Here is a 72,089-nt window from a genome sequence, read left to right as displayed (position 1 = left end):
CTATGATATTCCTTACAAGTATAAATGGAATGCCATAAACTACCACAATGAAAACAAGGATTCTGTGGTTTATATCTAACAGACTGACTCTTAACTCCTGATTTTGAAGGTAAGGAGTTAATGTTCTTATTCTTCCTTTGTTTCAGCAGCTTCAGAACTGCTCTCAGTACTTTCTTTATCAGCATTTGCCATCAACGCATAGTTCTCCGCTCTTTCAGAGTCTGAGGTGTCTATCCAGCTTTTCTGCTTTATGACAAGAGCCTTGCCTTTGTCACCCTTTAACTTCTTATAATCAGGAGATATGTGGCCTTTCTCACCACAGTTATAGCATTTGATATTGGTATAATCTCCTCTATCAGACTTTCCTCCTCTCCCTTCAGATCTTCTGAAATTCTTCTTATCAGAACTTATGCCTTTCCTGGAAAACTTCTTTCCCTTCCTGAACTTCCTGTATGCAATCTTTGTGATCCCTTTCACCATAAGAGCACACAACTTCATCATCTCCTCATCAACATCAGTCTCAGGCAAGATTTCAGAATCTGAGTCATCATCACTTTCAGAACTTGATGACTCAGTATCAGACTTTGTGAACAGAGCTTTACCCTTGTCTTTCCTTGAGGTAGCTGCCTTGGGGGATTCTTCTTCAGCCTTAAGAGCAACTATCCTTGACTTTCCTTCTTTCCTCTTGCTTCTTTGTTCCATCTCAAGTTCATGAGTCTTGAGCATTCCATAAATTTCATCAAGAGTTGTTTCATCAAGATTGTAATTGTCTCTTATTGTTGTTGCCTTCAAATCCCAACATTCAGGAAGAGCTAACAGGAATTTAAGGTTTGAATCTTCAAGATCATACTCCTTATTAACCAGTGACAGATCATTCAAGAGTTTGACAAATCTATCATATAAATCAGTCAATGACTCATTAGCCTTTGAGTCAAAGTGTTCATACTCTTGAGTGAGTATTGTCTTCCTGTTCTTCTTAATTGTATTAGTTCCCTGACACCTTGTTTCCAGAGCATCCCATATCTCCTTAGCAGTCTTGCAGTTAATTACCCTGTTTGACATTACATTATCAATGGCACTATGCAGTAAGTGTCGTACCTTAGCATCCTTAGCAATTGATGCGATATCTTCAGCAGTATAATCACTCTTCTCCTTTGGTACGGTCTTTGCTGCTTCACCTGCAACTGCAACAGCAAGCTTGGTTGGTTTGTGAGGTCCTTCCTTGATTCTATCAAGATATTCTGGATCTGTAGCTTCCAGAAATATGGTTATCCTCACCTTCCATATGGCATATTCAGATGATCTCAGTATGGGAACTCTGATGGTTTCATACCGACTTTGAATTTGTATCTTTGGAGGTTCTTCAGTTTTGGTTGGCTTAGTTGGAGTTTCTATGTCAGACATGATTGTGTTTGGATCTTTAACTGTATGTGCGTTAACAGATAAGCTCTGATACCACTTGTTTGGTCACACACACTGTAGAGGGGGTGAATACAGTGTAAAATACAATCAAATCGAACTTTAATATCTTAAGTAACAGAAAACAAACTTTATTGAAACAATAAACTCTGTTACAGTATGGAACTGTTACCTCTCAGTGATGAACAAATATCACGAGAGCTGCTAGGGTTACAATGAATAATCTTCTCGAATATGATAACACTTCTAGTGTAAACCCTATGTCTGTGTTTATATACTACACAGTTACAAGATAATCACTAATTGATATGGAATATAATTCTGCTTCCTAAAATATATCAATCAGATATCTTTTCTTCCAAGTATTCCATTCTTCACGGAACTCCTTCTTCATGCACATCTCTTCTTATGTTTATCTCGATCTTCTTTCCTTTAATCAGCTACTGTCCTTATCTAATCGCCCTTCAGCACTTAAGTTCTGATATCCAACTTCTAATGATTATCTCCTGATAATATAAGTACTGATATCCTTAAGTCCTGACTTTCAGTATAAGTACCGATTCCCAGTTAAGTACTGATTTGTCCTGTTAAGTAAGATCTGAAAACTAAACATAAATCATATTAGCCATGACATTATCAAATATATCTAACAAAATCTCTAAGCTTATCCTTAAAATCCTTCATCATGTACACCCTAGGTATGGGGCATATCAAGATATCATCTACTAATACTAGAATCATTGTCTATAGAGTTCTGAAAACTTTCTCCACCGATCTTTAAAGATTGTTGTTGCCTTAATCCTTCATTCCATACTATCAAAACTCATACTGTCCCTATTAAGGGTGAAATGCCAACCTTTATGCATTCCCCTAGGGTTCATCTCAAGTTATCGAAGTTATATCCTTAATACCATCTTTAAAAAGGTACTTGCATCCTTCCATGGATAAATCAAGTCATATATCCTTGATAGATTATCTTATTCAATCATTCCCACCCAGATAGTCTATACCAATTTCACAATAGCATCCTTATTCAAACTGAGGTCAACACATATGGCCTTCAAAAGATAACAATGGTTACCCGCTTTTCTTTCCTAGTTTGGTAATGACAACAGGGATGTCCTGGAAGATATTGGTCGTGTTCAACGTGAACTTCTTCTTAATAAATCCTTATTTACTTTTGTTGTTTATCTCAACAGTCATCTCAATGTTGGGATGTCTTTCATACCTGGTGTCTCCCTTTCTGGGTATCATGCCCCCGGTCTTACACTTCACATTCTTGAAGGTCACTTCCTTCATCCAATTTTCCTAATTTCTTACTTTCTTGTCTCCTCAGTCTATCCGCGCTCTCATTGTTTATCCTTCGAACTATCTCAAGGTTTCCTCGAATTCTCCCAACTTAAAGGGGGTACAATATATGTATATCTTATGCCTTCAACCATCAATTTTAACTCATGGTGAATCACCCTCATCCTGATGATTACATACTTTTATATTTCTATTACTACGAGTCTTTAGGGTTTCCTCATGCCCAACTCCCTTATCATTTTTCAAACTCTATTGCCTTTATATTTCTTTCCACTTCAGTTTCTTTTTATTTTCCTTTCTCTTATCATTATTTCATGAACCAACACAACATAAGCATTGATTTCAAACATCCCGTCATTCTGGATTCGTGTCCTCAGAACGAATCTTGACAACTTTTACAACTTAGATTCATAATTCATCATACTCGTCTGCCTTTGTTCTGGCTCTAAAGCTTTTACACTATCTCCATAACCTTAGGAAGTACTTTCTTGAAAAGAATTGACTGGACTTAAATCAGTTTATTATAATCTCTTGCTCCGTGCCTTCCTTGGCCTTTCACCAGTGGGTGGCCTCTCTCTTAGGAGGGTAAGTGACAAAAATAGTCTTTTGTGATTCGTCAATCATTTAGAATCTCAAATGATTCCTATATTTCCTTTAGCCAGGCTCTTGCCTCGACTGGGTCAGCTTGTTCCTTGGAACTCTGAGAGCTTAGCGAATTAAAGGTCCTGAAAGAATTTCTCACCGTATTGTTTCCTCAAGGTGGTGGTTGGGGATAATATTCTAAGTTCTGTCTAGGAAGGTCCATAAATTATCGTATAGGAGTACCGTCTCAGGTCTCCTTTCCTTACTCGACTTCTGTTTCCTTAGTCTGAACATTCCCTCCTCCTCCCCATAATCGGGGTCATCCTACATATTTTAAATCCTCATTTTCCACTTCATTATGTTATGGGTTCCTTCTATCTTGATGGCGACCTCCCTGACTATCACGTTCAGGGTTTGCTCTAAATCTTATTCCTCAAACTAGCTTTCATCTAAGATCTCATCTTTAAGCTCTTGAACATTTGGAACCCAAATTCTATAGGAATACCTCATTATTCCCTTATCATCTTTCTCGGTATTAATCTCTTATCTATTTGTTGGCTCTCTGCCTTCATTCATCACTTTTTCTGGCACAATATGTTCTTTTCCAATAATTCAGGCTGTATTGCAATCTCAAACAGCTTTTCGGTACCGGCTCCGGTTACCTTCACTTCTATTTCCATTTTCTCAAAATCTCTTATAAACTCTCCCAATGACATTATCATCTTGAGTCTCTCCTTTTTACTAAGGGCATCAGCCACCACATTGGCTTTCCCCGAATGATAAAGAATCTCCCAATCATAATTCTTGATTAGCTCTAACCGCCTCCTCTGGCGTATGTTGAGCTCTTTCTACGTAAAAATGTACTAGAGCTCCTATGGTTTGTGTAAATCTTGCACTTCTCTCCATACAAGTAGTGCCTCCAATCTTTAGGGAAAAACTATTGCCACGAGCCCAAGCTCATGGGTGGGGATATCAAATTTTATATTCCCTTAATTGTCTTGACGCGTACGCGATTACCTTGTTGTGCTGTATAAGAAGCACCCTAATTCCTTATGTGAAGCGTCACTACACATCACAAAATCTCCTTTTCCATCCGGCAACGCCATCATAGGGGCCGTCACCAATCTTTGCTTCAGTTCTTGAAAGTTGTTCTCGTATTTCTCTGTCCATTCGAACTTCTTAGTCTTACGAGTAAGCGCGTTAAAGGGGCTACTATTTTACGAACTTGAATGAACCTCCGGTAGTAACCGGCCAATCCTACCTCTGATAGTCGCCCTAACCATAGTCATCAATTCCTCAGTGGTCCTTTATTCATTCTTGTCAGGATCCTCCATGAGATTCTTCTCAACAACAATCCCTTCTAAGACAACATCCTCAACCGCTACATCCTCAATATGAACATCATCCGGTCCCGCGTTAGGACGCTCTATCGGATCCATAATCTGATCTCCAACAAGTAATAAAACATCATCGCGTTGTTGTTCCTCAACCTCAGGGTTCGGAGTCCCGCTACCATATATGATAACGAACTACGCTTCTATCACGATATTTATAAGGGTTCCCATAAGGGTTTTAACTGTCAGTACTACGTTAGGTAGTCCGACTATGAACTTGGCAAGAGTTCTTATTATCTTAGTGAACTTATTATTTTAACGTCATATCATCTCTGAGGTTTATAATGCTTAGCTCTGATACCATTTCTGTAACACCCCCAAATCCGGGGTCGGGGATCCGGGTTGTCACGAGTTCCATTTCCCTTAATAATACTTAATCTTAATAATCAACCAACTACTGCGTACTGTGACCCCACAATATACACACACACCACAAGTTATAGACTCAGAGATGAATACCCAAAAATAACACAAGTCATTTTATTCCACAATTATAAACCATTTCACCTCAAAAGGGTTTCTGAATAATTTACATATTCTTTGCCATTATTACAATTCATAATATACATAAGTCTGGTTCATCAATAGTTGAAAGCCTAGCCTATTGGTAGTTCCTACCTCAGCTACGACGGCATCAACGCTTCCAGAAAACTGCGGAACGTTTCCTAACCGCTTACCAATTGGAAGCTTGGTCATGTTCATCTTTTCTATCTGTTGTTGTGTGATGAAAGAAGAAAGCAAGGGTGAGCAACAAGTCCACCGAAATAATATGTATAATAATTAACAATATATGAGCATTCTCATAGTACTCATGAAAGTCTTGGTCAAGAAGAAATGAACCAAGTTGATATCTTAACGCGACCAAGTCGCAAAATATTCAGTATATATATACATATATACTTTTCATAATCTTTGAAATCCTTTGACATGTATAATATACACAGAGTTCCAGTTTATAACTGTATAAAAATATCGTTGCAAGGTGATCTCATATATCTAACCTTATCTCAACGTTTTTCTGAAAATCTTTGTCATTCATAAGATAATCATTAACTGGATATAAGTTGAAAAGATGAAGTTACAAGATACTCCAATATACTTATATCTTTTCCGAATACTACTTGAACCACCACCGTTCAAGGTATAAACAGTTTCGAAAGTTCATCACATAGATGAGACTACAAGATAAGACTTGAATAGATTCAATCCTTGAAATGTTGTTTAAAAGAAATGAAGTTACGAGATACTTCATTTGAGGGAAATATCATTATAACCGTTTGACCCTGTCAATGTCTCAGCAATCACCAATCCGTAGCCTTTCGATCGAATGCTCCGGGGAGTGTTGCAGAAATATCCAAACTGGATGATGAACTCATTACGGGAGTTTGCCATGCCAGGAAGACCACTTACGATGATCAGTTGCAGTAGTACAACCCCACCATTTTCTACATATAGAGGAGAACCTGTCGGATTTACTTGTCAACCGAACACTGGACTCCTAAGGAATGGAACGTCTTAGCGGAACTTCCAGGCCATTTGGGCCAATATAATAATGCTGGGCCGGCGCCACTCGACCACTTACGCCACTCCTAGTTCAGATGAAATCCATGACTCTGAAACGTAAAGCTCGTCTCCCCTTTCCCCAAGTAGGAACTTGTTGATATGACTCCACCAAGAAGTCGCATCTAGTTGGAAAGAAAAACTCACCGATATTTCCCAGGCGATGCCTGTTAATGGATTAACTTATTCCAAGAATTTTTACTTCCCGAGTGTTGGGTAAGTAATCAAAAACTCTTTTATCAAAATAGCAACCTTGTTGCGAATATAAGAATACATCACGGAGCCGGATCCCTCAGATTTTTGAGCGAGTATTTAAATCCCCTTCGAAAGGAAGATCTTAAATTTGAAAACGAGTTTTGGGATCCGCTCTAACTTTTAAAATCATTTTGAAGACTCGAAAACATTTTTGAGAATGTTTGGAGTAATGCTGATTTGATAAAATAAATCAGTCCCGATATATTAGAAAATATCTGAATATTATTATTTAAATAATATTCCCACAAGGATAATCCTTATAAAAATAATTGAAGTAGAAGTTTTAAAACTTATACTTGAAATGAATAATAAATAACCAAAGATATACTTATACGAAAGTATGATCTTTATTTGAATAATCGAAAATAAGTTTGATTATCGAAACAATATTATTTAATAAAATAAAGAATATTATTTAATAAAAGAAACGGAGTCATAAGTCCTCGAATGAATATTCAAAATAATATTCATTAAATAAAATAAAGTTATCGAATAAACCTTATTCGATTAATAGTTTTGAAAACTATATCTATATATATATAAATAAATATATATACATTATACTCGGGAACATCGACTCCCGGTTTAGAAAATGTTCACCTTTGGGTCCCCCATACTAAGGGTATACGCAACTACTGCTTATCTCTAGCATAGGTATTATGCAACTTATAAGCATTTGAATCAACAATTAGATATCAAGATTGCGAAATAGACATGCATATATACCATATCAGCATGCTCCAATATATCGCAAATTTGCTAATAGCAATCATGCACTTATCACAAGATAATGCATATACATATATTTACATCATAACAACAGTATAACGAGTAGAAAACTTGCAACATAAGCCGGAATTAAACCACGGTCGCTTAAGAAACTAGACTTTAACCAATTGAACCCTAACGTTTGCTTATGGTCATTTCTACGCTTAACAAATCACATAAGTCGTTCGAGTACCCTCGGCTCCACCATTTTTAATAAATTAACCATTACGAATTTTAAGGCGATACTTTCGCGAATACCCTACCAACTGCCTAGTCCACTTTACATAATTGTTTCATACTCCAATTAGTCATTTAAGGGCCTTAACCAAGGTTTCAAAGTAAGGCGAGGGGTAATGATTCGTTCGCGAAACGCCGTTACTTTAAACGGTCGTTTCTCCTAAACCGTACATCGGATTCAAGCGAACCACATATCAAAACGAAGCTTACGACATAATCTAACTAAACATGGCAAAGTCACAGATTCAATAGTTAGCTCTCTGTCCCGAACACTAAGAACAAGTAGTTGTCTGAAATTGGGCATTACGACGACTATGTTTACGCGATTACCAAGTTTTAAACCACTCCAAACAACCATCATTCAACTCACAACCAACAATACAACCAACCCTCATCCAAACCTTACTATATCAGTCCCCAAACCTCAAGATTTTCCAATTTATACAACCCCACACATGAAATACTAGCTATACTTAAGTTTCATTAACTATAAACAAGATTTCAACATCCAAATCACTACAAATCCAATCCAAACTCTAAACATACAAGCATCATGCTTCTCATTTACTATAACCATCAAAACCATCGTAATACTCAAAGTAAAGCTAGGGTTTGGAGGTGTTATACCTTCCTTGGAGTGATTAGAGTAGCTAGGAAGTCTTAGGGAGCCTCCTACAAGCTTGATCTTTCCAAAGAAATCAAGAACACAAAGTTAGGTTTTGAAGTTTCTAAAAGTCAGATTGAAAGAACTGTCAAAACGAGGGTCTTACCATGCTTATTTGGACGAGACTTGTGAACAATAGTTGTAGGCCATCTAAATACCTTTCCAAAGAGCTATTAAACATACTATTTGAGTGAGTATTGAAGGGGATATGGTAGTTTGAAGTTGCTGCTCTGGTTTTGGCCGAGAGCTTTTGTTCTTGGAAAGCAAAAGTCAACTTCTAATTTGTGTTTTGTGTTTTTGATTTGTTTTGCTTGGTTGTTTCCTTTTGTTTTGCTTAATTACCTTTTAACCATGGTAAAATTTGTGTGGCTTGTAATCAACCAACAATCCCTCCATTTGTCATGCTTATGTCACCATGTCTATGTCATCCATTTGCCACATGTCTCTTCCTTGTGGTTTGATGATGTCACAATCCTTGGCTTCTTGTACAAGCTTGTCTCTTGGTCGCTTATTTGTTTTACGGTTCGCTTAACTTTCGTTCTCGTTTATCGTGTGAGAGATCATACACGGGATCTTATTACTTGGGTTCCCCTAAACCCTTCTTAATAATTGATATTCCTTTTATGATCCTCTCTTATAATCCTTGAATTTAAATCCTTTTAATCATGTTACCTTATACCCAATTCTTTTGGTATCTGGTGAATTTTTGGGAAAAATCAAAGTGTTCGAATTTGGATTCTGACGATCTTTACATACACTTATTTACTTTATGGAGTACTAATACGATCTTAGAATTTCCATGACAGTACTCCTATATAGCGTGTTCTGATAATTTTCCTTAATCAGCATCATCAGCAAAAGTTACTATTCATCCGTGTTCAAAATTTTTTTTCCAAAAATTGGGGTTATTACAGTCTCCCCTCCTTAAAAGGATTCCGTCCCAGAATCAGATAGAAAATGAATAGGGATGCTCTCTTAGCATTGCACTTTCTAAGTCTCAAGTAAATTTTCCCACATTGTGGTTCTACCACCAAACTCTGTCTAGTTTGATAACCCTTCTCCTAAGCACTTGTTCATTTTCGATCTATAACCCTTTCTGGTTGCTCTATATAGGTTACGTCTGGTTGCATGCCTATGCGCTCATATGCCCGTATTTGTCTGGCATCCGAATTATACTTCCTTAATATTGATACGTGGAACACGTTATGAACTTGCTACATGTTCGGGGGTAGGGATAGCTCATATGCTAACTTCCCAATACGTCTTAATATATCCAAGGGTCCAACAATTCGTGGGCTTAGCTTTCCTTTCTTTCCAGACCTCATCCATCCTTTCTAAGGGAATACCTATAACAGCACTAGGTCCCCTACTTCCTATTCTTTGTCATTTCATGTCAAATCAACATACTTCTTATGTCCATCTTGGGCTACTACCAGCCGTCCTCTGATTAGATATATTATATCATTGGTCCTTTGGACTACTGCGGGTCCAAGCATCTTGCGCTCTACAACTTCATCCTAACATAACAACTTCAGTCTGTATTCATATCAGAATTTGAGCAGTTGTAGATCATGACTTGGCTTCACTTTCTGATCTCTCTGATGTCAGGAGTTGTTCTGAGATAGTTCTTTAACAAACATCTCTCAGCATATCTGAGTTCATCAATCATCCTCCTTTTAGCATCTTTAAGTTCTGCAGAATCTTCACCAGTTTGAAAGATTGCAGCCCTGAGATCATTAATTTTAGCTTTCCTTATGTCTTGATCCAGTCTGATCAAATACGCCTTGTCAGACTCAAGATTGAATTCCACAGCCTTGTAACCCAGAAAGGTAGTTATAATCTTAGCAGAGTTAGGCTTCATCTCAACAATATCACCCTTGTGATCTCTGTACTTTGGAAGATATGTGCTGTCAGACTTTACAGAATAAAGCCTTCTCTGTCTCTGAATTTGACTCTTCAAATAGTTTGCAACACTTTCTGTTATTTTGTCATTCACTTGAAGTAAGAATAATACATGTTCCAATTCTTCAAAATACTTCAGTGGAATGGCATTTTCCCTTATATGATAAACCCTACCATCTGTCATGAAGTACAACAAGATGTGTTCTCTCAAGTAGGTAGGTTAGCCATCTGTACAGATTCTAGTTGATTCAATCTTTCAGGAGTTGCTCCAATACCTGGTTCACTTAAGGAAGTTGGATCATTGGTTTTGTTCTGTATTCTTCTTTCATCAGCACTACCCAATCCAGATTTATATCTTGCTTCCTTTCCAGTAACCACTCTTGCTTCAAAACCACTTACAGCAGTCTTCAAAGGTTGAGTCTGTTTGGCTTTGGTGAATCTTGGTAGGAGTAAATTTGAAGGTTTAACATGAGCAATGTCATAGGTTTCCTTTGATTTATCTTCTGATATCAAGTTAACTTGATCTATGTTAGAGGTTACTTGCTTCTTTGAGATATCAGAACTAACTATATCTTTACTCTGAACAACTGGAGCCATGTCAGAGGTTGTCTTAGAAATTTTTCTTGAAGTCAGAGCAAGATCAGCATCTTCAACAGTAATTTCTTCATCCACAGGAGGTACATAAGCCTTGATAGGTTCACCAACTTTCTCTTTGCCCTTGGACCTTGGATCTATCTGCAATTGTGATTTAGCCTTGGTTGCTTCAGGATTTGTTCTTTCTTTTATCACAATGCCTTTGGCCTTTGGAAGTTTCTTTTTACCAACAGAAGCTTCAGATTTAGATTTGACTTTTTCTGACTTAAGTCTAACTTCTTCTTCCATCAGACTCTCAAAGTCCATTCCTGGATTTTCTTTCAGAAATAGCTGTCTTGATATTTCGTCATCAAGATCCAAAAGTTCATCAGAACTTATCCTTTTACCAGTAACATAAGTAATTCTTTTTCTAGCATCAAAACTTGTCCTGTGACTTGTAATTTCAGCTCTTCTTGATGAGAAACTTCTACCTTGACCATGACCTCCACCCATTCCAGAGTTTCCCTAGTCATCTTTTTATTATCCTTCCCCTTCAGTGTCTTAACAGTTTTGCATTTGGACTTAATTACTTTCTCCCCCTTTTTGGCATCAGCAGGTAAGAGAAGAGAGACAAGCAATTCCACTGAGGCTTGGATTTCATCGAGTTGAGATTGCTGAGAAGCTTGATTTTTCAAAATATCATCAATCTGAGACTGTTACTTCTCTTGGGTCTTCTCAATGTAAGCAACTCTGTCAAAGGTAGGTTGGAAGAATTTTTTCTTATCAATTTTCAGAGTCATTTCTTGCTTGAGTAATTCTTCCTGAATTTTATGTAACTCTGCATGAGTTGTTGAATGGAGACCTTGCAGATGTCTAGTACTCATTGCAGTGACTCGAAGCTGTGTCTTAAAATCATCATTAATTAACATCTCATCAGCTTTTGCCAAGTGCTCAGCAAGAATTTTTTCAGATGGAACAAAGGTAACTGAGTTCCATTCCTTATTCCACTCCTGTCCTCTAGGAGTTTCACTCCAAGGTACTGGTGCTGCTCTTGTAATAAACTTCTTAACTAGTTCAGATTTATGAACAGTTTGTTGAGGTGCATGTCCTGAAGGACCAGCTTCATCAGAATCTGCATTAATAGCAGCATCACCAGTAGTATCATCATTTGAAGCATCAGAACTGACAGAATCAACATCTTCTGATAAAACAACAATATGAGAAGCAATTGAGGCTTCAACATCATCCTCTAAGTGCTGATCTGTTTCCAAGTTCTGATCAAAAGCCATATCCTGATGCTCACCTATATTCTGATCATTAACATCTAGATGCAGAGAAGGTGTTGTAGACAATTCTGGAGTTTGAGTAGCATCAGTAAAAGGTGTTGTTGATGGATTAATTGCTGTTGGAGCTTCTAAGTAGAGAACCGCAGGCACAACCAGGTTGTGAATATCAATTTCAGCACTTGTGCCTGGGTCTACATGAGATACAGTTTCATGTACAGGAGACACAAATGGTGTGTTTGCCTTGTCTGTAGCAGCTTCCTGAGTTGGGGACAATGGAGAGGGAGATGCAATAGCTTCAGCGAATTCTGGTTCTTTTGAGATCAGAGATTCCTGATCTCCTTCCTTAGCTGCTGCTTCCTCATCATCTGAAGCTGGCCTTTTAGCTCTCTGTTTCTTGTATCTCTTTGAAGGTGGGGATTCCTTGGGAGGTTCATCATAAGTCATTCTTCTAAACCTTTTGAGAAGCTTAGATCCCTCAATTACAAAATTCTTCTGAGAAGGGACCTTCTCAGCTTCTTTAACAACAGGTTCTGATGCAGAAACCTGTTCCTCACTATCAGACTCATCTCTCAGAACAATCCTCCTTCTCTTCTGTGGTGTCTGAGGGATAGTCTTTATCCTCTTGGGCTTGGAAGATGAAGGCTTCACAGTATGTGCTGATGATGAAGGTTGAGCTATCTGTGAAGGTTTGAGATGTGTTCTGATAGAGGATTGAGGTATAGATGTATGAGTGGTATGTTCTGATGGTTGTTGTGGTGTTTGGGATGTGGTGTTAGGTTGTACATCAGGATAAACAGATCTATAGGTTTGAGGATCAGCATTTACCAGGATCTGTTTTACAAACTGAGGAATCTGTAAAGGTCTAACCACCGTTTTCTTAAGGTCAGCATTTACCAAGTCATTAAAAGCCCGTTTTGCAAGTTTAAATGGTGGAAATAAGTCAGTGGTAGGTTGGGGTTCATCAGCACAACAAAAATTATATATAAGCTGACAGAATCTAGCAAAGTAGACAACATTCCTATCCTTTGTCATCCTATCCCCTATAAAACCTAGCACAGCACTTGCAAAATCAAAATGAGTTTGGTTAATAATAGCATACCCGATGTGCTGACTCATTATTGGAATGGCATCAAAGTTGGAACACTTATTCCCGAAGGCTTTAGTGATGCAGTCGAAGAAAAAGCTCCACTCCTTTCTGATATGTGCTCGTTTCAACTGTCCAAGCTTAGCCAAACTCTTCTCATACCCGAAATTGGCCATGAGCTGCTGTAGAACTGGTTCCTCCGGTGTTGAGAAAATGCAGCCTTCTGGTAAACGTAGAGCTTTACGAACTGTTCCAGGAGTTACCACATGTTCAACATCATTGACTTCAAAAACAATGTTGGGAGTACCAGTAGCACCACCATTATCAAAATGCCCAGTCCGCCAAAACGTCAGAACTTGTTGGTCATTAGAATATGGATATATCAGGATTTAAAAATGCAGCAGAATTTAAAACATCTCAGAGACAAATCTTGCAAAAATATAAAATTCCATTAATATATTAAGAGAATACATTCATGAAATTGAAATTTACATCAGAACATTACAAGACTGTCCTAAGCTACAAACTCCAACATCAACAGCTTTTGTCCTTGGCTAAGAAGCCGGATAAAGCTGACGATGAAAGAAATCAGGAAGAAGAAAACAAATTATTTCTTCTTCCGACTCTCTACAAAAAAGAATAGCGAGTTGAATGATTCGCTCTTGTTGGAGGAGAGCTTCCGGCCTTTCTTCTTCCAATCGCTCCAGATGGCGATGGTAGTCCATGTAAAAGAACAGGAGGTGTGTGAGAACCTCCTGGGGAACCGAGTCCCAAATCTCATCAGGAATAACAGTTACGTGTCATTCCTGCTGCCAGTCCTCAAAGCTCAACTCCATGTTGAAGGTCTCATAGTTTAAAAACATATTATATTTGACCATGATTATGTTGGTATGAAGGAAAAGAGACTGAGTATGTGAGAAAAGAAATGATGTGTAGGCTGATTTGAGGTGTTGGTTTATATAGGCAATAGAATGCCAGGAGACGCAAGGAAATTTAATGCTGACAGGTAGAAATAATTCTACCTCGTCTCCCTAGACTGGGAAGAAGAAAAACAGTCATTGGAAGTGTAAAACAAGGTTTAATGCGCACAAGAAACAAGTAAATATTACTGTGCATGTACGTGTTCCACTAACCCTAATTGTATTTACTGTTAATATCTCACCCGTACATATTCTGATTTAAAATAAGACTGTGTCAGATTTAACCACAAATAAGTCAAATAGAGGATCAGAATTTAATATCAGCACTTAGACTTATATCATAACTTAACAGTCCTCAGAACATGATTTCTTAACTCGAAAAATGAATGCCTATCTCTGTGATTCTTCACACAAATTTTGATTTTGGTTCTTCAGAACTTATTTATCAGAACTTCCAGCAGAACTTGTCCTCAGAATTTATGCAATCTGATACATAAACTGTTCATCTAAAACAACATTGAACGCCACAGTAATTTTCATCTTTCATATGGAGTGTAAGTGTGTGCATTAAGCAAAATATCAGACAAAGAGTAAAGTCTGATTCACTTCAGTACATCTTAGAAATAAGGCATAACTAAGAACTTTACTAAAAATCTGTCATTATTCTAAAGTTTACTTTTGAATGAGTTCATGCACGAGTCCACCTCAACTGTTTTGTGCTTATTTTATGCATCTTTTGAAATTCCAATTTATAGTGGCTTCTCAGTGTAAGTGAGTCACGACTGCTTATCAGAATTTATGCTATTATCAGAGTATTTCTCCAGTAATCTTAGAGTAAGTGTAAGTGAGTCACGACTGCTTATCATAATTTATGCTATTATCAGAGTATTTCTCCAGTAATCTTAGAGTATGAAAAGTCACCAAGAAAAATAATTATTTGCTTTTCTGATGCATATTACTTAATACCAGCAATGCACTTGGGTCGTCCCTTCCACATTTTTACTCTAGATCTCAAAGGAGTACCTGATTTTTATTCCCTTTTCTTTTACTTTTTCTTTTGATGAGTGAGGTTTATTAGCACTTAGTACATCCATCAGATTTACTAACATCAGAACTTAACAGTTGAGAAGCATTATTCTAGTTTTTGACTTAGTAATAAGATAGACAAAGTAAACGTAACTAAGCTCAATATCAGAGTTTGCTTGTGTCAATAGATTTCCACATAAATAATTACTTCTAACATGGGATCTCTAGTATGTTAAAAACTACTAGGTCAGCATCTAGCACAGTTATCCTCATAGGATTGAATAGTCACAAAAACAGTCAGTTCACTATCAGAGTTTAGAAATTCACATCAAACAACAATCAGTACTTAAGCAATTTTCATTTAAGCACAGAATACACAAAGAGAGTAATTTCTGTAAATAATGATCATAAAGGCTGATGCATCAGAACAAAAGCTAAGCAGATTTAGAGAAAGAACCTGAAACCATTCCAAGTTCATTTACCAATCTTGTAAAAGTACCTTCATACAGTGGTTTTGTGAAGATATCTGCTAGTTGTTGATCTGTTGGAACAAAGTGCAATTCCACTGTACCTTCATCCACATGTTCCCTTATGAAGTGGTACCTAATGCTGATGTGCTTTGTCATTGAGTGTTGAACTGGATTACCTGTCATAGCAATAGCACTTTGATTATCACAGTAAAGAGGGATTTTAAAATATGTTAACCCATAATCCAGTAACTGATTCTTCATCCAAAGAATCTGTGCACAACAGCTTCCTGCAACAATGTATTCTGCTTCTGCAGTTGATGTGGAAATTGACTTTTGTTTCTTGCTAAACCAAGAAACCAATCTGCCTCCAAGAAATTGGCAGCTTCCACTTGTGCTTTTCCTGTCAATTTTGCAACATGCAAAATCTGCATCTGAGTAACCTATTAGTTTAAAATCTGATTCTCTGGGATATCACAATCCCAGATCAGCTGTTCCTTTAAGATACTTGAAAATTCTTTTCACAGTTGTTAAGTGAGGTTCTCTTGGATCTGCTTGAAATCTTGCACAAAAATAGGTAGCATACATGAGATTAGGTCTACTAGCAGTTAGATAGAGTAACGAGCCAATCATACCTCTGTAATCAGTAATATCTACTGATTTACCAGTATCCTTATCCAGTTCTGTTGCAGTGGCTATGAAAGTGGATGCACTTGAACAATCTTGCATTCTAAATTTCTTCAGCAAATTTCTGGTGTACTTGGTTTGACAAATAAAAGTGCCTTCTTCATTTTCCTTGACTTGAAGGCCCAGAAAATAGCTAAGTTCCCCCATCATACTCATTTGATATCTTGACTGCATCAGTTTGGCAAACTTCTTGCAAAGTCTGTCATTTGTAGAACCAAAGATGATATCATCAACATATATCTGAACCAGAAGTAAGTCATTTCCATGGTTGAGGTAGAACAGTGTTTTGTCTATAGTTCCTCTATTAAATCCACTTTCCAGAAGAAACTGAGCTAAAGTCTCATACCATGCTCTTGGAGCTTGCTTAAGGCCATAAAGTGCTTTATCAAGCCTGTAGACATGATTAGGATATTTGGGATCTACAAAGCCCGGAGGTTGTTCAACATATACTTCCTCCTCCAATTCTCCATTGAAAAAAGCACTTTTCACATCCATTTGAAAGACAGTAAACTTTTTGTGAGCAGCATAAGCCAAAAATATCCTTATGGCTTCCAATCTAGCAACTGGTACAAATGTTTCATCATAATCAATTCCCTCCTGTTGAGAATATCCTTTTACAACCAACCTTGCCTTATTCCTTGTAATTATGCCATCACTATCAGTTTTGTTTCTGAATACCCACTTTGTACCAACAACATATCTGTTCTTTGGTCTTGGCACTAGGGTCCAGACTTTGTTTCTTTCAAATTCATTTAACTCTTCCTGCATTGCTTGCACCCAATCAGCATCTTGAAGAGTTTCTTCCACTTTCTTTGGTTCAGTCTGAGAAAGAAAAGAATTGTAAAGACATTCACTCGAAGTAGCTGTTCTAGTTCTGACACCTGCATCAGGATTTCCAATAATTAAGTCAGGTGTATGTGATTTAGTCCACTTCCTTACAGATGGAAGGTTTTCTCTAGAACTGGATGCTCCCCCATGATCCATGCTATCTTCATCAACATTTTCTGATGCTCCCCCTGAAACTATGCTCTCTGAGTTGGATCCTTCAGAATTTAAGTTTTCAGAACTATCAGAACATGGCTTATCAGAACTTGAAGAGCTAGTTGTATGTTCTGATGCTTCTTGAGATGTGGTTGTATCTTGAGTATGCCCCCCCTGTATAGGTGCATCTTCCTTTGGCGTAGTCACCACAGTTTCAATAACATCAGAGTTTAATCCATCAGAGTTTGCAGTATCGGGATTTAGACTGTCAGGATTTTCAGTATCAGAATTTAAGTTTTCATTTTCAAATCTCAACTGATCATGATCATTGAAATTTTCAAGTCCAGTAATCTTCTTATTATCAAAAGAGACATTGATAGATTCCATGACCACTCTTGTTCTCAAGTTATAGACTCTGAAGGCTTTTGTGGAAAGTGGATATCCAACAAAGATTCCTTCATCAGCTTTTAGATCAAATTTTGACAGCTGTTCAGGGTGAGTCTTAAAAACAAAACATTTGCATCCAAATACATGAAAATACTTCAGATTTGGCTTCTTTTTCTTCACCATCTCATATGGTGTCTTTCCTTGCTTGTTAATGAGTGTTGCATTCTGAGTAAAACAAGCAGTCTGCACAGCTTCATCCCAGAAATAGGTTGGAAGCTTTGCTTCATCAAGCATTATACGTGCAGCTTCAATGAAAGTTCTATTCTTTCTTTCAACAACTCCATTTTGCTGTGGAGTTTCAGGAGCAGAAAATTCCTGCTTGATTCCATGGTTTTTGCAGAACTTTTCCATTATCAAATTCTTGAACTCAGTACCATTATCACTTCTAATTATCTTCACAGAATCTTTGACCAATTTATCCAGTTGCCTGACATGATAAATCAAGATAGATGCAGTTTCACTTTTTGTGTGCAAGAAATACACCCATGTGTATCTGGTGAACTCATCCACTATGACCATAGCATATTTCTTCTTTGCAATAGACATGACATTTACTGGACCAAATAGATCAACATGTAGTAGGTGATAAGACTCAAGAATTGATGATTCAGTCTTGCTCTTGAATGAGGATTTCCTTTGTTTAGCCTTTTGACAAGAATCACAATGGCCATCAGGAGCAAATACTGACTTTGGCAGTCCTCTCACAAGATCTTTCTTGACTAACTCTGTTTCTAAATAATCATTCCTCTTTTGTAAGCAAGATTTTCAGAAGTTAATCTTTCACATGTTAAAGTTTGATCTCTATAGCTAATGCACATGGTTTTAAGATATCTTCTCAACTCATTAATATCATCAGTATGAAAGGCATAAGTAGTTTGAGGTACCTTTAACTCAGCAGCTTCAGAACTGCTTTCAGCACTTGCCATATCAGCATTTGCCATCAAGACATAATTCTCCTCACTTTCAGAATCTGAGGTGTCTGTCCAGCTTTTGTTCTTTGTGAAAAGAGCCTTGCCTTTGTCACTCTTCACTTTCTTGCAATCAGGAGATATGTGGCCTTTCTCACCACAGTTATAGCATTTGACATTTGTATAATCTCCTCTGTCAGACTTTCCTCCTTTTCCCTCAGATTTTCTGAAATTCTTCCTATCATAACTTGCACCTTTCCTGGAAAACTTCTTTCCCTTCCTGAACTTTCTGTATGCAATCTTTGTGATTCCTTTCACCATAAGAGCACACAACTTCATCATCTCTTCATCAGCATCCGTCTCAGGCAAGCTTTCAAATTCTGAGTCATCATCACTATACTTGATGACTCAGTATCAGACTTTGTGAAGAGCGATTTACCCTTGCCTTTCCTTGAGGTAGCTGCCTTGGGAGATTCTTCTTCAGCCTTAAGAGCAACTGTCCTTGACTTTCTTCCTTTCCTCTTGCTTCTTTGTTCCATCTCAAGTTCATGAGACTTGAGCATCCCATAAATTTCATCAAGAGTTGTTTCATCAAGATTATAGTGTCTCTTATTGTTGTTGCCTTCAAATCCCAGCTTTGAGGAAGAGCCAACAGGAATTTAAGGTTTGAATCTTCAAGATCATACTCCTTATCAACTAGTGACAAATCATTCAAGAGTTTGACAAATCTATTATATAAATCAGTCGATGACTCATTAGCCTTTGAGTCAAAGTGTTCATACTCTTGAGTGAGTATTGTCTTCCTGTTCTTCTTAATCGTATCAGTTCCCTGACATCTTGTTTCCAAGGTATCCCATATCTCCTTTGTAGTCTTACAGTTTATTACCCTGTTTGACATTACATTATCAATGGCACTATGCAGTACGTGTTGTACCTTAGCATCTTTAGCAATTGATGCGATATCTTCAGCAGTGTAGTCACTCTTCTCCTTTGGTACTGATTTTGCTGCTTCACCTGCAACTGCAACAATGAGCTTGGTTGGTTTGTGAGGCCCTTCCTTGATTCTATCAAGATATTCTGGATCTGTAGCTTCCAGAAACATGGCCATCCTCACCTTCCATATGGGATATTCAGATGGTCTCAATATGGGAACTCTAATAGCCTCATATCGGCTATAGATTTGTGTCTTTGGAGGTTCTTCAGTTTTGGTGGGCTTAGTTGGAGTTTCTACTTCAGACATGATTGTTTTTGGATCTTAAACTGTTTGTGTGTTAACTGATAGGCTTTGATACCACTTGTTAGGTCACACACACTGTAGAGGGGGGTGAATACAGTGTATAGCACAATTAAATCGAACTCTAATAACTCAAGTAACAGAAAACAAACTTTATTCAAAACAATAAACTCTGTTACAGTATGGAACTGTCCTCTCTCAGTGATGAACAAATATCACGAGAGCTGCTAGGGTTACAATGAATAATCTTCTCGATAATGATAACACTTATAGTGTAAACCCTATGTCTGTGTTTCTATACTACACAGTTACAAGATAATCGCTAATTGATATGGAATATAATTCTGCTTCCTAAAATATATCAATCAGTTATCTTTTCTTCCAAGTATTCCATTCTTCACGGAATTCCTTCTTCATGCATATCTCTTCTTACGTTTGTCTAGATCTTCTCTTCTTGTAAATCAGCTTCCTTCCTTATCTGAATATTTCCTTTAAGTCCTGATATTATCTTCTGATAAATATCTCCTGAACCTTAAGTACTGATGACTTAAGTTCTGACTTCAGTATAAGTGCTGATTTCAGTTAAGTACTGATTTGTCCTGTTTAAGTAAGATCTGAAAACTAAACATAAATCATATTAGACATGACATTATCAAATATATCTAACACGTTGCAATATCCCGTGTTACATCTCCAGAAGGACTTCATATTCTTATTAATGACGATAATGGGAAAAGCACAAATATTACATCAAATGTTATGTTTGAAGAAGTTTTCTACAACCTTCCAAAATTGTGATAATGTTTGGTTTAACTAACTTATTGTAATTGTTTGACCATGATTATTTTGTACTTAAAGTCCTTATTCCATGGTATGTGATTTGTTTAACAGTTGAATGTATTTTTTAATTATAATTTTATGTCATTGAGTTATGTTTTGTTTTACAATTTATAGTATTAAAAAAGAATATAAAATAATGGCATGTATATAAGAAAGCTGTATAATTAGTTTCCATTAATCCATCTAACTAACTTTATGCTGAGCCAATCACATTGATCCTCATCGTATCAAATAATAATCCATACCTGCTAAGGATATGTTTATGATTCAGTTAAAGGCTGATTGGATTATCCCTTTACAGGGTTTATGTCACGTATTAAAAGGAAAAGATCAAGTCCGCAATATATGATTATCGTGCACTTCATTCAACAGCATGTCATCAATTATCATTCCCGTTAATGTAGGGTAATGGACTACAAAAACACTACCACGTCGGTGTGATATTATAAGTCCAGTATCTCCATTAATTAAGAGTAGAACATGTAAGCTCTCTCATGAGTCGTGAGTTTTAAATTATAATAATAGATTATTCTTTTTAATTTAAGTTACAATTTGTTTTCACGTTATCTTGCAGAGATGGAAGCCCTCATGTTTGAACACATTTTAAGCCTTGACAAATCTAGGTCGGATTGGAAGATCAAGGCAAGAGTTACAAGAATGTGGCCTACTGTGTCTTCTGAATCACAAATTACGAAAGGCTGGAATCTCATTGTTCTTGATGATGATGTAATTACCTTATGTTGTTTTCGTTATATATTGATTACGTTTACATTTTCTGAATGGATACTTAAAATGATACTTTGCTACTTTATACTGTGTGTAGAATACTCATATTCACGCATTTGCTTTTGTTGATACTTGGAAACTGATTGGGAAGAATGTTGTTGAAGGAGCTGTTTATATTATTGAGACGTTTACGGTTAGGGATGCTTCTGGGAATTTAAAGCCTGTTTCTACACACACATCTATAAGATTTACAAATGCTACCACTTTCCAATCATGCACCGATTATGTTATGATTCCAAAATACAAATTTGAATTTATGGATTTGGGTGATTTGATGGATGAAGCCAAAAAATATGGTCCCAAAGAGAATCCAGAATTTGCTATAGGTTACTTCCTCTTTCCTATTTGGCTTAGCATTAGTCCTATTAACAATTGTTATAAAATTTTTGACTGTAATCCATGTGTTTATATATAGTAGATATAATTGGAGTTGTTGAAGACTTTATTAAAGTAAGCAAAATCCCCACTAAGTTTGGAGATAGGGATATTGTTCGATTCAAAATTTGTGATGCAAGGTTATTCTTTTAATTTAGCATACAATGTTTTATTATTTTAGCGTTGTTATCAATTTTGGGACCTTGCTCTATAAGTATGTTAGGTCACACACACTGTAGAAGGGGGTTTAATACAGTGTATAGCACAATCAAATCGAATTCAAATAACACAAGTAACAGAAAACAGACTTTATTCAAAGCAATAAACTCTGTTACAATACGGAACTGTCCTCTTTCAGTGATGAACAAATATCACGAGAGCTGCTGGGGTTACAATGAATAATATTCTCGATAATGATAACACTTATAGTGTAAACCCTATGTCTGTGTTTATATACTACACAGTTACAAGATAATCGCTAATTGATATGGAATATAATTCTGCTTCCTAAAATATATCAATCAGATATCTTTTCTTCCAAGTATTCTATTCTTCATAGAATTCCTTCTTCATGCATATCTCTTCTTACGTTTGTCTCGATCTTCTCTTCCTTCAATCAGCCGCCTTCCTTATCTGGACGTTTCCTTTAAGTCCTGATATTATCTTCTGATAAATATCTCCTGAACCTAAAGTACTGATGACTTAAGTTATGACTTAAGTATAAGTGCTGATTTCAGTTAAGTACTGATTTGTCCTGTTTAAGTAAGATCTGAAAACTAAACACAAACCATATTAGTCATGACATTATCAAATATATCTAACAATCTCCCCCAACTTGTAAATTAGCATTATATACAAGTTTAACAGATATTTGATGATGTCAAAAACAATTAAGTACAAATACATGAGAAATTAACTAGATAACTACAACTTACAGTCCTTAAAGCTTTACCAACTTTAACTTCTGATAACAACTTCAGTCTGTATACATATCAGAATTTGAGCAGTTGTAGATCTTGACTTGGCTTCACTTTCTGATCTCTCTGATGTCAGGAGTTGTTTTGAGATAGTTCTTTAATAAACATCTCTCAACATATCTGAGTTCATCAATCATCCTCCTTTTAGCATCTTTAAGCTCTACAGAATCTTCACCAGTTTGGAAGATAGCAGCCCTGAGATCATTAATTCTAGCTTTCCTTATGTCCTGATCCAGTCTGATCAAATATGCCTTGTCAGACTCAAGATTGAATTCTACAGCCTTATAACCCAGAAAGGTAGTTATAATCTTAGCAGAGTTAGGCTTCATCTCAACAATATCACCCTTGTGATCTCTGTACTTTGGAAGATATGTGCTGTGAGACTTTACAGAGTAAAGCCTTTTCTGTCTCTGAATTTGAGTCTTCAAATAGTTTGCAACATTTTCTGTTATTCTGTCATTCACTTGAAGTAAAAATAAAACATGTTCCAGTTCTTCAAAATACTTCAGTGGAATAGCATTTTCCCTTATATGGTAAACCCTACCATCTGTCATGAAGTATAACAAGATGTGTTCTTTCAAGAAGGTATGGTAAACCATCTGTACAGATTCTAGTTGATTCAATCTTTCAGGAGTTGCTCCAACACCTGGTTCACTTAAGGAAGTTGGATCATTGGTTGTGTTCTGTACTCTTCTTTCATCAGCACTACCCAATCCAGATTTATCTCTTGCTTCCTTTCCAGTAACCACACTCGCTTCAAAACCACTTGCTGCAGTCTTCAAAGGTTGAGTCTGTTTGGCTTTGGTGAATCCTGGTAGGAGTAACTTTGAGGATTTAACATGAGCAATGTTAGAGGTTTCCTTTGATTTATCTTCTGATATCAAGTCAACTTGAGCTATGTCAGAGGTTACTTGCTTCTTTGTAATATCAAAACTAACTAAATCTTAACTCTGAACAACATGAGCCATGTCAGAGGTTGTCTTAGAAATCTTTCTTGAAGTCAGAGTAAGATCAGCATCTTCAATATAAATTTCTTCATCCACAGGAGGCACATAAACCTTTATAGGTTCACCAACTTTTTCTTTGCCCTTGGACCTTGGATCTATCTGCAATTGTGATTTGGCCTTGGTTGCCTCAATATTTGTCCTTTCTTTTATCTCAATGCCTTTGACCTTTGGAAGTTTCTTTTTACCAACAGAAGCTTCAGATTTAGAGTTAACTTTTTCTGACTTAAGTCTAGCTTCTTCTTCCAATAGACTCTCAAAGTCCATTCCTGGATTTTCTTTCAGAAATAACTGTCTTGAAATTTCTTCATCAAGATCCAAAAGTTCATCAGAACTTATCCTTTAACTAGTATCAGAAGTAATTCTTTTTCCAGTATCAGAACTTGTTCTATGACTTGTGGCTTCAGCTCTTCTTGATGAGAGATCTCTACCTTGACTATGACCTCCACCCATTCCAGAGTTTTCCTGGTCATCTTTTTCATCATCCTTCTCCTTCAGTGTCTTAACAGTTTTGCATTTGGACTTAATTACTTTCTCCCCCTTTTTGGCATCAGCAGGTAAGAGAAGAGAGACAAGCAATTCCACTGAGGATTGGATCTCATCGAGTTGAGATTGCTGAGAAGCTTGATTTTTCAAAATTTCATCAATCTGAGACTGTTGCTTCTCTTGGGTCTTCTCAATGTAAGCAACTCTGTCAAAGGTAGGTTGGAAGAAAGTTTTCTTGTCAATTTTCTTAGTCATTTCTTGCTTTAGCAATTCTTCCCGAATTTTATGCACCTCTGCATGAGTTGTTGAATGTAGACCTTGAAGATATCTAGTACTCAATTCAGTGACTCGAAGCTATTTCTTGAAATCATCATTAATTAGCATCTCATCAGCTTTTGCCAAGTGCTCAGCAAGAATTGATTGAGAAGGAACAAAAGTAGCTGTGTTCCACTCCTTAGTCCACTCCTGTCCTCTAGGAGTTTCACTCCAAGGTACTGGTGCTTCCCCTGTAACAAACTTCTTGACAATGTCACTTTTGTGAATAGTTTGTTGAGGTGCATGTCCTGATGGACCAACTTCATCAGCATCGGCATTTGTAGCAGCATCACCAGTATTAGCAGCATTTGCAGCATCAGAACTTACAGATTCAGCATCCTCTGATAAAAGAACAGTATGAGAGGCTATGGAGGCTTCAACATCATCCTCTAAGTGCTGATCTGCTTCCAAGTTCTGATCAACAGCCATATTCTGATACTCACCTATTGTCTGATCTTCAATGTATAGATGCAGAGAAGGTGTTGTAGACAATTCTGGAGTTTCATTAGCATCAGTAATTTGTGTTGTTGATGAATTAATTGGAGTTGTTGGAGCTTCTAAGTAGAGAACCTCAGGCACAACTAGGTTGTGAATATCAATTTCAATACTTGTGCCTGGGTCTGTAGTAGATAGTGTTTCATGTACAGGAGACACAGGTGGTGTAGATGCCTTATCTGTAGCAGTAGCTTCAGTAAATTCTGGCTCTTGTGAGATCAGAGATTCCAGATCTCCTTCCTTTGCTGCTGCTTCCTCATCATCTGAAACTGGCCTGTGAGCTCTCTATTTCTTTCTTTTCTTTGAAGATGGAGATTCCTTGGAAGTTTCAGCATAAGACATTCTTCTAAGCCTTTTGAAAAGCTTAGATCCCCAAATTTCAGTATCCTTCTGAGAAGGGACCTTCTCAGCTTCTTTAACAACAGGTTCTGATGCAGGAACCTATTCCTCACTGTCTGACTCATCTCTCAGAACAATCCTCCTTCTCTTCTGTGGTGTCTGAGGAACAGTCTTTGTCCTCTAGGGCTTGGAAGATGAAGGCTTCACAGTATGTGCTGATGATGAAGGTTGAGTTATCTGTGAAGGTTTGAGATGTGTTCTGATAGAGGGTTGAGTAGGTTGAGGAGTGTGTGTGGTATTGTCTGATGTTTGTTGTGGTGTCTGGGATGTGGTGGTTGGTTAAACATCAGGGTAGACAGATCTGTAGGTTAGAGGATCAGCATTTACCAAGATCTGTTTTACAGACTGAGGTATCTGTAAGGGTCTAACTACCTTCTTTTTAAGGTAAGCATTTACCAAGTCATTAAAAGCCCGTTTTGCAAGTTTAAAGGGTGGAAATAAAGAACTAGCTAGTTGAGGTTTATTAGCACAGCAAAAAGTATATATAAGCTGACAGAATCTAGCAAAGTATACTACATTTCTATCCGCTGTCATCCTATCCCCTATAAAGCCTAGCACAACACTTGCAAAATCAAAATGAGTTTGGTTAATAATAGCATACCCGATGTGCTGACTCATAATGGGAATGGCATCAAAGTTGGAACACTTATTGCCGAATGCTTTAGTTATACAGTCGAAGAAAAAGCTCCATTCCTTTCTGATATGTGCTCTTTTCAACTGTCCAAGCTTGGCCAAACTCTTCTCATATCCCAAATTGGCCATGAGCTGCTGTAGAACTGGTTCCTCCGCTGTTGAGAAAATGCAGCCTTCTGGTAAATGTAGAGCTTTATGAACTGCTCCAGGAGTTACCACATGCTCAACATCATTTACTTCAAAAATAATGCTTGGAGTACCAGTAGAACCACCATTATCAAAATGCCCAGCCGCCAAAACGTCAGAACTTGTTGGCTGGAAATGACTTGAGGCTGGGTCAATGCATACCCAATTTCACTGTGTGCTAGAAGATCTTGCACAAAGTGCAACTCAGATGGAGCTTCATCATGGTTTAAGATTGCAGCATAGTTGTTGGGTACAAACTTGGCTCCATCTATAATCAAATCCTTAGGTGCCATGAGAAAAATTGAGAAATAAGGTTGCTTGTAAGGTGTTTGAGAAAACGTCTGTATGAAAAAAAACATCAGGAGATGAGAGTGAATAGAAGTAAAGAAAGAGAGATAACGTGTGAAAGTAAATAAAAGATTTTACAATCTTCTCTCTCTTTTACTTATACACGGTAGAAAAAGTAACCGTTGGACACCTGTCAGACATGCAGCAGTAAAGAATAATTAATGGGCACGAGAAAATAGTAATCATTACTTATCACATGCAGTTTTTCAAGGAAAAAATCGTTCCACTTACCAAGTAATCCCATTAATTAAGGTAGTTCAGTTTCAATTTAAAATTTAAACTGTTCCCACTTAATAAATTATTTTTACTACGAGACCAATATTCTGTATAAATACACTAAGTGAGAGAATGACAAAAAAATAAATCAAGTAAACAGGCACTGCCACGTCAGAATCAGAACTTGATTTGTATCAGATATAAAAACTATCACTAGAACATGATTAAATCAGGATTTAAAAATGCATCAGAATTTCAAATAACTCAGAGACAAAATCTTGCAAAAATATAAAATTTCATTAATATATTGAAAAAATACATTCATGAAATTTAAATTAAAGCACAAAATTACAAGATTGTTATAAGCTACAAATCCTATTTCTTCTTCCTACTTTCAACAAAAAGAATAGCGAGACGAATGATTCGCTCCTGCTGTCGAAGAGCTTCCAACCGTTCTTCTTCCAGTCGTTCAACATGGCGATGGTAATCCATGTTAATCCATATAGAAGAACAAGAGGTCTGTCAGAACCTCTTGGGGAACAGAGTCCCAAACCTCATCAAGAATGGCAGTAATATACCATTCCTGCTGCCATTCTGGACAGCTCATGGTGAGAGAGAAAGTATCATAGTTCAGAGCTAAGTTGTAATTAACCATGATTGTGATGAGTGAAAAAGAAATGAGTTTGAGAGTATGAGTGTAAATGAGAGATGTACTAGCCGGAATGAAGTGTTGGTTTATATAGGCAATAGAATGCCAGGAGACGCAAGGAAAATTTAATGCTTACAGGTAGAAATAATTCTACCTCGTCTCCCTAGACTGAGGAGAATAAAAACAGTCATTTGAAGTGTAAAACAGGGTTTAATGCACACAAGAAACAAGTAAACATTACCTAGCATGGACGTGTACAAATGACCCTAATTGTAGTGACTGTTAATATCTCACCCGAACATATTCTGATGTAAAATAGGATTGTTTCAGATTTTAACCATAAATAAGTCAAGTAAAGAATCAGAATTTAATATCAGAACTTAGACTTATATCATAACTTAACAGTCATCAAAACATGATTCCTTAACTCGAAAAATGAATGCCTATTTCTGTAATTCTTCACACAAATTCTGATTTCGGTTCGTCATAACTTAATCATCAGAACTTCCATCATAACTTGTCCTCAGAATTTATGCAATCTGACACATAAACTGTTCATCTAAAACAACATTGATCACCAAAATAATTTTTATCATTCATATGGAGTGTAAGTGTGTGCATTAAGCTAAATATCAGACAAAGAGTAAAGTCTGATTCACTTCAGTACATCTTAGAAATAAGGCATAACTAAGAACTTTACTTAAAATCTGTCATTATTCTGAAGCCTACTATTGAATGAGTTCATGCATGAGTCCACCTCAACTATTTTGTGCTTATTTTATGCATCTTTTGAAATTCCATTTTATAGTGGCTTCTCAGTGTAAGTGAGTCACGACTGCTTATCAGAATTTATGCTATTATCAGAGTATTTCTCCAGTAATCATAGAGTGTGAAAAGTCACCAAGAAAAATAATTATTTGCTTTTCTGATGCATATTACTTAGTACCAGCAATGCACTTGGGTCGTCCCTTCTACATTTTTACTCTAGATCTCAAAGGAGTACCTGATTTTTATTCCTTGTTCTTTTCCTTTTTCTTTTGATAAGTGAGGTTTATCAGCACTTAGTACATTCAGCAAATTTACTAACATCAGAACTTAACAGATGAGAAGCATTATTCTAGTTTTTGACTTAGTAATAAGATAGACAAAGTAAACTATACTAAGCTCAATGTCAGAATTTGCTTGTGTCAATAGATTTCCACATAAATAATTACTTCTAACATGGGATCTCTAGTATATTAAAGACTACTAGGTCATCATCTAGCACAGTTATCCTAATAGGATAGAATAGTCACAGAAACAGTCATATCACTATCAGACTTTAGAAATTCACATCAGACAACAATCAGTACTTAAACAATTTTCAATTAAGCACAGAATACACAAAGATAGTAATATCTGTAAATACTGATCATAAGGTCTGATGCAGCAGAACATAAGCTAAGCAGATTTAGAGAAAGAACCTGAAACCATTCCAAGTTCATTTACCAATCTTGTAAAACTACCTTCACACAGTGGTTTTGTGAAGATATCTGCTAGTTGTTGATCTGTTGGAACAAAGTGCAATTCCACTGTACCTTCATCCACATGTTCCCTTATGAAGTGGTACCTAATGCTGATGTGCTTTGTCATTGAGTGTTGAACTGGATTACCTGTCATAGCAATATCACTTTGATTATCACAATAAATAGGGATTCTAAAATATGTTAACCCTTAATCCAGTAACTGATTCTGCATCCAAAGAATCTGTGCACAACAGCTTCCTGCAGCAATGTACTCTGCTTCTGCAGTTGATGTGAAAATTGATTTTTGTTTCTTGCTAAACCAAAAAACCAATCTGCCTCCAAGAAATTGGCAGCTTCCACTTGTGCTTTTCCTGTCAATTTTGCAACCTGCAAAATCTACATCTGAGTAACCTATTAGTTTAAAATCTGATTCTCTGGGATACCACAATCCCAGATCAGCTGTTCTCTTAAGAAACTTGAAGATTCTTTTCACAGCTGTTAAGTGAGGTTCTCTTGGATCTGCTTGAAATCTTGCACAAAGACAGGTAGCATACATGATATTAGGTCTACTAGCAGTTAGATAGAGTAAAGAGCCAATCATACCTCTGTAATCAGTAATATCTACTGATTTACCAGTATCCTTATCCAATTTTGTTGTAGTGGCCATGGGAGTGGATGCACCTGAACAATCTTGCATTCCAAATTTCTTCAGCAAGTTTCTGGTGTACTTGGTTTGACAAATGAAAGTGCCTTCGTTATTCTGCTTGACTTGAAGGCCCAGAAAATAGCTGAGTTCCCCCATTATACTCATTTGATATCTTGACTACATCAGTTTGGCAAACTTTTTGCAAAGTCTGTCATTTGTAGAACCAAAGATGATATCATCAACTTATATCTGAACCAGAAGTAAGTCCTTTTCATGGTTGAGGTAGAACAATGTTTTTTCTATAGTTCCTCTGTTAAATCCACTTTCCAGAAGAAACTGAGCTAAAGTCTCATACCATGCTCTTGGAGCTTGCTTAAGGCCATAAAGTGCTTTATCAAGCATGTAGTCATGATTTGGATATTTGGGATCTACAAAGCCCTAAGGTTGTTCAACATATACCTCCTCTTCCAATTCTCCATTGAGAAAAGCACTTTTCACATCCATTTGAAAGACTGTAAACTTTTTGTGAGCAGCATAAGCCAAAAATATCCTTATGGCTTCCAATCTAGCAACTGGTGCAAATGTTTCATCATAATCAATTCCCTCCTGTTCAGAATATCCTTTTACAAACAACCTTGCTTTATTCCTTGTAATTATGCCATCACTATCAGTTTTGTTTCTGAACACCCATTTTGTACCAACAACTGATCTGTTCTTTGGTCTTGGCACAAGGATCCAGACTTTGTTTCTTTCAAATTCATATAACTCTCCCTGCATTGCTTGCACCCAATCAACATCTTAAAGAGCTTCTTCCACTTTCTTTGGTTCATTCTATTTCTGACACCTGCATCAGGATTTCCAATAATTAAATCAGGTGTATGTGATTTAGTCCACTTCCTTGCAGATGGAAGGTTTTCTCTAGAACTGGATGCTCCCTCTTGATCCATGCCATCTTCATCAACATCTTCTGATGCTCATCCTGAAACTATGCTCTCTGAGTTGGATCCTTCAGTATTTAAGTTTTCAGAGCTGTCAGAACTTGACTTATCAGAACTTGATGAATCAGAACTTGAAGAGCCAGTTGTATATTCTGATGCTTCTTGATATGTGGTTGTATCTTCAGTATGCTCCCCCTGCACAGGTGCATCCTCTTTTGACGTAGTCACCACAGTTTCAATGACATCAGAGTTTAATCCATCAGAGTTTGCAGTATCAGGACTTAGAATGTCAGGGTTTTCAGTATCAGAATTTAATTCTTCATTTTTGAATCTCAGTTGACCATGATCATTGAAATCTTCAAGTCCAATAATCTTCTTATCATCAAAAGAGACATTGATAGATTCCATGACTGTAATAACCCCAATTTTTGGAAATTTTTGAAACCCTTATGAATAGTATTTTTGCTGAATGAGAAAACTTTTCATGCCACACTATGTAGGGGTTCTGTTATGGATATTCTGAGATTTTATTAGTACTCTATATGGTATATAAGTGTATGTAAAGATCGTCAGAATCCAATTCCGAACACTTTGATTTTTCCCGAAAATCTACCAGATACAGAAAGAATTGAGTATAAGGTAACAGAATAAAAAGGATTTAAATTCAAGGATTATAAGAGAGGATCATGAAAGGAATATAATGTATTGAGAAAGGTTAAAGAAACCTAAGTAATAAGATCATGGGTATGATCCCTCAAACGATAAACGAAAACGAAAGTTAAGTGAACCGTATAACAGATCAGCGGTCATTAGGCAAGCAATTAGGAGTTAATCAAGGAGGTTAGGGATGATGATGTCATCAAACCAACAAGGTGTGGACAAGTGGAAGCATTATGACATGTGCAAGATGACATAAGCATGACAAGGGGTTTTGTTTTGTTGGTTGATTTTGGGCCATGTAAAATTTACCATGGTAAAAAGCTAAAACATTTTCCAAGGCCAAAAAGGAGAAGCAACCAAGCAAATATCATAAAACACAAAAATTAGAAGTTGACTTTCCCATTTCAAGAAGAAAGCTCTCGCTAAAACAAACCCAGCAAATTCAAACTACCATATCTCCTTCAATACTCACTCAAAAGTTGTGTTCTATAGCTCGCTGGAAAGGTATTGAGATGTCCTACAACTCTTGTTCACAAGTCTCTTCTAAATAATCAAGGTAAGACCCTCATTTTTACAGTTCTTTAAATCGGACTTTTAGAAACTTCAAAGCCTAACTTTGTGTTCTTGATTTCTTTGGAAAGATCAAGCTTGTAGGAGGCTCCCTAAGGCTTCCTAGCAACTTAACACCTCCCAAGGAAGGTATAAATCTTCACACCCTTTAGTAATAAGTTTGAATGTTGAAGTTTGGAGATGGTTTGGATGGATGAGTAGTAATTTGAATGATAAGCATGATTCGAGCTTAATTGTTAAGTAGTTTAGTTGAATTTGGAGATGTTATAATATATGATTGGATTGAGATCCTTGAGCTTATTATGACTGAAATAAGTAGCATTGATGTGTTTATTGAGTTGTTGTTGATTGGTAGTTGGATTGATATGATTTGGAATGGTAAAAATTTGGGAAATCGCGTAAACATAGCCGTCGTAATGTCCGATTTACTTTAGACTGCTTTTGTTCATAATATTAGGACCCGAGAACTCCCTGCTAGGTTTTGACCATTGCCATTTTTAGATAGTTCATGTTACGAGCTTCGTTTTGATATGTAGTTCGTTTGATTCCGATGTACGGTTTAGGAGAAACGACCGTTTTAAGTAACGGCGTTTCGCGACCGAACCATTACCCCTCGCCTTACTTTGAAACCTTGGTTAAGGACCTTAAAGGGTTAATTAGTGTATGAAACAATTATGTTAAGTGTGTTAGGCAGTTGGTAAGACACTCGCGAAGGAATCGCCTTAAAACTCGTAATGGTTAAATTATTAAAAATGATGGAGCCGAGGGTACTCGAGTGACTTAAGAGAATCAGTAAGCGCAAAGCAAGCGTTAGAGTCTAAGTTGGTTAAAGTATAGATTTACAAGTGACTTTGGTTTAATTCCAACTTACTTGTTGTTTATAGGTTACCAGACTCGTCCCGAGCCATTTGTAACCCCCAGTCGCTCAGGCAAGTTTTCTACCCGTTATACTGTTGTTGTGATGTATATGTGTATATGCATGATCTTGTGATAAATGCATATTTGTTATTAGCAAATTCTTACGATATATTGTAGCATGTGATATGGTATATATGCATGCCTGTTTCGTATTCTTGATTTATATATCTGTTGGTTCAAATGCTTATTCATTGCATAATACCTATGCTAGAGATAAGCGGTATTTGCGTATACCCTTAGTATAGGGGATCAAAAGGTGAACTTTTTCTAAAACCGGGAGGCGAGGCTCCCGAGTATATTATATATTTATATATATATATTGATATAGTTTTTAAAACTATTAATCGAATAAGGTTTATTCGATAACTTTATTTTATTAAATGAATATTATTTTGAATATTCATTCGAGGACTTATGACTCCTTTTATTTTATTATTTGAATATTCATTCGAGGGCTTATGACTCTTTTATATTATTTATTGAATATTATTTGAATATTCATTTGAGGGCTTATAACTCAGTTTATATTATTTAATGAATATTATTTGAATATTCATTTGAGGATCTATGACTCCGATTATTTGCTGAGATATGTTCTTTATTTTATTAAAGAATAAGGTGTCGATAATCAAACTTATCTTTGATTATTCAAATAAAGATAGTACTTTCGTATAAGTATATCTTTGGTTATTTAATACTCATTTCAAGTATAAGTTTTAAAACTTCTACTTCAATTATTTTTATAAAGATTATTCTTTATGGGAATATTATTTAAATAATAATATTCAGATATTTTCTAATATATTGGGACTGATTTATTTTATTAAATCAGCATTACTCCAAACACTCTTTAAAGTGTTTTCGAGTCTTCAAAATGATTTTTAAAAGTTAGAGAGGATCCCAAAACTCATTTTTAAATTTAAGATCTTCCTTTTAAAGGGGATTTAAATACTCGTTCAAAACTTGAGGGATCCGGCTCAGTGGTGTATTTTACATTCGCAACAAGGTTGTTGTTTTGAGAAAACATCTTGATTACTTGCCCATCGTTCGAGAAGTAAGTTCATCTATTTGAGTCGGCATAAGCAACATGGGCTCAGTGGGCGTCCATGAAAGTGTAAGTGGCTCAGTGGGAGTCCATCAAATGCGTAAGTGGCTGAGTGGCAGTCCAGCATAAGGTCCTATTGCGGCCAAGGTGATGACCAGTGGGGAATTCGTCCATCTACTAGTAGAAAATGTTACTTATTGGTATCTTTGCCTGATCAGCAAGATATCAGGTTTATGCCAAGGTTTTCTCCTTTCCAAATTCATTGGATATTGCAACTCTGTTTATAATTTTCATAACAGAGGTTTTCAAGGAGTATAAGAAATGTATATATATAGGTGTATATATATATCGGGATTTAATGAAGTATCTCGTAACTTCATTATTTATAATGATATTCAAAGATTGAATCTATTCAAATCTTGTCTTGTAGTCTCATCTATGTGATGAACTTTTGAACTGATTATAACTTGAACGGTGGTAGTTCAAGTAGTATTTGGAAAAGATATAAGTATATTGGAGTATCTTGTAACTTCATCTTTTAAACTTATATCTAGTTAATGATTATCTTACGCATATCAAAGATTTTCAGAAAAACGTTGAGACAAGGGTATATATATGAGATCACCTTGCAACGATATTTTTATACAGTTATAAACTGGAACTCTGTGTATATTATGCATGGAAGAGGACTTCCAAGATTTTGAAAAGTATATATGTATATATACTGAATATTTTGCGACTTCATCGCATTAAGATATCAAACTTGGTTCATTTCTTTTGACCAAGACTTTCATGCGTACTATGAGAAGGCTCATATATTGTTAATCATTATACATATTATTTTGGTGGGCTTGCTGCTCACCCTTGCTTTCTTCTTTCATCACACAACAACAGATAGAAAAGATGAACAGGACCAAGCTCCCGATTCGCAAGCGGTTAGAAAACGTTCCGCAGTCTTCTGAAAGCGTTGATGCCGCCGTAGCTGAGGTAGGAGCTACCAATAGGCTAGGTTTTCAACTATTGATGAACCAGACTTATGTATAATATGAATTGTAATAATGGCAAGGGATATGTAAATTTATTCAGAACCTTTTTAAGGTGTAACGGTTTATAATTGTGGAATATAAGGACTTGTGTTATTTTTGAGTGTTCATCTCTGAGACTATAACTTGTGGTGTGTGTGTTTATTGTGGGGTCACAGTACAGAGTAGTTGATTATTTATTAAGATTGGGTGTTATTAAGGGAAATGGAACTCGTGACAACCCGGATCCCCGACCCCGGATTTGGGGGTGTTACAGAAGTGGTATCAGAGCCAAGCGTTATAAACCTCAGAGATGATGTGACGTTAAGATAATAACTAAGATAATAAGAACTCTTGCCAAGTTCATAGTCGGGCTACCTAACGTAGTACTGACAGTTAAAACCCTTATGGGAACCCTTATAAATATCGTGATAGAAGCGTAGTTCGTTATCGTATATGGTAGCGGGACTCCGAACCCTGAGGTTGAGGAGTAACAACGCGATGATGTTTTATTACTAATTGGAGATCGGATTGTGGATCCGATAGAGCGTCCTAACGCAGGACCGGATGATGTTGATATTGAGGATGTAGCGGTTGAGGATGTTGTCCTAGAAGGGATTGTTGCTGAGGAGGATCCCGTGAAGGATCCTGACAAGAATGAATAAAGGACCACTGAGGAATTGATGACCATGGTTAGGGCAACTCCCAGAGGTAGGATTGGCCGGTCACTACCAGAGGTTCGTTCAAGTTTGTAAAGATAGTAGCCCCTTTAACGCGGCTTACTCATAAGACTGAGAAGTTCGAATGGACAGAGAAATGCGAGAACAACTTTTAAGAACCGAAGCAAAGGTTGGTGACGTTCCCTATGTTGGCGTTGCCGGATGGAAAATGAGATTTTGTGAAGTGTAGTGACGCTTCGCATAAGGAATTAGGGTGCTTCTTATACAACACAGCAAGGTAATCGCGTACGCGTCAAGATAATTAAGGGAATATAAAATTCGATATCCCCACCTATGAGCTTGGGCTCATGGCAATAGTTTTGCCCTAAAGATTGGAGGCACTACTTGTATGGAGAGAAGTGCGAGAATTACCTAAGCCATAAGTGCTCTAGTACATTTTCACGCAGAAAAGAGCTCAACATGTGCCAAATGAGGTGGTTAGAGCTAATCAAGGATTACGATTATGAGATTCTTTATCATTCGGGGAAAGCCAATGTGGTGGCTGATGCCCTTAGTAAAAAGGAGAGACTCAAGATGATAATGTCTTTGAGAGAGTTTATAAGAGATTTTGAGAAGATGGAAATAGAAGTGAAGGTAACCGGAGCCGGTACCGAAAAGCTGTTTGAGATTGCAATAGAGACCGAATTATTGGAAAAGAGCATATTGTGCCAGAAAAAGGTGATGAATGAAGGCAGAGAGCCAACAAATAAATATGAGATTAATACCGAGAAAGATGATAAGGGAATAATGAGGTATTCCTATAGAATTTGGGTTCCGAAAGTTCAAGAGCTTAAGGATGAGAACTTAGATGAGAGCAATAGTTTGAGGAATAAGATTTAGGGCAAACCCTGAATGTGATAGTCAGGGAGGTTGCCATCAAGAAAGAAAGAACCCATAACATAATAGAGTGGAAAACATGGTTTTTAATGTATAAGATAACCCCGATTATGGGAGAAGGTTGAAACATTTCATACTAAGGAAACAGAAAGTCGAGTAAGGAAAGGAGACCCGAGACGGTACTCCTATACGGCAATTTATGGACCTGTCTAGACAGAACTTAGACTATTATCCCCAACCACCACCTTGAGGAAACAATGCGATAGGAAATTCTTTCAGGTCCTTTAAGTCTCTAAGCTCTCAGAGTTCCAAGGAACAGGTTGACCTAGTCGAGGCAAGAGCCTGGCTAAAGGAAATAGAGGAATCATTTGAGATTCTGAATGATTGACGAACCACAAAAGACAAGAGCCTGGCTAAAGGAAATAGAGGAATCATTTGAGATTCTGAATGATTGACGAACCACAAAAGACTGTTTTTGTCACTTACCCTCCTAAGAGAGAGGCCACCCGCTGGTGAAAGACCAAGGAAGGCACGGAGCAAGAGATTATAATAAACTGATTAAAGTTCAGATAATTGTTTTCGGGAAAGTACTTCCCAAGGTTATGGAGGTAGTGTAAAAGCTTTAGAGCCAGAACAAAAGCGGACGAGTATGATGAATTATGAATCTAAGTTATAAAAGTTGTCAAGATTCGTTCTGAGGACACGAATCCAGAATGACGGGATGTTTGAAATCAATGCTTATGTTGTGTTGGTTTATGTAATGGTTGTAATGGAAACGAAAATAAAAGACTGAAAAGGGAAGGAGTATAAAGGGATATAAAGGAAATAGAGTTGAGAAGTGATAAGGGAGTTAGGTATGGGAAACCCTAAGAAACCCGTGCAATAAATATAGAGAAGTGTGTCATCATCAGCGCGATGGTGACTGATCATGAGATAAATTCAAGGTTTGAAGGCGTAAGCGATATATAAAGTTAATTCCCTTGAAGTTGACAGTATTCAATGAAAATTTGAGATAGATCTATTGATTAATAAGGAAGCACGGATGGACTGAGGAGACAAGAGAGTAAGAAATTAGGAAAATTGGATAAAGGAAGTGACCTTCAAGAATGTGAAGTGTAAGATCGGGGGCATGATACCCAGAAAGGGAGACGCCAGGTATGAAAGATATCCCAACATTGAGATGACTGTTTAGATAAATAAAAGAGGTAAATGAGTAGTTAGAACTAAAAGGTTCACGTTGAACACGACAAACATCTTCTAGAACATCCCTGTTATCATTACTGAATCAGGCAAGAAAAGCGGATAACCGTTCTTATCTTTTGGAGGCCATATTGATTGACCTCATTTTGAATACAGATGTTATTGTGAAATTAGGCATATACTATCGAGGTGGGAATGATTGAATAAGATACCCTTATCAGGGATATATGACTTGATTTATCCATGGAAGGATGCATGTACCTTTTTAAAGGTGGAATTAAGGATAGAACATCGGTAACTTAAAACGAATCCTAGGGGAATGCATAAAGGTTGGCATTTCACCCTTAATAGGGATAGTATGAGTTTTGACAATATGAATTGGAAAAGATTAAGGTAATAACAACCTTTAAGAATCAGTGGAGAAATTTTTTCAGAAGTATATAGACAATGATTCTGGTATTAATAAATGGTATCTTGATATGCCCTGTATCTAGGGAATACAGGAGGAACGATTCAAGGATAACCTTAGAGGTTTTACAAGGAGAAAGGTAATATTCAAAATTCTCAAGAATAGAAATGTTGATAAAGGAAATGTGACGTAATTATAATGATGCCAAGTGGGGCACGTGTTACACCACGAGAAAGTATGGATCGAACCAGTAATGGTCAAAATTGTTCAGGGCAATTAGGACTTAAGATAAAAGATGTTCTAAGTATGATTGAGAGTCAGTCGTGACAGTGATTAACCTCTAAAGACTGAGGCAATAACTTATGGAAAAATGGTGATATTTTTTTTTACTTATCAGATTTTAAGGAAAACATCTTCACATAAGCTGTGATTGAAATGAGGTAGAAAATTATTTGGAGGTGGTTAAAATGACATTGACTGTAAGGAAATTTTACTATCAGGAAAGGTCAAAGAGGTGGCCGACACTTTAAAGGTAAGAGGATAATTATAGGCGCTTGTGCCAAAAGAATACAGTGATGATGGTTAAAGCTGTGAAGGTTGTATTATGGTTTGGAAGATTGACAATTCTTCTGATGACTGTGCAATACCCAACCGTAATAGTAGTTGGTAAAGGTTTAATTCGTGTAATCGCCATGAACGGGCTATCTATCTTAGAAGGTCCTATCTTGAGATAAGCCAGGACCATATTTCAAAAAGGACTAGACGAACCTTTGAGTAAGTCTTCTATTTAAGGCATATGATTTAGAATGGTATTAACCTGCTATCGTTGCTTTGATAGAAACTCTTCTGCAATTTTATCTGCTTCATGTCATGTATGTATGTCAGGATCAGGAGTGTTCTTCATGAATCAGGAATGGTGATTATGTTACCTCCTTAGAAGGATTTGATACGACATGTATGGACTCCGTATGGTTAGATATTAAGATTTCATGGAACGTGAATGACGACAATAGGTTAGTAGTGGACCATAGTAATGCAGCAATGATTCTGCGAGTAATGAGCTGGTTACAACCGTGAGAGTTGTATTGGAATGGATGTTGAGATTGAGTACCACTAAACGGGTCGTGGTAGTGTATAAGTTATCATTGATAGACTAATTAAGTCGATTATCTACCTATTGAATACTTATTCCTTCTTATCAATAGAGAGTCGTATTACTATACGAGGAAGGTTGCAGTGCAAGCATAGAATTTTAGTAACGGTGATGTCTAGAATGAAAACCCAGATTCGATTTTCGATGTCGAGGGAGTTTCAAAGGTGATTGTGTATAAGCTCGAGCAAGAGCATGGGTCCATAGAATGATGGATGGAATAGTAAATATTTAAGCATGTAAAATGCGATGCTATAATACTTGATGTTGATATAAATACACATATGTTTTGTTCTCCTATATCAAACCTCTATAGTTCAGAGGTAGGTTCCAAGCCAGATATTTGGTGGCAGTATATTTTTTTTTTCACATATACAATTCTCTTCAATTCGTTCTTTTCTCTTCTTTTCATTTCATATAAGCTGAGAAGAACAACCCTTCCAGAAGGGGAGGTATTGCCGAATGACTATCTATCTGTGTGATAGAAGCCGAGTAGGATACCATATATTGTTTAATTGCTTGTCAAGTACTAAAGGCTGGCCACCTTCTGTACTAACTATGCAATGTAACAAGTGTTCATGATCATAGTGATCTCTCAATAAATTCTTTTACTTCTATATGAAGGACTAAGCTTTCGAAGATAGAAGCAGCTGAAAAAGGAGTAGTAAAGTTGTGGTGGTATGCGGAATGGAAACACATTCGTGATACTAAGGTTGACGAGGTTATTAAAAGGTTATAGAACGCTAACGAGCAAAAGTATAACCAGTATAATATTAGGAATGGAAGGTAGTAGCGATTATAAACTGGAAAAGAATGGGTATTGAGAAGCAAAAGCTCTAATGCTAAAAGCTATAATGAGAGTCTGTGCAATAGACTTGAAAGAAATTGGAATGATCACTTAACACGGATTGAGTTTTCTTACGACAATAGATCTTATGTCATTATCGAGTTGTCGCCTTATGAGATCCTTGAGGGAAGACAATGTCGATCTCCCTTATGTTAGGATGAAGTTGTAGAGCGCAAGATGCTCGGACCCGCAGTAGTCCAAAGGACCAAGGATATAATAGATCTAATCAGAGGACGGCTGATAGTAACCCAAGATGGACATAAGAAGTATGTTGATTTGACATGAAAGGACAAAGAATAGGAAGTAGGGGACCTAGTGTTGTTAAAGGTATCCCCTTGAAAACCCTTGGAAATGATTGATGAGATTCGGAAAGAAAGGAAAGCTAAGTCCACAATTTGTCGGACCCTTGGATATATTAAGAAGTATTGGGAAGTTAGCATATGAGCTAGCCTTACCCCAGAACATGTAGCAAGTCATAACGTGTTTCACATATCAATGTTAAGGAAGTGTAATTCGGATGCCAGATAAATAGGGGCATATGAGCGCATAGACATGCAACCAGACGTAACCTATATGGAGCAACCAGGAAGGGTTGTAAAGTGAAAAGGAATAATTGCTTAGGAAAAGGGTTATCAAACTAGTCAGAGTTTGATGGTAGAACCACAATGTGGGAAAATTTACTCGAGAGTTAGAAAGTGCAATGCTAAGAGAGTATCCCTATTCATTTTCTATTTGATTCCGGGACGGAATCCTTTTAAGGAGGGGAGACTGTAATAACCCCAATTTTTGGAAATTTTTGAAACCCTTATAAATAGTGTTTTTGCTGAATGAGAAAACTTTTCATGCCACACTATGTAGGGGTTCTGTTATGGATATTCTGAGATTTTATTAGTACTCTATATGGTATATAAGTGTATGTAAAGATCGTCAGAATCCAATTCCGAACACTTTGATTTTTCCCGAAATTCTACCAGATACAGAAAAAATTGAGTATAAGATAACAGAATAAAAAGGATTTAAATTCAAGGATTATAAGAGAGGATCATGAAAGGAATATAATGTATTGAGAAAGGTTAAAGAAACCTAAGTAATAAGATCATGGGTATGATCCCTCAAACGATAAACGAAAACGAAAGTTAAGCGAACCGTATAACAGATCAGCGGTCATTAGGCAAGCAATTAGGAGTTAATCAAGGAGGTTAGGGATGATGATGTCATCAAACCAACAAGGTGTGGACAAGTGGAAGCATTATGACATGTGCAAGATGACATAAGCATGACAAGGGGTTTTGTTTTGTTGGTTGATTTTGGGCCATGTAAAATTTACCATGGTAAAAAGCTAAAACATTTTCCAAGGCCAAAAAGGAGAAGCAACCAAGCAAATATCATAAAACACAAAAATTAGAAGTTGACTTTCCCATTTCAAGAAGAAAGCTCTCGGCTAAAACAAACCCAGCAACTTCAAACTACCATATCTCCTTCAATACTCACTCAAAAGTTGTGTTCTATAGCTCGTTGGAAAGGTATTGAGATGTCCTACAACTCTTGTTCACAAGTCTCTTCTAAATAAGCATGGTAAGACCCTCATTTTTACAGTTCTTTAAATCGGACTTTTAGAAACTTCAAAGCCTAACTTTGTGTTCTTGATTTTTTTGGAAAGATCAAGCTTGTAGGAGGCTCCCTAAGGATTCTTAGCAACTTAACACCTCCCAAGGAAGGTATAAATCTTCACACCCTTTAGTAATAAGTTTGAATGTTGAAGTTTGGAGATGGTTTGGATGGATGAGTAGTAATTTGAATGATAAGCATGATTCGAGCTTAATTGTTAAGTAGTTTAGTTGAATTTGGAGATGTTATAATATATGATTGGATTGAGATCCTTGAGCTTATTATGACTGAAATCAGTAGCATTGATGTGTTTATTGATTTGGTGTTGATTGGTAGTTGGATTGATATGATTTGGAATGGTAAAAATTTGGGAAATCGCGTAAACATAGCCGTCATAATATCCGATTTACTTTAGACTGCTTTTGTTCATAATATTAGGACCCGAGAACTCCCTGCTAGGTTTTGACCATTGCCATTTTTAGATAGTTCATGTTACGAGCTTCATTTTGATATGTAGTTCGTTTGATTCCGATGTACGGTTTAGGAGAAACGACCGTTTTAAGTAACGGCGTTTCGCGACCGAACCATTACCCCTCGCCTTACTTTGAAACCTTGGTTAAGGACCTTAAAGGGTTAATTAGTGTATGAAACAATTATGTTAAGTGTGTTAGGCAGTTGGTAAGACACTCGCGAAGGAATCGCCTTAAAACTCGTAATGGTTAAATTATTAAAAATGATGGAGCCGAGGGTACTCGAGTGACTTAAGAGAATCAGTAAGCGCAAAGCAAGCGTTAGAGTCTAAGTTGGTTAAAGTATAGATTTACAAGTGACTTTGGTTTAATTCCAACTTACTTGTTGTTTATAGGTTACCAGACTCGTCCCGAGCCATTTGTAACCCCCAGTCGCTCAGGCAAGTTTTCTACCCGTTATACTGTTGTTGTGATGTATATGTGTATATGCATGATCTTGTGATAAATGCATATTTGTTATTAGCAAATTCTTGCGATATATTGTAGCATGTGATATGGTATATATGCATGCCTGTTTCGTATTCTTGATTTATATATCTGTTGGTTCAAATGCTTATTCATTGCATAATACCTATGCTAGAGATACGCGGTATTTGCGTATACCCTTAGTATAGGGGATCAAAAGGTGAACTTTTTCTAAAACCGGGAGGCGAGGCTCCCGAGTATAATATATATTTATATATATATATATATTGATATAGTTTTTAAAACTATTAATCGAATAAGGTTTATTCGATAACTTTATTTTATTAAATGAATATTATTTTGAATATTCATTCGAGGACTTATGACTCCTTTTATTTTATTATTTGAATATTATTTGAATATTCATTCGAGGGCTTATGACTCTTTTATATTATTTATTGAATATTATTTGAATATTCATTTGAGGGCTTATAACTCAGTTTATATTATTTAATGAATATTATTTGAATATTCATTTGAGGATCTATGACTCCGATTATTTGCTGAGATATGTTCTTTATTTTATTAAAGAATAAGGTGTCGATAATCAAACTTATATTTGATTATTCAAATAAAGATAGTACTTTCGTATAAGTATATCTTTGGTTATTTAATACTCATTTCAAGTATAAGTTTTAAAACTTCTACTTCAATTATTTTTATAAAGATTATTCTTTATGGGAATATTATTTAAATAATAATATTCAGATATTTTCTAATATATTGGGACTGATTTATTTCATTAAATCAACATTACTCCAAACACTCTTTAAAGTATTTTCGAGTCTTCAAAATGATTTTTAAAAGTTAGAGCGGATCCCAAAACTCATTTTTAAATTTAAGATCTTCCTTTTAAAGGGGATTTAAATACTCGTTCAAAACTTGAGGGATCCGGCTCAGTGGTGTATTTTACATTCGCAACAAGGTTGTTGTTTTGAGAAAACATCTTGATTACTTGCCCATCGTTCGGGAAGTAAGTTCATCTATTTGAGTCGGCATAAGCAACATGGGCTCAGTGGGCGTCCATGAAAGTGTAAGTGGCTCAGTGGGAGTCCATCAAATGCGTAAGTGGCTGAGTGGCAGTCCAGCATAAGGTCCTATTGCGGCCACGGTGATGACCAGTGGGGAATTCGTCCATCTACTAGTAGAAAATGTTACTTATTGGTATCTTTGCCTGATCAGCAAGATATCAGGTTTATGCCAAGGTTTTCTCCTTTCCAAATTCATTGGATATTGCAACTCTGTTTATAATTTTCATAACAGAGGTTTTCAAGGAGTGTATGAAATGTATATATATAGGTGTATATATATATCGGGATTTAATGAAGTATCTCGTAACTTCATTATTTATAATGATATTCAAAGATTGAATCTATTCAAATCTTATCTTGTAGTCTCATCTATGTGATGAACTTTTGAACTGATTATAACTTGAACGGTGGTAGTTCAAGTAGTATTTGGAAAAGATATAAGTATATTGGAGTATCTTGTAACTTCATCTTTTAAACTTATATCTAGTTAATGATTATCTTACGCATATCAAAGATTTTCAGAAAAACGTTGAGACAAGGGTAGATATATGAGATCACCTTGCAACGATATTTTTATACAGTTATAAACTGGAACTCTGTGTATATTATGCATGGAAGAGGACTTCCAAGATTTTGAAAAGTATATATGTATATATACTGAATATTTTGCGACTTCATCGCATTAAGATATCAAACTTGGTTCATTTCTTTTGACCAAGACTTTCATGAGTACTATGAGAAGGCTCATATATTGTTAATCATTATACATATTATTTTGGTGGGCTTGCTGCTCACCCTTGCTTTCTTCTTTTATCACACAATAACAGATAGAAAAGATGAACAGGACCAAGCTCCCGATTCGCAAGCGGTTAGAAAACGTTCCGCAGTCTTCTGAAAGCGTTGATGCCGCCGTAGCTGAGGTAGGAGCTACCAATAGGCTAGGTTTTCAACTATTGATGAACCAGACTTATGTATAATATGAATTGTAATAATGGCAAGGAATATGTAAATTTATTCAGAACCTTTTTAAGGTGTAACGGTGTATAATTGTGGAATATAAGGACTTGTGTTATTTTTGAGTGTTCATCTCTGAGACTATAACTTGTGGTGTGTGTGTTTATTGTGGGGTCACAGTACAGAGTAGTTGATTATTTATTAAGATTGGGTGTTATTAAGGGAAATGGAACTCGTGACAACCCGGATCCCCGACCCCGGATTTGGGGGTGTTACAATGACCACCCTTGTTCTCAAGTTATAGACTCTGAAGGCTTTTGTGGAAAGTGGATATCCAACAAAGATTCCTTCATCAGCTTTTAGATCAAATTTGGATAGCTGTTCAGGATGAGTCTTAAGAACAAAACACTTGCATCCAAATACATGAAAATACTTCCGATTTGGCTTCTTTTTCTTCACCATCTCATATGGTGTCTTTCCTTGCTTGTTAATGAGTGTTGCATTTTGAGTAAAACAAGCAGTCTGCACAGCTTCAGCCCAAAAATAGGTTGGTATCTTTGCTTCATCAAGCATAGTTCGTGCAGCTTCAATGAGAGTTCTATTCTTTCTTTCAACAACTCCATTTTGCTGTGGAGTTCTAGGAGCAGAAAATTCCTGCTTGCTTCCATGGTCTTTGCAGAACTCTTCCATTGTAAAATTCTTGAACTCAGTGCCAATATCACTTCTTATTATTTTCACAGAGTCTTTAATCAATTTATCCAGTTGCTTGACATGATCAATCAAGATAGATGAAGTTTCACTTTTTGTGTGCAAGAAATACACACATGTGTATCTGGTGAACTCATCCACTATGACCATAGCATATTTCTTATTTGCAATAGACATGACATTCACTGGACCAAATAGATCAACATGTAGTAGGTGATAAGGCTCAAGAATTGATGATTCAGTCTTGCTCTTGAATGAAGATTTCCTTTGTTTAGCCTTCTGACAAGAATCACAAAGGCCATCAGGAGCAAATACTGACTTTGGCAGTCCTCTCACAAGATCTTTCTTGACTAGTTCATTTATATTGTTGAAATTTAAATGAGAGAGTTTCTTGTGCCAGTTCCAGCTTTCTTCAATTGATGCTCTACTCATCAGACAAATTGCAGAACCATCAGTATTTGTTGAAAGCTTGGCTTCATAAATGTTACCATGCCTGTATCCTTTCAGAACAACTTTTCCTGTAGATTTGCTTACAATTTCACAGTGTTCTTCAAAGAAATCGACATGATAACCTCTGTCACAGAGTTGACTAACACTCAGCAGATTGTGTTTAAGTCCTGAGACCAGAGCTACTTCTTTAATGATGACATTCCCAAGATTGATATTGCCATATCCCAATGTTTTTCCAGTGTTGCCATCTCCATAAGAAACACTTGGGCCAGCCTTCTCTACAAAGTCTGATAGCAGGGCTTTATTTCCAGTCATGTGTCCTGAACATCCACTGTCCAGAACTAGGATGTTTTTCCTGTTGCCCTGCAATCACAAAGACCACTACTGATCAGTTTTAAGGACCCAGACTTGCTTGGATCCTTTGGCCTTATTAAGTTTGTTAACATTTGCAGTGGATTTAGCATCAGAGTTTATGTTAACACTTTTCTTATCATAATTTACACTATCAGACTTTGAATCAGAACTTACACTAGAAGGAACAATGCTAACTTTCTTTAAAGAAAGTTTTATTTGATAATAATCATAGTACAAACTATGATATTCCTTACAAGTATAAATGGAATGCCATAAACTACCACAATAAAAACAAGGATTTTGTGACTTATATCTAACAGATTGACTCTGAACTCCTGACTTTGAAGGTAAGGAGTTTATGTTCTTATTCTTCCTGCAAAAAGAAGCCAGATGGTTAGAACTTCCACAATTATGACATGTTTTTCTAGGAGCATCAGGAAAAGGCTTATAATCATTGCTTTTATTCACACCTTCCTTTCCATTCCCATTTTTCCTAGGTGATTTTACCTTGTTTGCATTTTTAACTTCTTTCAGCTTATGCTTAAGCTGCTTCTTGGTCATTAAGACTGCGTTTACTTCAGTTGTCTTTTCCTGTTTTAGTTTGTCAGAAGTTAATTCCTTTTTAACTTCTGATTTCTCAGTTTCAGACTTTACAGCTACAAACTTAACAAGTTTTAACTTTGGCTTTTGTTTAACAACTATAGGCTTAATATCTACAGTTCCTTTATCATTCTTATCATCTCCATAACCTAAGCCCTCTTTCCAGTTTCCACTACTTAATAAATTCTGAGTTGTTCTGCCAGAGTTAGTCCAAATCCTGATAATCTCTCTTTCCTTTTCTAACTCAGTTTTTAGAGATTCATTCATTTTAAGTACTTCATCCCTAACATAGAAAACATCATCTCTATCTTTCTGAGTTTGATGGAACATGACTAACTCTTTTTCTAAATAATCATTCCTCTTTTTATAAGCAAGATTTTCAGAAGTAAATCTTTCACATGTTAAAGTTTGATCTCTATAGCTAATGAACATGGTTTTAAGATATCTTCTCAACTCATTAATATCATCAGTATGAAAGGCATAAGTAGTTTGAGGTACCTTTAACTCAGCAGCTTCATGACTGCTATCAGCATTTTCCATATCAGCATTTGTCATCAAGGTATAGTTCTTCTCACTTTCAGAATCTGAAGTGTCTGTCCAGCTTTTATTCTTTGTGACAAGAGCCTTGCCTTTGTCACTCTTCACTTTCTTGCAATCAGGAGATATGTGGCCTTTCTCACCACAGTTGTAGCATTTAACATTTGTGTAATCTCCTCTGTCAGACTTCCCTCCTTTGCCTTCAGATTTTTTGAAATTCTTCTTATCAGAACTTGCACCTTTCGTGGAAAACTTCTTTACCTTCCTGAACTTCTTGTATACAATCCTTGTGATTTCTTTCACCATAAGAGCACACAGCTTCATCATCTCTTCATCAGCATCCATCTCAGGCGAGCTTTCAGTTTCTGAGTCACCATCATTATCAGAACTTGATGACTCAGTATCAGACTTTATGAAGAGCGCTTTACCCTTTCCTTTCCTTGAGGTAGCTTCCTTGGGGGATTCTTCTTCAGCCTTAAGAGCAACTGTCCTTGACTTTCCTCCTTTCCTCTTGCTTCTTTGTTCTATCTCAAGTTCATGAGTCTTGAGCATTCCATAGATTTCATCAAGAGTTGTTTCTTCAAGACTATAGTTGTCTCTTATGATTGCGGCCTTCAAATCCCAGTTTTTAGGAAGAGCTAACAGGAATTTAAGGTTTGAATCTTCAAGATCATACTCCTTATCAATTAGTGACAAATCATTCAAGAGTTTGATAAATCTATCATATAAATCAGTTAATGACTCATTAGCCTTTGAGTCAAAGTGTTCATACTCTTGAGTGAGTATTGTCTTCCTATTCTTCTTAATCGAATCAGTTCCCTGACATCTTGTTTCCAAGGCATTCCATATCTCTTTTGCAGTTTATTACCCTGTTTGACATTACATTATCAATGGCACTATGCAGTAATTGTCGTACCTTAGCATCCTTAGCAATTGATGCGATATCTTCAGTAGTGTAATCACTCTTCTCTTTTGGTACCGACTTTGCTACTTCACCTGCAACTGCAACTGCAACAGCGAGTTTTGTTGGATTGTGAGGTCCTTCCTTGATTCTATCAAGATATTCTAGATCTGTAGCTTCCAGAAACATAGTCATCCTCACCTTCCATATGGGATATTCAGATGGTTTCAATATGGGAACTCTAATAGTCTCATAACGACTATGGATTTGTGTCTTTGGAGGTTCTTCAGTTTTGGTGAGCTTAGTTGGAGTTTCTGCATCTGACATGATTGTTTTTGGATCTTAAACTGTTTGTGTGTTAACAGATAGGCTTTGATACCACTTGTTAGGTCACACACACTGTAGAAGGGGGTTGAATACAGTGTATAGCACAATCAAATTGAATTCAAATAACACAAGTAACAGAAAACAGACTTTATTCAAAGCAATAAACTCTGTTACAATACGGAACTGTCCTCTCTTAGTGATGAACAAATATCACGAGAGCTGCTAGGGTTACAATGAATAATATTCTCGATAATGATAACACTTATAGTGTAAACCCTATGTCTGTGTTTATATACTACGCAATTACAAGATAATCGCTAATTGATATGGAATATAATTCTGCTTTCTAAAATATATCAATCAGATATCTTTTCTTCCAAGTATTCTATTTTTCATAGAATTTCTTCTTCATGCATATCTCTTCTTACGTTTGTCTCGATCTTCTCTTCCTTCAATCAGCCGCCTTCCTTATCTGAACATTTCCTTTAAGTCCTGATATTATCTTCTGATAAATATCTCCTGAACCTTAAGTACCGATGACTTAAGTTCTGACTTCAGTATAAGTGCTGATTTCAGTTAAGTACTGATTTGTCATGTTTAAGTAAGATCTGAAAACTAAACACAAACCATATTAGTCATGACATTATCAAATATATCTAATAAAGTAATTAAATCTTTACTTGATTACATTATAGCAATAAGCACAGGGTTGATATATGGGGAGATATGATGAAATTTTTCAGTGATTAATATGAGAAATATGACCATGAGGAAAATGTTATTGTAATCCTAACAAGCACAAAGCTAGGAACATACAACGGTTTGATCTTTAGTATTTGATGCTACGTACTAATTTGTCAGTAAGGTTACACACGGTTATATTAAATTACATTATATGTAAGATACATATTACTTTAATATGTTAGATACACTTCAAATCAGCAGCTTGACATCCTCGAAAGTGTATTTCAATCTTGATGATGAGTGTGTAATTGAGATGAGAAACATGTACAATCTTATAAACTTTTACTCCTTTTCCATATTTTGTCCAGATTGCATATCATATGTACATTATATCACGTGTAGGCTTGAACTTGAAGGCTACAAGCCGTCGAGGGATGATGTAGATAATAGCTATGCTTTAACATTGGCATCTCCTTATGAGTTTATAAATCTGAAAAATTTAATTGGCAATGTTGCTAGCAGTGTTGAGGTTACATATTTTTTGACAGCAATTTTAGAGCATTGTCTTTGAAATATATGCAATATACTTTTCATTTTTAACATTATCCTCAAAATGATCAATTGCAGAAAAAATTGTATTGTGGTTTCACAATTATTAAGTTGGAGGAAGGACATCCTTGGTTTTCATATTCATGTAGCAAATGTCATTTAGAAGTTGTTGAAGTTGGGAATAGATTTAAATGTGGTAAATGTTATCGCACTTTTCCTGTGGCTGAAAAAAGGTATTGACACATAGGAAATAATATATTAAATATTTGGTTTGTATAATATATTTTGATTATGAAATGTAAATTATTCAATATTTTTTTCCACTCAAAGATTCAGTGTTAAGGCTGTTGTTGTGGATCAATCTTTCTCATGTAGCATTCTTCTCATGGACCGTGTTGTGAAACGGCTCATAGGTAGCTCCGCTTCACGCTTCACATCTTTATTTGAAGCAAACAAAGGTTCAACCATTTTTTTTTAAAATTTTATTTCCAGATTACAAATTGTTTCCAATACAGACTAAATTTTTGTATGACTTAATTACTAAAACAAGAAGAGGTAGCTGCTAAAGTGTTTTCTGCATCTCTGCATGACATGGACGGGAAATTTTTTTTTGCTGTTGTTGAAGTTCATGCAACCATAGATGTTTCTGCAAATTTTATCATCATGCGCAAGACATGTATAATTCAAACATGTATTCCATGTCGAATTCTGAATCCTCCAATCATGTAGATTTCCCTACCCTTGATTTGTCAGAGGTATGACATTTCTTTCATAAATTACCGTGATTGCACATTTTGGAATATATTTTAACATGATTGACTAAACGTACGCATTTTAGTCATTTGATCAGGCTGAGAGTTCAAAGACCCCAGGATCTTGCAAATTTGTCAGTAAGAAGATCAAAATGGTAAATATTAATATTAGTCATTGGGTTCATTTGTTAAGTTATGCGTCTCTTACAGAAAAATGCTATAATATTACAGGAGAAGTGATGATGTGCATCTTTTTTGTGGCATGGATGCTGTATTTGATCTTGCAATCCAATTTCCTAAGTTTTTCTTTATGAAATTTCCTTATCATATTGAACTCTAAACGTTATTTCCGGTTGTTCCAAGTTTGTTATTATATTAGAATCTATCAAGATTGCGTTTTGGCTTTATTTGTTGTCTAATTCATAAGTTTGGTTAAGCACATTTTTCATTTATAATGCAATATGAAGAGGAACACCAAAATTTTGATGCATTTTTTTAGTAATATTTGTTATAGGTAGTTAATAGTAGATAGTTATAACTGTTTGAAGTTAGTTCGAAACCAAAAAACAGTTATATGAATAAAAATCTACATCCACTCCCCAATAGTCACATCTCTGTACCTTTTTTATATTTATAGAAGTTTGTCATTATGGTTGAGATTAGTTGGTTTTTAAAAGTTTTAGTAAGAATAAAAAAACACGGATCAGATAATCATGGAACATGTTGAACGTGTATGGGAATTCCCTGCTTAAGGTTGGATCAAGATAAATGTTCACAGTGAGTTCGTTCCAAATGCTCCTGAAGGCCATAATAGAAATGGCATTAGCGTTGTTGTGAGAGATTCTACCGGCTTTCTTCTTCGATTAACATATGGCACCATTCCAGGCCTAACTAATCTGAATAGTGCTTTATGGGCTGTTTTGATAGGAATGCGTAGAGCATTTCAAGACGAGTATAGCAAAGTTATCATTGAGACTGATAATATCCGGGCTTACCGTGAATGCAAGTACTGTAGAGAGGATGGATTAACACCACATACTAGGAGCACTTTCAGACATATCCATTCACGTCTTAATGATCCTAACATTCGTTATGAAATTAATTTGGTACATCCGCAAAGGAACTCTGTTGCAAGATGCTTGGAATCTATTGGTAGACAAAATCTCCATGATTTGCAGACATTGGACCATCCTGTTGACAACATATAAGAATTTCTTAATATGGATTTAGGTATTGGTCCTGCACAAGCCCAATTTCAAGATCGTGTAGTTGATGACCCTGAACCAGTTCAGGATGGTGTGGTTGTGAATTTCTAAGCATGTACAATTGTTTGTGTTTGTTCCTGTTCATTAGATATATGTACTTAATACTTATGTAAATATGTAAAAATAATGTACAGTTTGGTTCTATATACCAATGTAAATAATTTTTGTACTTAGTAAATATGTGAATGTGTAAACATGTTTGATTTGATGTTACATGCATTGTCCACTCCTAAATTTTTCGATTACATACAATGTTGTATTTTGTTACTGGCACGTTTATCAATTAAAGTAATGATTATGTTTATTCCCACAAGGCAAAAATATTTTGGCAATTGTTTTTATTGTTACAAGTCATAATGATGTAGTAGTACTTTCCAGTACTCCAAGTTACTACCATTTAATCATTACACATTTCTAAAGTTACAAATCTTTAAAGAATTACAAAGTAGGGTAGAAAGTGAAGAGTTTTTCTTCACATTTAATGCAGTTAACTCAAGTAATTGGAATACATAAAGCATTTTACATTTCTACAAAGTTGAATAACTCCAAGTTTGCCCGCCTTAAAATATATAATAGTTGTTTTGAGTAGTTAATTTTATTTAGCCCTTAGCATAATTAATTATCATTCTAATTGTGCTTCATTATCAAATTACTAACCTCACCTTATCATGGCAAATTTTATCATTTTCACCATTGATACTGATATTATGGTTATATTGTTTGCATTCATAATACACGATCTTGATAGCTTTCACATGTTTGGAAAGTTGTTGATGGCCTATTTCACCAAAGCGAGCCGAATCCAAGTTAAAGAGATGTTGCAGAAGCTCAATTGGGACGCTCTATACCAGTACCATAATCATTATCTAGAAGTTAGGCGTGACCAATTCCATGACTTTATTCGTTTTGCCATTTCTCTTGAAGTTGAGCAAGCTATGTTTTATAACTCGGTTCAAATACTTTTCATGCACAATAATGTGGATCATAATCTTCAAACTCTCTATTTTCTCTTCGGTAATCATTTTCCATCTTATTTTAGCTTTGTGTTTTGTTATTCCCAAGGAACTAACAATGAGATTTACAGAAGGGGGTTGAATGTAAATCTCAAAACTTTTTCAAGTTTTGAGCAGTTTCAAAGGCTAAGTATTTTGATGAACAGTTGTGTGTGAATTGCTTTGAGCAGGTGTAGATAGATATATATTCAAGACACAAATTTAAAGAACGCAAAGGCTTCAAAAACTTTTCTGGTGGATTTGTTGTTCCACCAGAGATGTGTATTTTAGAAAATCTGTGAATCAAAGAATTGATCAAAGCTGCATCCTAGTACAAACTAGATGATTTTCTCTCTGGATTTTTCTAAACAGCTCTGGAAAAATTCACAATCTAATTACTAGCTGCAACTTGGTTTATATATCACCAAGTTTACAAGTGAAAACAAAAGTACAAATACAATTAAAAAGGTTCTTCACATGTTTCTTCTTCATTTCTCTATCCAATGCAATCTAGGATAATTTGTGAATCTTTGAATACTTCCTTGTTTGCACTAGAATGGAAATGCTGCATTTTCTTGATTCCTCCAAGAGGCTACCACATTCCAATTGTCTCTGTCAACCCATGTGCCTCTGTCAGCTTATGAATTGTCATCGTCAACTGCTATTGAACTGAGCATCCGTTGAAGCTTTCATCCGTTGATGGATTTATCCGTTGATGCTTTATCAGTTGAAGCTTTATTCGTTGATGCACTCATCCGTTGATGGATCTTATCCGTTGAAGCTTTAGAGACATCCGTTGAAGCTTTGTTTTTCATCCGTTGAAGGCCTTTAATCTATCAGTTGATATTACCTCATTTATACAAAATTACAAGGCATGAAATATTTACAATTAGCCCTCCTATTTGCATATCCACTAGTAGTCAACATGACTTATAATTTCCCACAACATCTAAGAATTATAACTTAAATACAGAAACTGAAATGTGATACAATACTAAACTTATTTTTAAGTAAAGCTACTCCATCAACGGATAGCCAGAATGGTCTTATCCGTTGAGGCTACAAACACTAGATTTTTACTTAAGTGTTTTGTTTAACTTATCATCAAACTAATACATATATTCCTAACAATCTCCCCTATTTATGTCTACTAGAATTGTAGGCATAAATTTGGGTTTAACTTGATGATAACAAAACACTTAACAAATATATGAACTGAAATCAAGTAGAAATTCAAAAGTACTGCAAAAGTGTATGTACTGAGATAGAATTGAAGAATTACATTGTTTCCAAGGATGCTCCTTTAGGCTGAGCAAATTATTTTCTTTTCCTTTGTTCCCTTGTTTTCTTCCCTAGCCTCTTGTCATTTTCCTCTACTTGGAGTTGGAGTTGTCTGTAAAATTCAGCTTCATCTTCTTACTGATATCCAACTTAGATTGCATGTCCTTGAGAGTTTCATTACTGGCAATTTTAAGCTGGTCTTGAAGTCTGAAAAATCTTCTGACTCCTTTATTGTCTCTGAACTCCATCAACCAATGAGGTGATTTATGAATTGTAATTCCATGCTCAGGGATGAGTAATGTTCTAGGCAAGGAATTAGACTCCCGCCAAGTTTTCCTTATGCTGGCAATCTTGTTGAGAATCTCAGTTTTGGCAGTCCTGGTAAAGCCAGAATCCATTTTGATAGCTGAGTAGACTCTAACCAAGGTAGAATAGCCTTCATTTATAATTCTTTAAAGAGGCCAAGTCCTTTCCTCACTTCCTTTATACTTGAACACTAGCCTTTCTGGGAGCTGTTTGTATGCACTTATTCCCCTTACTTCCTCCAGCTCATCCAGATAGAGTTCAATATCTCTAAACTCCTTTATGTCACAAATGTGAACATAATCATCCTTTGAGGCTCGTGGCTTAGGCTTAGGTTTATATTTATGAGTGAATTTACTTGAGGTTGGGGGATGTGTTGATTTGGATTTTCTTTTCAGTTTCTTTGGTGGTGGAGAGGTAGTTAGGAAGGTAGGCAAGTTGATGGTGTCCCAATCAATAGGTTCCTCTTTAGGGATGATTGGTTCTCCATGGACATTTATACTAGGATCAGCAATAAAAGGTTCAGGAATGGAAGGTAGTGGTTTAGATTTTGATTGGGTTTCCACAGTGTCATCTCCACTCTTCCTTTTTGCATTGGCCTTCTTTCTGTTCCCTTTCTGCCATTCCTTTCTTTCCTCCCTTCTTTCCTCCACACTCTCACCAACCACATTCCCCATATCCACATTTCTGCTTTCAATCTTGTCTTCTTCACTCTTGTCTTCAATCTTCTTCTTTTCTTCAGTCTGACTTGACTTTAACTGTTTTTCAAGCTTTGCTTGTGCTCTTTTTTCAGCCTTCAGCTTTTTAGCTTCTTCCTTTAACCTCATGGTTTCTTCCCTCTTGGCTTTTGAGAATTTGGGATGTCCTTGCATCACACAGATACTCTTTCCCTCTCTATAAATGATAGCCATATTCATTCTTTCCACTACATCACTGGTCTCTTTGTGCTCTATGATGCTACCACCCAAAACTTTGTCTTCATCAGGTTTTGGAAGAGGAAAATCCACTTCTTTTAGTTGACCAAAGTTTAGAGGGTTCTTTGTAGAGTCCCTGTTGAATCTAGTGGATGGCTTGAGTACCATGGGTTTCAAATTCCTGAAAGAAGTTTCCCCAATCTTATTCGTCCTTACTGGCTTGTGCTCAATTGTGATTTGCTCAACTTTTGTGCAATATTTCACAGATAAGGATTTTATAGATGTAGAGCCAAACACCTGTTGCATCCTTTCATCAATTTTTCTCCTTTGCTCTTTCACCTTCATCTCAGCTGCTGCTAGCTGGATTAGATCAATTCCATCAAGCTTTCCTTTGATTTGAAGTGTTGGAGAAGTAGTGATGGCAAGAACTAGCATTTTGGATATTTGAATGTTTGTAGATGGCCCCCCTCCCCCTTCCACTTTATTCTCCCCCTTTTTATTATCATCAAAGAGAGGAGTCAAGCCTTGTGCTTTAGCCAGTTGCATTAGAAGACTTGTTTGAGACTGTTGATTTTGAAGAATGGTGACCACAGAGTTTTCAATAACTTGAACTCTGTCCTCCAATTTGGCCAGCCTCTTTTCAGCATCTGATTCTTTTCTCAGTCTCAGTAACAAGTCATGTATGGTACCATAGGGCATGACTGAATCTAGCTTCTCGGAATTGAGGGACTTCAAGTCAGCTATATCCTTCTTGAGTTCATCCACACTCAGATTCTGTCTTAATTGCTGTAGCTTCATGAGATGTAGAGAATCTAGGTGGGCTTGAAGAATAGCCTTGGTACCAGCATTTGAGGTGTTCTGAATGGCTCTTTGGATAGACATGATTTGTTTGACTAAGGATACATTGAATTGTCCTGGTGTAGACTCCTTTGTCAATGCCCATTCAGGTAAATCTGGAATAGAACTTGGGCCTTCATCTCCCCCTAAGTTCATGCTTCCATCAAATGAAACAGAGTCATCATCATTAGAATTTACTCCAAATTCTTCAGATGGCTCACCAGCTGTAGAAGGCATCAAGTTGACAACAGCTTTATCCCTTTATAGAGATTCTAAAGTATGTACTAGATTTAAAGTCTTTTCTGCCTCCTCATTGCCCTGAGTAGCCAACAATTGATAGGCTGATACAGGATGAGTAAAAGTGTCAGCATCCAAGGAAATGTTATCAATTACAGCTTTGTAATGTTGCTGAAATTATCTTTCCTTTTCAACATCATCCACAATCATTGACTCATTAGCAATGGCTGGATCCACCATTATACCTTCTGTACCTGCTTTTCTCTCAATTTCTCTCTTTTCTTGCATCAGGGGCTCCCCCCGGCTCACACTCCTCACACCCTCACCTTCACCTACTAAGGTGGCACTCCTCTCACTTTCTTTTGCCATGCTGGAAGAAATAGCATGCATATTTAGACTCTCAAGCTCTCCTTTTTCCTGGGAGCAACCCAGCCTCTCACTCAAATTTTCACTCCCTTCCCTCAATCCTAAAAGTGATTGTACAGTAACCATGTCTTCTACACTTGGAATTGAGCCAGTTATTTGTGTAGAGACCATCAACGGATAGGGAGTATCCGTTGAAGTAGAAACTGATGGTATCAACGGATAACTGCTGTTAAGCTTATCCTTCGAAGAACAACCACTTGTCAACGAATGAGGAATATTCGTTGAAGAAGGAAAAGAAGTAGAAATTGAAAGTGACATAATTGTTCAATATGTGTGGATTGATTTTAATTTAGGTGACATGGATTCTTCAACTAAGTCAGAAAGAATTGGCTGATGATCCAACAAATCATCTAAAAGATGATGATCACCAGTATTTGAGTGGGGCTCCTCCCTGAGTTGTATAGAGGGATAATCAGGAATTGATGTGAATATCATGTCCACATCCAGAGATGGTGATGGAGAATTTGGTGATTGATGTGTGTCAATTTTGAGAGAATGGGGTTGTGACTCCATATTTGTTAGAGTCACATCAAGCTGAATTTGAGAAGGCATAGATATAGGTGGGTGTATCTGTGCAGTGTGTGCACCCTGTGTGGAAACTAAGGTTTTGACCCTCTTTCTTCTTATAAAGGCTTTTACAGGTGAGTGTGTGGCTTCAGTGTCTCTCCCTCTTTTGTTCTGTGTCCCTGGTTGGGGACTATTTTCAATAGATGCACCCTTTTGGGAGGATGCAACTAGGGATGAGTTTGAATCCTTTTCAACCACCACAGTCTTTTGAGAAACTGTGGCTTGGCTAGCTGGGGTACCACTCACCTCTCCTACCTTATCCTGGGGGTTTCTTGATGTTCACCCCTCCCCTCACCACTCACACCCTATTCACCCCCCCTCAGGGTTTACGGTAGTTATTACAACTGTTGTCTTTTGAGAAACAACAGAGGTGGCTTTCTTTGACTTTGGTTTAGAAACTTTAGGTTTGGTGGCCTTGGTAGGAATCTGTTGGGACAAAGACACAGATTCCATGGCCACACTTGAAGGCAAAGAAATAATGGGGTTGAAAGTAGTAGGATTTGAAGAAGTATTTACCTCACTTACCTGAGGTGCATTCATTATTGGTATATATACCAATGGCACCTGATTGTTGAGGTTAATTCTCAAAAGGTCTGCAAGAACCCTTTTCTCTTGTGCCCAACACTTGAGTTTATTATTCTCATTTGTTATGACCAAACCTTCAGCAACATGGTTAGCCAATTACATAAAGAATCTAGCATAGTAGATGTTATGAGATCTATTAGCTTTGTTACCTAACCTGGTACCCAATTCTAGCATAACATAGTTGCTAAAATTAAAATACCTATCAGAAACTAGCATATATAGCATATTAACAAGAGATGAAGTTATTGCATCAAAATTACTAATTTTCCCAGAGAAAACCTTGATAAAGGCATCACCAAGAAAACTCCATTCTTTCCTAAGGCCTTTTCTTCTAATACTCCCTAAACTAGCAGAATCAAAAGAATAGCCTATGGAATCTAATATGCTAGATACATCATTATCAGTGTGTGGTGTCATGGCATTGTTCTCAGGTAGTTTGAAATAGGACTGTATATCATCACAGTTAATACAGTAATCTTTACCTTTGAGAGAGAAGGTGATGGTCATATCAGTGGGGTTGAACTCTGTAGTTGTCCAAATCTCCTCAATTACCTCACAGTAAATAGTTGGGGCTTCCAGCATTGCATAGCTTAGTTTACAGTTCCTGATGAAGTCCATCATCTTGTGTTAATCATTCTTTTCCACCAAAGCTACAAAATTGTTTTTCTCATAGACAAATCCAGACTGGGACATTATCTTTACTACTGGTGCCATTGTAGTGGGTAGAGGTTGCAGAGAAAAGTTGAGAGTTTTGGGAGAGAAAGAGAGTAAAAGCTTTTGAAAAATTGCAAGAAAGCGTAAAGTGAAAATAAGAATTCAAAGGGCTTTTATACTTTCTCAAATTAAAACATAAGGAGAATGATTAAACAATATTTTTAAGTAAATTACAGTCGTTTGAGAATATAGAAAACCGTATGAATTCTAAAAACTGCCTTTAATATAAATACATACAACTGTGTATATATATATGTATCAACGGTTAAGTAAAAGAATCAACGGCTGTGACTTATTTAAAACAACTGATGTGACACTTCAACGGATGAGGTAAACAGTTATCCGTTGAAGATTAACACAGTTTTATCCGTTGAAGGATAAGATTACCAGAAATGTATTTGTCTTTCAACGGATAATGAACATCCGTTGATAGAACAATTTTGGCTTTCAACGGATAGGGAATATCCATTGATAGAATAAACTTTACTTAAAGCCAACTTTGTTCTTGCAACAAATTCATTTCAGGCTACAAAACAAATTATAATAAGGACATGAATTTATGAATAATTAAGCATACCTAGCTCACTTACTAATCTTGTGAATGTTGATTCATCAAGTGGTTTGGTAAATATGTCCGCAATCTATTTTTCACTTGGAACAAAATGAAGTTCCAGTGTACCATTCATCACATGTTCCCTTATAAAGTGGTACTTGATGTCAATGTGCTTGGTTCTTGAGTGTTGTACTGGATTTTCAGTAATAGCAATGGCACTTGTGTTGTCACAGAATATTGGAATTTTGTCAACATTTAGCCCATAGTCAAATAGTTGATTCCTCATCCACAGTATCTGTGCACAGCAACTACCAGCAGCAATGTACTCAGCTTCAGCTGTTGATGTAGAAACATAATTTTGCTTCTTGCTGAACCTTGACACAAGCTTATTCCCTAGAAATTGACACGTGCCAGTTGTACTTTTCTTGTCTATTTTGCAACCTGCATAATCTGCATCTGAGTAGCCAATTAGATCAAAACCAGACTCTCCAGGGTACCAAATTCCTAGATTTGGAGTCCCTTTGAGATATCTGAAAATTCTTTTAATAGCCACTAAGTGAGATTCTTTAGGGTCAGCTTGAAATCTAGCACAGAGATATGTAGAAAATATTATATCAGGTCTAATAGCAGTTAAATATAGAAGTGAGCCAACCATACCTCTATAACTTGTAATGTCCAAATACTTTTCAGCCTTGTTTAATTCAAGCTTGGTGGCAGTGGCCATGGGAGTTTTTGCAGATGAACAATCCATTAAGTCAAACTTCTTTAAAAGATCATAAATATATTTAGTTTGACTAATGAAAATTCCACCACTAACTTGTTTAACTTGTAAATCAAGAAAATAAGTTAGCTCTCCCATCATGCTCATTTCATATTTACTTTGCATTAACTAAGCAAACTTTTTATAAAGCTTATCATCTGTAGAAACAAATATAATATCATCTACATAGATTTGAACAAGTATTGTAGAGCCATTAACATTTCTAAAGAAAAGAGTTTTGTCAACAGTACCTCTTGTGAAGTAATTATCTAGGAGAAATTTTGACAAAGTCTCATACCAGGCTCTAGGTGCTTGCTTTAGTCCATAGAGTGCTTTCAACAGATAATACACATAGTTTGGAAAGTTTGGATCTTCAAATCCTGGAGGTTGGCTTACATAAACTTCTTCCTCCAATTCTCCATTCAGAAATGCACTCTTGACATCCATTTGATAGACTTTGAAATTGGCATGGGCTGCATAGGCTAGAAAGATTCTGAAGGCTTCAAGTCTTGCAACTGGAGCAAATGTCTCATCAAAATCTATTCCCTCTTGTTGAGAATAGCCCTTGGCAACCAATCTAGCTTTATTCCTTATGACAATGCCATTTTCATCCATCTTATTTCTGAATACCCATTTTTTGTCAATAGAGCTCTTGTTCTTTGGCTTGGGTACCAGCTTCCATACCTTGTTCCTCTCAAATTGGTTTAGCTCCTCTTGCATTGCTAAAATCCAATTTGGATCCAATAGAGCTTCTTCCACTCTCTTAGGTTCCTCCTGTGATAGAAAACTACTGTATAGACATTCATCTTGAGTAGCCCTTCTAGTATGCACCTTAGATGTTGCATCACCAATGATCAATTCAAAAGGATGATTCTTGGTCCATTTCCTTTGAGGTGGTAGATTGGCTCTAGATGCGGTTGCCTCAGTATTGTCATGATGTGAGATAGAGTGTTGATTGGTTAAAACTCCCCCTGAGTTACTGATCCTTTGAAAAGAACTGGGAGTTCTATCAACTGATGAAGTAAATTGATTATCTGTTGATAGACTATGATCAACAGATGCTTCATTATGTACTTCAACAGATGATGCACTTTGTCTTTCAACGGAAGTTGCATTACTTCTATCAACGGATGCTGCATGACTTTTAACTGATGCAACATTTTGTGCATTATCCAAAGGCAGATTTTGAATCCTTTTCGAGGTGCCTTCTCCATCATTCTCATCTTCACTATCATCATAATATATCTCAATGTTGTCAAATTTGAGTCCTTCATGATGTCCCTCATCTGTTAGTCCATCAATCTTTTTATCATCAAACACAACATGCACAGATTCCATAACAATGTTGGTTCTTAGATTGTAGACCCTATATGATTTTCCAGCAGAATAACCAACAAATATCCCTTCATCAGCCTTTGTATCAAACTTCCCTTTGTGATCAGGTTGATTCCTTAGAATGTAGCATTTGCAACCAAAGACATGAAGAAAGTTTAAGGTTGGTTTTCTTCTCTTGAACAATTGATAGGGAGTCATGCCTTTTGCCTGATTGATTAGAGAAATATTCTGAGTGTAACATGCACAGTTAACAGCCTCAGCCCAAAAATATATTGGGAGTTTTGACTCTTCAAGCATTGTTCTTGCAGCTTCAATTAGTGATCTGTTCTTCCTCTCCACCATACCATTCTGTTGTGGAGTCCTTGGAGCTGAGAACTCATGCATGATCCCATTTTCTTCACAGAACAACCCCATGGTAGAATTCCTGAACTCAGTTCCATTGTCACTCTTGATATTCCTTACTTTGAAATCTGGATGATTGTTGACTTGCTTGATGTGGTTGATAATGATTTCACTAGCTTCATCCTTTGATCCAAGAAAGTAGGTCCATGAAAACTTTGAGAAATCATCTACAATCACTAGGAAATATCTTTTTCTTGAAATTGATAATACATTGACTGGTCCAAAAAGATCCATGTGTAGCAGTTGTAATGGTTCATCAATTGCTGATTCAAGCTTCTTACTGAATGATGCTCTCTTTTGCTTTCCTTTCTGACAAGCATCACACAGTCCATCCCTTGAGAATTCCACTAGAGGCATTCCTCTAACTAAGTCCTTTTTGACTAGATCATTCATTGTCTTGAAATTCAAATGGGACAACTTCTTGTGCCATAGCCAACTTTCATCTAGACTTGCTTTGCTGAAAAGACAAGTAATTGATTCTACATCTGCAGAGTTGACGTCAGCCAAGTACACATTCCATTTTCTGACTCCAGTTAGAACCACTTTGTTGTCCTTCTTACTTGTGACAACACAGGCTTCAGAATTGAAGGAAACAGTATTCCCTCTGTCACATAGTTGACTGTTGCTCAATAGATTGTGTTTGAGACCATCAACTAATGCAACTTCATCAATGATGACATTTTCCTTTGAAATCAAGCCATATCCCATAGTGAACCCTTTGCTGTCATCTCTAAAGGTTATGCTAGGGCCAGCTCTCTGCTTGAACTCTATGAGCAGGGTGAAATCTCCTGTCATGTGCCTTGAACAACCACTATCCAAGTACCATAGATTCCTTCTTTTTCCCTGCACACAACAAAATCAAATCAAGTTGATTTTGGTACCCAAGTTTCCTTGGGTCCAGCCTTGTTAGTCTTTTTCCTAGACTTCATACTTCCTGCATCTTTTGACTTAGGTAACATTGGGTCAACCTTGGTCTCAAATGTAGTTGGTTGAAGTGTAGGGTTAGTTTCAGAATCATTTAGCACATTTGGCTGAATTTGATAAGGCATAGATTGTGCAAACATATTATTCCACATAGGCATGTTGTATGGCATTTGAGGCATACTGAATGTAGCAAAATAATAATTATTAACATATGGCATGTTTGCAAAATGTGCATGAGGATTCTGTTGAGACATAACAGGCATAACATGCAGAGGTGACATAGACATGTTAGGCATGGAAGGAGTTAAAGGCATGGGAGCATTCTTAACAGACTTGCAGTTAGCAGATAGATGATTAACACTTTTACAATGCACATAACTATTTCAAGGAGCATACTTATCAGGTGTGTAATTGTTGTGTTTGTTAATCCCTACCTTCCCATTTCTATTAGATTTCCCTTTAGTTTCCTTTTTATCCTCAACCAACTTAAGCCTATTTTTCAACTGATCTAAAGTCATGTGTCCTATATTCACCTTACTGGCATCTTTGGATGTGCTAGCTTCTTCTTTGACAAAGTTCTTGGAAGTTGAACCAAACTTCTTATTGAGATTTTTCAAATTGTTCTTTTTAGAATCACTTGCCTGTTTTAATTGATGAGCCTTCAACGGATGCTCCTTTTCTTCCTTCAATGGATAACTTTCATCATCCGTTGATTCCACATCCGTTCACAATCCATCAATTAATTCTACTTCCTTTTTGTTTTTCTTCCAGGCATTCTCACAGAGTGATTCAATTCCCTGAACCTTGACAATCTGAGCACTAACATCCCTAGATATTTTCCAGGCCTTGATTACATCTTGCTCACGTTCTAATTGTTTAGAAAGAATTTCTACTTTCTTAACAGATTCTTCTAGTTCACTCTCAACAGATAAGCATTTGATTTTAATCTTTTCAAGCTCAATTACCTTACCCTCTAACACAACATTCCTATCACTTAGAAACAAATTATTCTCTTTAATTCTTGTGTTTTCTTTAGCTAGTGATTTAAGGGAAACACGCAAATGATATAATTCATTAGACATATCATTTATAGCTTCATTGCATTCAATTTTAGAAAGCTGAGAGAAGTCAGTAGTAATTACCTGGTTGCTTGATGAACTAGTTTCATTTTCATCAGAATTAGCCATCAGGGCTAGGTTGACATATTCCATATCATCATCTTCATTGGCTCCATCAGCTGCCCAATCATTTTCCTGAGTCAGAAAAGCCCTTTCCTTTTGTTTGAGCAAATCAAAATATTTCTTTTTATAATCCACTTGCTCAAATTTCTTCTTATCAGAAGTTGGCTTTCTGCACTCATTTGCAAAGTGCCCACTTATGCCACATTTATAACATTTGAACTTAGATTTGTCCACCATGTTATTGTTTGGCTTAGTGAATCTAGCATTTTTATTAAATTTCATCTTTGCAAACCTCCTGGACAGAAAAGCCAGATGTTCATCAACATCATCAGAGTCATCTTGACTGGGGTTGTCTTCAACCTCAGCTACTTGCTCCTTTCCCTTGCTTGATTCTGATTTGCTTGTGCCAATTTTGAGACTTGGCATTGTCTTTTCTTCATTCATGGCTTCAGTCTTCTCATTGTCAGCTACAAGGAGCACTTTCAGACACATCCATTCACGTCTTAATGATCCTAACATTCGTTATGAAATTAATTTGGTACATTCGCAAAGGAACTCTGTTGCAAGATGCTTGGAATCTATTGGTAGACAAAATCTCCATGATTTGCAAACATTGGACCATCCTGTAAGTCATATGTCATAGCCTATTTGTATATTCGAGGATTCAACTCAACTCAAATAAGAATGTAATAAGTAAATAGTGGATCGACCGTCAGAGAGATCTCGCAAAGTAATATCTGTCAAAGGATTCAGAAACAAGGTTCATCTACAGACTTGAGGAGTTAATTCACTGGAAGAAGTTCAAGAAGTTGATCATGCCTCAGTGATATAAATCAAGATCGTGGATTTAATCAAGTGACAGAGATCTCGTCAGAGTATCATTAATTACAAGGATTTAATCTGAAGAAAATCAAAGCGTCAAAGTCAAGACATGAAGAAACGTCACGGAAGTTAGTCACTCATGAACCAGACAGTACATCGAGTGTCAACATTGAAGTGGTGGAATTGATTCATAATTTTCAGTGATTTTCAGAAGATCTGCAGAAGGATGGGTGCTGTTGAAGACTAGAATTAATTCTCTACTAATTAATTAAGTCATCTAATTTAATTAAGAAAATAAATTATATCTGCGAAGAATAATTTATTTATTAATTGAATTAATTGATTAATTAATTCTGAATTAATTTTAGGAATTTTCAGAATTTAAATTGGATTAAAATCTGCATTAAATCAACAAGACAATTGAAAATGAACTAGCATGACAATCAGGATTGTCATACCGATTGTCATGCTAGGCCATTTTCAATAGTCTCACCGAAAGTTACACTAGGAGAAGGATTGTCTTGCTAGTTCATTCTGATTGTCATGCTAGTTCATTCAGATTGTCTTGCTAGTTCAATCAATTGTCCTACCGAAAGTCTTGCCAGCTATAGGATTGTCATGCCAATTCAATTCTATTCGGTTGTTGATTAAAAAGAAGCAGAGAAGCAGCAACTCAAAAAATCCAGAACACAGAAGTCAAGAACAAAGCAGAAAAGAAAAACAAGAAGAAATATTTCATCTTTTCATCTGCATACTTCAAGATTAAATTTCTAGATTGTAAAGTTAAATCCAATCCACTAGAAATCTTTATCTTGCTCTTGTGTAACAATCTAGCGGATTAAAATCCCTAGAACTTAATCTCAAATCGCGTTTAGCATTTGATTCTAATTATTGCAAAAATAGAAAAAGTTCATGTCGAATTTATTCTAAATTTGTGATAATTAATTTGAGATTAATTCCTTGTAATCGATACAGTTGTTGTAACACCTTTCAAGTTTAATAATATTTTTATTTAACTTGAATTTTGTTTCACATTTTTTATTCCGCATTTAATTCGATTATTTGGTACTGTTTGTATTCAACCCCCCTTCTACAAACACATTGGGACCTAACAATTGGTATCAGAGCCTTCTGATTAACGAACAAATCAAGATCATAGACTTTTGTGATTTTTCAACTCCTTGAATTTTTATTTATTCAAAAATTCATAATGACTTCACATAAAGTTGGAACCGTTAAAATTCCACAATTTGATAAAGAGAATTATATCATGTGGAAGAAGAAGATGCTATTATTCTTACAAGTTGCAAATCCCAAATATTCAAACTTGTTAAAGAAGGGTATAAAAACTCCGATGGTTATTGAACCGGAGGTAATAATAGATGGTGTGGTGATTACTGAAGCTAGAACCTATCCAAAAGAGCCTGAAGATTTTACTCCTGCTGAGAAGGAAGAAGCCTCCTTGGATGCCAGCCTTCAATTAATATTAATTGATTCCCTTGATCCCTTGATGAACAGACATGTGATGAACTGTAAAAATTCCAAACACATGTGGGAAACTATTGAGGTGATTAATGAAGGCACAGAGGAAGTTAGGGAGAACAAGTTGGAAATCCTAACCTCTGAATATGAACATTTCAAATCAAATCCAGGAGAAGGAATTACTGAAGTGTTTGAGAGGTACAATGCGTTGATCAACAACCTGAACATCAATGGAAAGTATTATTCAATCAGGGAGGTCAACAAAAAGTTCCTTTTAACACTGCCAGCTCATCTTGAACATAGAATCACTACCATTAGAGAAGCTAGAGATCTGAGTGAGATTTCTTTGGACAGGCTCTATGGAGTGTTAAAAACCTATGAGTTGGAGCAGATTCAACAGAAGGAAGTCTACGGGAAGGATAGAATGGTCAGCACATCTACTGCACTTGTAGCTGAAGGTCAACAACAACAACAATCTCAACAGTTAGAAAGAATGGTACAGTTTTCCAAGGGTGAGGAAAATGAGTTAGTAGCAGAATATGATCCTCCTACTACAAATCAATCAAGTGATGATTTTTATTCCTTGGAAGAGCTGGAGCAATTGGAAGACGAGTCAATGGCCCAAATTGTCAAGAGATTCTCCCATGTCAGATTCAAGAGGAATCCCAAGCTTAAGTACAAGTCCAACTACAACAAATTCCAGAAAGGTGGATCTTCATCCTCTAACACCAGCAGTGGTGGATACAAAACAGGGATGGTTGATCGGAGCACCATTAGATGCTATAACTGCAATGAGTTGGGACACTTTGCCACAGAATGTAGGAAGCCAAAGCAAGTAAGAAAGAACTCTGAAAGGGCTTATCTGGCAAATGGAAGAAGCTGGGATGATACTGACAGTGAAGATGAAGATGAAGGAAATCTTGCTCTTATGGCTATTGATGGAAAAGCTTCATCGTCAAGAATAGAGGTAAAACTTTCTGATGCTGAAATGGTTTATCATCTAAGAGGTAACTTAGATTGTGCACGTCGTGATAATGAACTGTTAAGTTTACAGATCACAGACCTTGAGAAAGAGGTCAATGAATTAAGACTTGTGCACATTAATCAAGACAAATTAAAAGAACAGGTATCTTTTCTAGAGAATAGAGTTGACTGTTATAGAAAACTCGAAACTATTCTCAAAGACAAGATCACCGGTCTTGAGACTAAGGTTAGAGCCTACTTCAATTCTTGTTCGAAGGCTAAAGAGTTCTACAGTAAGCAAGCTGTTAATCAAACATCTGGAATAGGTTATGATTACAATGCTGCTATTGGAGAATTAGGCATAAACTCCCCTCCTCATGTATGTGCTAAAGGGAGGGAAGTACCACATGTGCTTAAGGGTGTTGATGAACCCCTCTATAAAGCATCAATTGCTGAACCATTTGATGCGACCTCTTCTGTTATTCAAGAAGAAATACGTGCTGAGGATCATGCTAATGAGAAGATTATTTCCAAGTCAAGTGAGTCGAAAGTTCCGGTCAAAGTTGTGAAAGCAACTGAGACTAACTCAGACACACATGAGTTGGATAACAATAATGCCATGTCTACCATGCATAAATTGCCTGCTGTTAATCACTCTCATAAAGCATGTGGTGTTGCTAATTGTATGTCTTGTGCTTTTAATATGATGTATGCTTATTTTAATGGTAAGCATGTGTCTAATGATAAGACTACTCCTCGTCAGCATGTGAATAACAAGAAACATGATAGGTCTAAGACTGCTAGTCCTTCTAAGGCTAGAAAGGAGACATTTGTGCCTAAGCTTAAACAGAAATTTGTTAAGGCTGTTTACAAGGTCAAATGTTCAGTCATTGAGAAAGTTGAGACCATTAAGATTAAAAATGTTGTTTTGCCTGACAAAGGACAGTTCTACAAGTATGCCGGGCCCAACCAAGTTTGGGTTCCGAAGAAGGGTTAATCCATTTGTGTTGCAGGGCATTAAAACAGGTGAAACCGGAAGTGTGGATTCTTGACAATGGATCATCAAGACATATGACCGGAGATAGAGCCCTACTATCAAATGTGGATTGAGAAAGCTGGCCCCCTGATTACCTTTGGAGATAACAGCAAAGGTTTATCTGAGGGATATGGTTGTTTGCAAGCTGGGAATGTTATCATTGTAATTTTGTATATTGTGCTAGGTTATTATCAGGAAGCAGTATCCAACATATAGCACCAGTGACGAGACTTGGGAATATTACGACATATCAAGCACCTGCTGCACATTACACTTGGAATTGAACTCTAGTAAGATGTGTACAAGTGTACTCCTGTTTGGTGAGTCAAAAGAGGAAGTCAGTGCACCACAGTTCATGGACTTTGCAGTTGTAGATCTATTGGACTATGCCATCTCTTCTTCACAATCTCACTTCAGGTTGGTATGAACTAGTATACTGCTCAAGCAATCGTCAAGGACATGCTATGGCACTCTAACTGCAGTTACAATTTTATATGAATAAGTAGAGTCGTCATATTTATAACTATCTTATCACTAAGCACAATCATATTGTTTTATATGTGCAGTGATATATTGGTTATGCAACATAACAATTAGTATCTAAAGTACTTGACAAGTATCGGTCAATGATATGTTGTTAACATTATGTTGCAGATATTTGGAAGCTTTTGACATGAATGAGAATTACTTAGACTTTACCCTAAGTGATCAATGTTTTATCAAAAACTCATTCATTTTGAAAAACAAAAATTAAACTTCTTTCTACATTAGTGGTTTCTTATTTCATGTAAAATCTTTTGAAATCACTAGTGTAAATCATTTTCTCTCTATTACCATATGTTCTATGATACAGGTTCAGTCTCCAATGACTTTCTTTCATTGACAGTCATGAGGTTGAAAACCCACAACGTCTATCCCAGACTGTAAAGACAAACACAAAAACAGAACCAACCAACACTCTTTTACCACTAAAAGTAGTATGAATGAGCGTGAGGGAGATAGTGCCTAGTGCACCACATAAGGAAGGTTCTGTAGTCAACCCAGTAGCTCTGTCTCCTACATAGATGAGTAGTATTTAAACCGAGACAACTGCTAGCCCCCATACATCTTCTCAAAAAGATGTAATGGCTGAAAAGGCACAAAAACAGTTACTAGATTCATTCTCTCAACAGGGTGAGTCTATTGAATTTTGCCTGTCGGCCAAGGTATCCGATGTAGTGTCACCACTTCAAACATAAACAATTCTTGATGCATAAGGAGAGGTTACACACACAAAGGATGAGTTGACAGAAACAAGAGTTTCGACCATTTTAAGGTCAGATTCGATTGTTCAAGGTTCGTTAGTGGACCAATTGCCTTTACAGGTGTTAGGAGAGGATACTGATCCAAAAGCCATATGTCAGTGGTCAGTGTCTACCTCCCCAGGCTTAAATCCCCTGGATGCATCTGCGAATAGTGGATCTGACATAGGTGCAGATCGGCAACTTGTTGACAATGATTCAGATATTACCTGATAAGTCACAAGGAAATGTCTTCACAGACATTAGAAGGGAACTTTGATCTTGATGCTAAAGTCGTTGGATCATTGTTTACCTTCCCAGAATTCAAATCTGGAACCCTAAAAGGGAAACTAGCAACTTGTAGATTATGACTCAGATTTATCTGACGAGTTTAATAAGGATGGGGATTTGTGAACTCCCATTGCACCACCTGTGACCTCCTTTAAGGATGGCTAAGGTGATTTTCCTTGCAGGTACAGCTGGATTATGGAGCTATGAGAGAAGAGTGATACACTTGTGAGAATGAGTGTAAACACGAGTGGAGAGAAGAGTGAAACACATGTGAGGTACACTAAACAGAATCACACACTCACAGTGAGGTAGAAAGAGAAACTACTTGTTATTTCTTTTCCAACCAAGTGAAATATGAGAACTCCTTTAGACGACGGCATACATTCCTTCTTTAAGGGGGAGATAAAAGCTTAAGAAATAGTTTGGAGGATTCCTCAACTAAGGGGGAGAAATAGCAGGGAGGAAGAAAAAGATCCTAAAAATGTACACTACACCACACCATTGTTGTTTCTAACTACGGATCCTATTGTACGGGAGAGGTGGTAAACACAAGGTGATTTCCTAGTAAGGGAAGAAGCAGTTAGGGGAGTACCATTGGTTTTTATCTGCGGATCCTATTGTACGGGAGAGGTGGTAAAACGAAGGTGATCTTCTTTAATCAGTTGATTCTCATAGGGGGAGAAGCAAGAGATATGGGCTTCTCAACAGGAAATGTGGTTGTACAAATGAAAATGGAACTACTTGAAGATATGTTCAGTCTAGAGGAACATCTACTTGGAATCTGGAAAATGTTAAATCTCATCCAGAACTTTTCTGCTATTTACTTTGCATGTATGTTTATATCTTTTTCTTATTTGTTAGTTGAGTTATCCTCTAGGTATTTGTGTGTTATTGTCTAACAAACAAATAGGGGGAGATTGTAAGTCATATGTCATAGCCTATTTATATATTCGAGGATTCAACTCAACTCAAATAAGAATGTAATAAGTAAATAGTGGATCGACCGTCAGAGAGATCTCGCAAAGTAATATCTGTCAAAGGATTCAGAAACAAGGTTCATCTACAGACTTGAGGAGTTAATTCACTGGAAGAAGTTCAAGAAGTTGATCATGCCTCAGTGATATAAATCAAGATCGTGGATTTAATCAAGTGACAGAGATCTCGTCAGAGTATCATTAATTACAAGGATTTAATCTGAAGAAAATCAAAGCGTCAAAGTCAAGACATGAAGAAACATCACGGAAGTTAGTCACTCATGAACCAGACAGTACATCGAGTGTCAACATTGAAGTGGTGGAATTGATTCATAATTTTCAGTGATTTTCAGAAGATCTGCAGAAGGATGGGTGCTGTTGAAGACTAGAATTAATTCTCTATTAATTAATTAAGTCATCTAATTTAATTAAGAAAATAAATTATATCTACGAAGAATAATTTATTTATTAATTGAATTAATTGATTAATTAATTCTGAATTAATTTTAGGAATTTTCAGAATTTAAATTGGATTAAAATCTGCATTAAATCAACAAGACAATTGAAAATGAACTAGCATGACAATCAGGATTATCATACCGATTGTCATGCTAGGCCATTTTCAATAGTCTCACCGAAAGTTACACTAGGAGAAGGATTGTCTTGCTAGTTCATTCTGATTGTCATGCTAGTTCATTCAGATTGTCTTGCTAGTTCAATCAATTGTCCTACCGAAAGTCTTGCCAGCTATAGGATTGTCATGCCAATTCAATTCTATTCGGTTGTTGATTAAAAAGAAGCAGAGAAGCAGCAACTCAAAAAATCCAGAACACAGAAGTCAAGAACAAAGCAGAAAAGAAAAACAAGAAGAAATATTTCATCTTTTCATCTGCATACTTCAAGATTAAATTTCTAGATTGTAAAGTTAAATCCAATCCACTAGAAATCTTTATCTTGCTCTTGTGTAACAATCTAGCGGATTAAAATCCCTAGAACTTAATCTCAAATCGCGTTTAGCATTTGATTCTAATTATTGCAAAAATAGAAAAAGTTCATGTCGAATTTATTCTAAATTTGTGATAATTAATTTGAGATTAATTCCTTGTAATCGATACAGTTGTTGTAACACCTTTCAAGTTTAATAATATTTTTATTTAACTTGAATTTTGTTTCACATTTTTTATTCCGCATTTAATTCGATTATTTGGTACTGTTTGTATTCAACCCCCCTTCTACAAACACATTGGGACCTAACACATCCTATTGACAACATTCAAGAATTTCTTAATATGGATTTAGGTATTGGTCCTGCACAAGCCCGATTTCAAGATCGTGTAGTTGATGACCCTGAACCAGTTCAGGATGGTGTAGTTGTGAATTTCTAAGCATGTACAATTGTTTGTGTTTGTTCCTGTTCATTAGATATATGTACTTAATACTTATGTAAATATGTAAAAATAATGTACAGTTTGGTTCTATATACCAATGTAAATAATTTTTGTACTTAGTAAATATGTGAATGTGTAAACATGTTTGATTTGATGTTACATGCATTGTCCACTCCTAAATTTTTCGATTACATACAATGTTGTATTTTGTTATTGGCACGTTTATCAATTAAAGTAATGATTATGTTTA

Source organism: Apium graveolens, chromosome 2, assembly GCF_009905375.1.
Source record: "Apium graveolens cultivar Ventura chromosome 2, ASM990537v1, whole genome shotgun sequence".
Taxonomy (NCBI): domain Eukaryota; kingdom Viridiplantae; phylum Streptophyta; class Magnoliopsida; order Apiales; family Apiaceae; genus Apium; species Apium graveolens.
Note: the sequence above shows the minus strand (reverse complement) of the source record.